Raw genomic sequence first — 68,762 nt, 5'->3', positions numbered from 1 at the left:
CACTCAGCCACAGGTCACACTGTCACACACTCAGGTCACACTGTCACACTCACAGGGTGACACTGTCACACTCACACTCACCACAGGGTCACACAGTCACACTCACAGGGTCATACTGTCACACTCACACTCAGGTCACACTGTCACACTCACACTCAGGTCACACTGTCACACTCAGCCACAGGAGCAGGGCCTGCCTGGCACAGGGATTCTGCCAATTAGCTGATGGGGAAAGTGGAGAGCAGCAAGCTGGAGACCCAGTTTCAGCTCAAAAAGAGGCAAAAGGAGCAAAGAGAGACTTTTGGGCTAAGGTCACCAGAGCAGAGTCACAAGGGGCTGAAGTCATTGTGTTTGCTGCCTCGGGCTGGGCCAGGGCCAGCTGCAGTTCACCAGTTCATCCATCTGCACTCCCACCCCTCTCTGGGCATTTCCCCCAGCCTGGACTCATGTCCCTCAGAAAAGCAGGGTCTCCATATCCTCCTGCACAGTGGGGATAAAGGGAGGATCCTTCCCAACCCACTGATCCCATAACCAGTGCAAAGGCACAGACCAAGGCTCAGCGTTCGCTGTGCCAGGAACCCAGCAGGAACTGAACCAGGAATAAAACTGACCTGAGGAGAAGGGCAGAGCGTGCAGGTGGGATGAGCTGGGGCAGTTACAGGCAGCAATTCCCTGCTGCCCACGGCTTTGACTGTCCAGCAGCAAGAGAGGTCAGTCTTTACCTGGGCAGGTGCTGTGGGCTTGGTTTGGTTGTTCCAGTGACACCAAGGCTGGAGGAGCTCAGGGCTGCGGGTTGGTGAGCTGCTGCCTCCCTCTGCTGGGAGCCGGGCACAGGGGACACCTTGTCTGGGCAGTGACATGTCCTGCATCCATCCATCCCCAGGCACAGGGGACACCTTGTCCTGGCAGTGACATGTCCTGGCCTCCTCCATCCATCCCCAGGCACAGGGGACACCTCGTCCTGGCAGTGACATGTCCTGGCCTCCTCCATCCATCCCCAGGCACAGGGGACACCTCGTCCTGGCAGTGACATGTCCTGCATCCCTCCATCCATCCCCAGGCACAGGGGACACCTTGTCCTGGCAGTGACATGTCCTGCATCCCTCCCCAGCCCTGCAGGCACCCAGGGTACCACAGAGGACAGGTGGGACAGTCCCCTCAGTGACACCTGGGGAGTCTCTGGCTCAGAGCTGGCAGCAAAGGGTCTCTGGTGGATCAGTTTAAGAGAACTGAGCTTTTTGCTGCCAGCTCCAACAGGGAATCAGTTGGATCCAAGGGAAGAGCTGCAGCCCCCAGGAGATAATACAAGAACCAGCCCTTATCTCAGCCTTGCCCTGCAGGACAGGCAGGGTGCCCTGCCCGTGCTGCAGCACCGAGCCGAGGATGCCCTGCACTGCACCAGCACAGGCTTCTCCTCCTCCCCAGCCTCCTTCCCCCGTCCCTGCTGCTCCAGGGGCGCTGCATTGTCCCCTGCGTCCCCAAGGCTGGAGCAGAGCTGCAGCGGTGGCTGCTCAGCCAGGCTCCTGCACCTCCTGGAGCTGCTCCTGGGCCTGGCAGCTCCTGCATGGCTGCCCCGGGCCCTGGGGACACCCAGCACGGCCCTGTCCCCGCTGCACCCGAAGGACACGCGGGGAAGGACACTGCACAGGCGATGGCCTCGGCCAACTCCATCACTGAATGGCTGCAGGGAGGGAGCCCGGGCCAGCCTTGGCTGCCACAGCCCTGCAGCAGCAGCAGCAGCAGCAGCAGCAGCATCGCAGGGCGTGCATGGTCCCCTCCCTCCCCTGCAATGTCCTTTTGGCTGAGGAGGGCTCGCTCAGGGCTCTGCTGCAGTGCATCGCAGAGTGGCTGTTGTGCCAGCGAGCCACGGAGTGCCCCTGCTCTGCCTGCCCTGTCCGGAGTGCCCCTGCCCTGCCCTGCCCCGGGCACCGAGCTGATGATGCCCGGTAACCGGACACTGATGCTCGGTAACCGGACACCGGGTCCGGCCAGCACCGAGCCCCCGAGGAGGAGCAGCTCCGGTTTGCCCCAACCTGCTCGGAGCTCCAGGGGCAGCCCGGGCTCTGCTCCCTGTGCCACCCTCCCTGTGCCACCCTCCCTGTGCCACCCTGACACTGCCACCCTTCCCAAAATGCTAAAACTCACTCTGAAATTCACTGTGGCGGCCAGGAAAGGGTCCCTGCGTCCCAGACCAGAGACTGGCATCGGAGGAAGGAATCAGCTGAAATAGGGCCTTTCATCAGGCACAGCACAGGGAGGTGTCAGGGGCACTGAGTCTGCACTCAGGATGCTCAGAACCTGGCTGGGGGTGTGCCAGCCTCCCTGTGCACCCTCCCTGTGCCAGCCTGGCACGGCCCCTCTGCCCTGAGCATCCCCAGGACATCTCCTGGTGCCCAGCCCCAGGTGTGGCTCCTCACACACCTCCAGCCCAGGCCGCTCCCCAGCCTGCTGTGCCCACCTTCTCCTGCCCTGCACCTTTCCCTGAGGCCCCGGCTGGCCTCGAGCAGCTCAGGGGTGCTCCTGGGTGCCAAATGCCTCTGCAGACCCTGCAGGGCGCGCAGGGATGTCACCTGCTCTGTGTGGCACTGCATTGGCACAGGGAGCGCTGCCAGGAGAGCTGTGCTCGCTTCGCTGCTGAGGGAAGGCGCTCGGGTGTCCCCTGGGACATGGGGCTGTTGGGGAACATTGCAGGGCCTGGGGGCTCCACACACAGCTCCTGAGCTCAGCCACAGCCCCCTGCCCTGCCCAGTCACCTGCAGGGGCTCTCCCATCACTTCCCATCTTTAATCAAATGGTGCCAGCCAGCCAGGCCTGCCCGAAGGACACGGCTGGCAAAGGGCTCATGATCAGTCACAATCCACCAAAAACCTCACCAACAGCTCAAGGTCAGCAGACAGTCCAAGGCCATTTCCACTCTTTTCTTGGATAAGCTCTTGTCTGTGACTTTTCTAGGGCAGGGACCTTATTTTGTTTCCGCAGGAACTCAACACAATTTCTGCTGCTAACCCAAGTGAAAGGCATCTTCATCAAGCACGTCCCTCCCTGAATTTTGCTCTGCCAGACAAGAGCAGAGGACTTCCAATTCACCCCAAGGAAGCTCTTAAAACGTGCTGAGTTTGCCCTCTGTTTACAAATGCGCAAAGTTATTTACTGCAGAATATTGAGGCAAATGAAAACTCTTTGAGGTTTGCCAAGCTGTAGCTGTCCCTCCTTTAGCAGCGGGGACTGTCCCTGCTCCAAAGCTCAGTTGTCTGGGCAGCAGGAGAGGCACAAGGGCAGCTGGATGGATGCAGCCCCACTGCAGCTCAGCTCCTCAGCATAATTACAAATTCTGAAGGCTGAGCTGGAAAAATTACATCCTGAGGACATTTACACCCAGGCACAGAGGTGGGAGAGGGAAACATTAGGATTCCCAGCACATGGGGATTCCTGTGTTCACGTGTCAGACGGGGATGGGCAGACAGCAATTTCCAGCAGCTGGGGAGGGTTTTTAACACATTGGAGCACCACAGCACTGAGCCAGGGAGCTGCCCAGCCCCTGCACTCCTGATCACCCCAGCTCTGCAGGGAAAAGCCAGCTGGAAGAACCTGCAGAGGTTTTGCAAGACCTGATGGTTCCAGGTCTGCAGGAAAGTGAGATTTCCATTAAAAAGGAAGGAAAAGAGCATCTTCCCAATCCCTCACAGGAGCAGGCATTGCCAGAGACCCTGCCCCGGGGTCCAGCAGCAATTCTGAAACCCCACTTTGCAGAGCAGCCCCTTCCTCACAGCTCTCCTGTGTTTCTCACTCCTGACAACAGCAGAGCTCCTGGAAGGGAGAAACTTGGAGCACGTGGGTTTGCTGCAGTGCTGCTCAATACCCACAGAGTCTGTGGAAAATTAAGGGAGGGAATGAGGAGCAAAATGAGCCTGGAAAGGAGCTGCATCCCTGCAGCCCAGCTCAGAGCCTGCTGCTGCCCTGCCTGAGCAGCACCACAGGGCTCACACACATACCCAGTTATTTCATGGCTCTCTGCCCCTTGCACTGGGGCACAGGACCCGTGACCCTCTCCAAAAATACACGCTGCCACTTGACCCAGCCCTCCAGAAACATTTCTGTGCCAGCCCCTGCAAACAGAGCTCGGAAGTCAAGTAGCAACAAGCAAAGCTCAATTGAAGCGCAATCCTTAAACGTGGTGGAGCAGAGCTGAGGTTCTGGCAGCAGTGCTGCTGTAACCAGGGGGTTTCAGGTGGCATCTGTCTGTGCAAGCTCATCAGCACCAGGAATAAACTCCTCACGTTTTATAAAAATACTTCTCAGGACACTTTACTCTCATTAAAGGAAAAGGCTCCAGCAGGAGCAAATACCCCAGGCAGCCCAAAATGCTAAAACTCACTCTAAAATTCATCATGGCAGCCAGGAAAGGATCCCTGCTCTCCAGATCAGTCTGGCACTGGAAGGAATCAGCTGAAATACGGCCTTCCATCAGGCACAGCACAGGGAGGTGTCAGAGGCACTGGGTCTGCACTCAGGATGCTCAGAACCTGGCTGGGATATATCTGGGAGGTGTCAGAGGCACTCAGGATGCTCAGAACCTGCCTGGGGTTCTGTTCACATTGCCTGGGATCTCTCTGGGTTGCTGCAGGCACAGCACAGGAGTTTCAGGTGGCACTGGAGGGGCTGTGAATTCCTGTTGAGATTTAATTTTAGTGCTGAGGGCGCCTTCCCAGGCGTGCAAAGCAAGAACTGCTGGGGCAGCAGAGGCTGTGAGAGGAGAAATGGCAGGAAGTGAACCCTCCCTCCCTTTGCACTCTGGTGCTATTTTGTCTTTTGGGACCCTCCCTGCCATGCTCAGCACTGAAGGGGTCTGTGGATTCCCTCCAGCAGCAGGGCACCAGGTACACACCACCCTATACCAGGCCAGAGACCCTTCAATATACCTGAAACCCTCAGTTCTCTGGTTTGTCTCAGTCTCACCCTCTACAATCATTCTTATTTCCCTTCTGCTGGAAATCACCAGGTTTGTGGGGAGACAGAGAGGCTGTGTGCCCATTCTGGAGAGCAGAGCCCAGGGAATCTGCAGCTTGCCCCACTTGTACCACCAGTGGGGAGTCTGCTCTGCTCAGTTCTACAGCAGCTGTGTGGTTTTTCCCTAAGGCAGAGACTGATATTTATTTATGCTGAGAACATTTATTTATGGTGAGAACCTTTCCACACACCCAGATGTAGGAGCATCCTGGTGTTCATTGCCCCTCGGTGATTTGCACCCAGCCTGCTCCTAGCTCAGTTACTTTTCCTTTGCTCCTGTTCTAACAATCAGAGTTATCCACGAATGCCACAAACTAATGCACAAGCCCTGTACAAATGAGACTGAGCCTCCTTGCTCATTAAGACGATGATGCAAGGAGCAGAAGTAGCAGGGTGTGAGTGTGCTGCATGAAGTCTGCATTAAATCACACAAAATTCTGGGGTTTGGCCTTGCAGCTGACTCCTCCCGTGCCCCCATGACTGGTGCCAGAGACATCTCTGAAGGAGGATCTGAAAGACATCTCTGAAGGAGGATCTGAAAGTTCTGGGGAATGTAAAGGAGCAGCTGAGGGTGCCCAGGGCCTGTCTCTGCCATCAGCGGGCTCTGTGACCTTGAGAGATCACACTCCAGTGCCAGCTCTCTGTGCTGGGGACAGCACTCACCTTTCCTACACGTGCCAGGGACTTCTCTCAGTCCTTGTGCAAGCACAGGATAAAAGCCCACCCCAATTACAGATCTAATCAGTGTAAACATGCACTACTACTCTCAAACAGAGTGGCAGGCACCAGTAATTGCCTCAGCCCCAGCGGGCACCAGAACACCCTTGCTGGTGTCAGGAGACATCCCTGGGACGGGCAAGTCAAATATTTGGTGATTTCAGATGCTGCAAATGCCACCAGCATCAGCTGCAGGCTGCAGCCAGGCTCTGGCTCGGGATGTGCTGCGAGCACTGGCTGCTGAGCAGCCTCCCCCAGACACGGAAAATCTAACCCAGACCTGCAGGGAGTTCAGCACAGCTGACTTCACTGCTATCGCAACAGAATTGATAATTGCTCAAACTGCATTTTTCTCCCCCTTTGCCCCATACAGTTCCCAAGACTCTGGAATTGCTAAGAAGCTACGTTCCAATTAATAGATATTTTTACACCAGGAAAATGCAAGTTGCTAGCAGATATTTATGTCAAAGTGAATTTTTTTTACTTTATAGTTAAAATTAACCAGCCAGTTCTTGCGCCATTAATAAATCAGAGTGCACATGCCTCCAGAAAATGCAAGTTTAAACTTCTGCAGTAGGAGGCTGTGCTGACACATGCCCATGCAGATTCAGCCTGGGACGGCTGTGGGGAGGCGATGAGCTGCAGTTCTGGGATTCACCGGCGCGCTTGTCCCCGGCTCCGCAGGTGCAAGGACGCGCAGGGAATTTGGGAGCAGGCTGCGGGAGCTCGGCTCCAGCCCGGACAGCTCCGGACACATTTTAAAGCCGCGGCTCGGAAATGCGGGGGGAGCGGGAAGGAACCACCCGGGGCTGCAAAGCGCCGGGTGCGGGAGGAGGCTCGGGAGGGGAAGGGAATCCCTGGCCGAGGATGCTGCGCTGCGGATGGCCCGGAGGAGCTGCGAGCGGGCACCTCCGCACCTTAAAGCGGCAGCGCCGCATTCCCCCGGGCACACGGGGACAGCGGGGACACGGCGGGCAGTGCCACTCGGGGGGCAGCGGGGACAGCGGGGACACGGGGACATGGGGACACGGGGGGCAGTGCCACTCGGGGGGCAGCGGGCACACGGGGGACAGCGGGGACACGGGGGGCAGTGCCACTCGGGGGGCAGCGGGGACAGCGGGGACACGGGGGACAGTGGGACACGGGGGGCAGAGGGGACACGGCGGGGACGCGGGGACATGGGGACACGGGGTGCAGTGCCACTCGGGGGGCAGTACCACTCGGGGGGCAGTGCCATTCAGGGGGCAGTGCCACTCGGGGGACAGAGGGGACACGGGGTGCAGAGGGGACGCAGGGATAGTGCCACTCGGGGTCAGTGCCACTCGGGGTGCAGTGCCACCCTGGGGGCAATGCCACTCGGGGGCAGCGCCACTCGGGGCACAGAGCCATTCGGGGTGCAGTGCCGCTCGGGGGACACAATGGCACACGGGGACGGTGCCACTCGGGGGCAGTGCGGGCAGCCGCCGGGGCCGGGCGCTGCAGCAGCGGCAGCGCGGTCCCGCTGCGCTCCCGCAAAGCTCCGCAGCCGGCGCGGGGCTCGGACTGCAGCACAACTGCACCAGCAGCAGCCAGAAAATGCACCTGCCTGCCAGCCGGCAGGCACACACACAGCTCCCCGCTAGCCCTTCTGCTTCGCTTCTGATGGGTGCCTCTTTTCCCCATTATTATTTTGTCAAATTTGGTTTTGTCGGCTTGTTTAAAAAAAGCAGAATGAAAAAAAAAAAAAACACCCTCCACTGATTCAGCTTCCCTCATAGCGGTCCCAAGGAGAATTTAAAACGCAGAAAGGAAACGAACTGAATGAAGTTTAATTAGCAAGCACGCAGCAGAAGTTGCACTTTTTAAGCTTTTATCAACCATAAAAGACAGCCCCGCAGGAGGAAGCACCGCAGCCTCTTTAAGATCCCTCCCCTCCTCAAAGAGCATGCAAAGGGAAGAGCTTCCATGGAAGCGGGCTCGGGAAGCTGCTGTCCCTGCCGAGCAGCGCGTTCTTACCCCAGGTCCGCTCGGAGCTCCCGTGCCGGGGATGCAGCGCGGGCAGCGGCCGGAGTCGCGGCGCTGCTGCGGGAGGAGGCAGAGCCGGCAGCAGCGGAGCCAGCGCTGCCTCTGGAGCGGTGCCGGCACAGCCCGGAGCTGCTCACGCCGCCCAGCAGGGAAAACGGGGGAGGGGGAGTTAAAAAGTCTTAAATCCCTGACACTGCAAGAAGCCTGATCCTATAGGATCGGGGCTGGAACGCGGCTCCGGGTTTCCCTGCGAGGAGGGGACTCAGCCCTTCCATCACCGCCGGCTCCTCTCACCTGGCCACGCTGCTGCTCCAAGAGCAAACACCAAAAGCGACCCAGACATCTGCAGAAGCCTCTGAAGTGCACCCTGGGCTGGTCTCGATGTGGGGAGCAGGCTGGAGCAGCCGGCAGCGTTCTCTGGTGTGAGATGCAGTGAATGCGTTCTGTAACTGTGCCAGGGAGGACAGGGGGTGACAGAATGAGCAGGGAGAATCTCGTCCTCCACGGCGTTGCTAAGAGGTCTCAGCCACATCAGGAATTCAGACAGAAGCTGCACGTATAAATAATAAATTTGAAAAAAATAAAACAAACACCCCAAACAAAAAGCTCACGCATCCCCCAAGCATTTGACATTTCTCTCCCTGATACACAGAACAGTGCAACACCTCATCCAAAGAGCTGCCACTAACTTCAGCTAAACTACCTTGTTTTAAACCAGCTCAGGCCTAGAAAAGCTTTCTGCCCTGTGTAATTTAATTCCTGCCCCCCTTATTAGTTTGACAAAATGCACAGTTCATTCCCTGCTATTCCATTGACTCAGGCCTGCAAGGCTGCAGCCAGCGATGCTGTGCACACCCTGCATTCCGTGGGGGACTCAGCACAGACACAACAGGCACCAGCCCATTCTCTGGTCCATGGAAATGCCCAGAGCAGACACTTGACTTTGCATCCTGCAATTACCACGCACAGGGATTCCTGGTTCTCCTGTTCTGGTCTTCTGTGGGACTGAGGCAGGGGAAACCTCTTTAAGCTCAAGGTTATTGAAGGACATTTCCAGGGGCACAGAGCATTTTAAATATTTGGGCGAGAGCTCTGCAACGTGCTGGCTCTGGAACCAACAGATGCAAAGGGATCATTTTGAAACACGTTGGTTTTTCACCTGCACACTCCAATGCATCACAGCAGAACACCCAGTGTACCTCAGGGTCAGCTTCAATTTATTACTGCCTTTTGCTACCCTCCTTGAAAGCTTTCAGATCAAGTTTTCAGATCTGCTGATTATCTGCATCTGAGAGAGTCCTGGCGCTGCCCTGGAGCCTTTTTCTCCCCTTCCTCTGTCATTGCTTTTCCATTTGGAGATTAATTTTTTGAGTGGGCCACCTGCACCCCTCAGCTGCACAACCCAAGGCACAGGATGCCCATTCTTTGCCTCTTTGAGAAGAAATGGAGAAATCTCCCTTTCTCTTTGGAGAGATGGAGGTTCAGGTCTGCCCCCAGCACTGCACTCACCCCCCTCTGCAGAGCTCTGGATGGGTTTTTACTCCTCTATACCTGTTGCTTAAGGTAACATGCTTGATAACGCTGGTTTTACAGCACCCCAGAGAGAGACAAACCTGGCACTCAGCGCTGTGTTCCCTGTGCCCTGCTGCCAGCACTGCACTGCTGCAGCTCCTGCATGGCAGAGTGAGCATTCCCAGCAGGAACCCCCACCTGGGTGTGTGCTGAAACCAGCAGCAGGGAGAGACTCCCCTGAACAGCAGGAACATTTCAATGTCCCCATCTCTGCCAAGGCCCAGCAAACACTGATTTAGCGAAGCATCCCAAGGCCACGGAGCCCACAAAGCCCAGAGCAGGGTGAGGAGGGCACAGAGCAGAGCCTGGCAGCCCAGGGCTGTGTGCAGGGTGCCAGGGATGCAGCGCTCACCACGCACCATCCCCAACTCTGCACCAATTCCCTGCTGCACCACAGTCCATTTATAGAAACATGCTCATGCATTTTGGTGCATTTCACTTTGCTCTAGGAGAACACGGGGAAGGGTTTTGGCCTCAGGCTTTATCAGAGAGTCCAATCTTAACAGGACAGAGAGATGAGACCATCTCCTCAGCTTTGCCTTCCTGTTCAGCTGTCAGATGTCAGAGAAAACCTCTGACTGTCCCCAGCTGCATTTGTGCTCTGAGCGCAGCAGCCTGCACTGATCAACCCTGCTGTGCAACCCTGCTGTGCTGCAGCAGTGGTCAGGAAACTGATCAAACTGATCAAACTGATCAAACAGATAAAACTGATCAAACTGATAAATCTGATAAAACTGATCAAACTGATAAAACTGATGAAACTGATCAAACTGATCAAACTGATAAATCTGATAAAACTGATGAAACTGATGAAACTGATCAAACTGATCAAACTGATAAAACTGATCAAACTGATAAAACTGATCAAACTGATACATCTGATAAAACTGATCAAACTGATCAAACTGATCAAACTGATCAAACTGATCAAACTGATAAATCTGATAAAACTGATGAAACTGATCAAACTGATAAAACTGATGAAACTGATCAAACTGATAAAACTGATCAAACTGATCAAACTGATCAAACTGATAAAACTGATCAAACTGATAAAACTGATGAAACTGATCAAACTGATAAAACTGATCAAACTGATCAAACTGATCAAACTGATAAAACTGATAAAACTGATAAAACTGATGAAACTGATCAAACTGATAAAACTGGTAAATCTGATAAAACTGATGAAACTGATAACCAGCACAGCACTGCCTGCTGGCAGCCCAAAGGCTCACTGTGCCATCCTTCACCAGTCAATATTGATCTAGGACCTCAGGTTTCCCCATTTTCCAAGGAAGGAGCAGCACGTTTAGCCCATAGCCTCCATTTCCACCCTCCTTTAGCCCGAGACTGAGCAAGAGCCAGCAGGCAGCTCGTCCCAGTGCAGAACACCTGGGGAAGATGCCAGCACTCAATCTTTAATGTGCTGACCAAGCCGATGAGAGCATCAGTTCCTCCGGGCAGGAGGCAGAAGGCAGGCACGGCTTAGCGGATTGATCACTTGTGTTTGACTCGGGCAGAGCAGGGTGAAGAGGAGCTCTCCCCATCCCCATCCCCATCCCCATCCCCATCCCCATCCCCTTTCCCCCTGCCCTGTTTGTGTGGGGTTTCCAGCTGCACTGGGAGCTGCAGCGTCCCTGAGGGCACCCCCAGCCCAGCTGCACACCCCAGGGGCATTCCCTGGGCGAGGATTTTGTCGTTTAAAAGCCGCAGCCGGGAGAGGAAAGCCAAGGAACAATAGAAACACAAGCTGCTAAGCGGCAGCATTACTCTAATGCTCTCTCACCTTGGAGTGTCTCAGCCGTACTTGGGTGCCAAGCTCTTTAGGAGCTGAGCTGGCCAGCAGAAGCCAGAGCAGGGGTCTGGGGAGGGCTGCTCCCGTGTGGAGCTGGGATGCACAGAGTGGCATTGCTTGACACCAAACAGGCCAAAGCATTTAAATCTAAACTTCCTGCACTGGACTGGAGGTTTCTGCCTGTCAGGCTGACCACAAACCAGAACCTGCTCAGCAGGTGAGTGCTTCACCTGGCCCAGAGCCATAACAAAGCCCCTCTTTCTTACCCTGCCCGCACCAGCTCAGGAGCTGCTGCCACCATTTCTGCAGGAGCCCCAAGGCAGTAATTTTATTTCCTAAGAGCCCCAGCTGCTGTCCAGCTGTTCTTTATTGCTTCACAGCAGAGGTTTGCAGCCTTCCCAAAGCCCTGTGCACTGGGTAGCCCAGGACTGGAGAGCATCACGCCCAGCACAGCCCTGCCCAGCTCCAGCAGCTCTGCAGCACACAGGGCTCCCAGCCCACAGAACGCCACAGAACCAAGGAGCTAAATCATCCCAGAAATTACTCTGTCCTTCACAGCCACATCTCCGCTTCTTTGGCACTAAACCCCTTTGCGGAGGCTGAGCAATTTGGCAGGTAACAGGCAAGTTTCCTCTCAGGTTCCCTCACCCGAATCTCGCCCTGCTGGAGCTCCCTTTGCCTGTTCAGAGCATGCAAACCCTCCCCAGCCCAGTGCCACCTGCAGCCCCAAAGGGAAATGAAGCCCCACTGCAGCAAACCCACTTCTGTGCATCCTTTTCCCCACTCCTAAACTCCTAAACAGATTTCCCCTGCAATGACAAATCAGCCTCTGCTCACTCAAGTTTGTTATTATTACAGACAGAGCTGGAAATTGGGAGTAGCAGTCATTTAATATCCTCTGTTGAGAGACCATGTTTTCAGCTAGTTGTGTGATGCCAGACTTTAAATATTGAGGCTGAAACTGTAGGGGTGGTTTGCTTTATGCAGTCTTTTTTCTTTTTTAACTAAAAAAAAAAAAAAAATAGTGCAGCTATTTCTGAGCTGAAGGTCAGATTATAAAATAGGTTTTTTGACCATGTTAAAAATATCTCAGCTGTTTCATTAAGGAGCTGTAACATCTCATAATTTGGGGCAAGTAAGATTTTGTAAGGATGATGGCTTGGATCAGAGTGTGCTTTTGTCAAAGCCTTTTCAGGCTTCCTCGGCTGCGTGTGCCTTTAAGGGGAAAAGGTCCAGTGTGACAGACGAGACATGTGATGGCAATAAAGGAATAAAAGGTAGCTAGCAAGGAAAGGGACATTAAGGAGACAGATGTTCTACAAGCAAATAAAAAGCTCAATAGGAAAAAGAGCTGTTCTGGTGGTGTTTAAAGATGGTGTACCAGAGGAGGAGGCATTAAGCTAGAGAGGAGAGTTTATCAATCCAGAGCCCCTCTAAACCCGGGGCACAGGCTGTGCTTTGGCATTGCGGTGGAAATGTGCTCCACAGCAAGCGGTTCTTTGTTTAGGAGTGGGGAACACGATGTACACGAGTGAGTTTGCTGCAGAGGGGCTCTGCTGCCCTTTGGTGCTGCAGCTGCAGAGCAGAGCCAGGTGTGGAGAGGTGGCACTGAGCTGGGGTTTGCCCCACTCTGAACGGGCAAACCGAGCGTTCCCGGTGCTGGGCGGGGCCCGTGTGTCCTCGGGGGGTTCTGTATCCCCCCGGGAGGGTTCTGTGTCCCCGTGTCCCCCGGGGGGGGTTCTGTGTCCCCGTGTCCCCAGAGCCGCTCACCCCTGCGGGCTTTTCCTCCCGCCCGAGCGCCGGCGCCGGGCACGAGCCGCCGCCAACCACAGAGTCTGCGCGGGGCGGGCGCGGCGGGCGGGGCGCTGTGTGTCGGGCCCGCCGCCGCCGGCGCGGTGCGGTGAGCGGGGCCGGGCCGGGGGCGCAGTCGGGACCGGGGCGGACCGGAGCGGACCGGGAGGGGTCAGCCGGGGCCGGAGGGGTCAGCTCGGGCCGGGGAGGGGTCAGCCCGGGCGCGGCGGTCAGCCGGTTATCCCTGCGGCAGCGCGCACCGGCCGCCCCGCTCCGGCACCGCGTGGGCGGCGGCAATGGAGGGATGCGGGACGGACAGGGCATGCGGGAGGGATGCGGGATGGAGGGATGGACGGAAGGATGCGGGGATGAACGGGGGATGCTCCCGGCCTCCGGCGAGGGGCAGGCACGGCCGCAGGAGCTCGGGGCGGAGGGACCGCGGTGCAGCCCCGGGCCGGCCGCTCCCTGCCCGCTCCCTGCCCGCTCCCGGCCCCGCTGCCCCGCAGCCCGGCCCGGCCTTCCCGGGCACCGGCCCGGCCTTCCCGGGGCCGGGGAGCTGCAGCGTCCGGTGCGGGGGCGGCGGGCGGGCCCGGCTCGGTATCCGGGAGCTGCGACAGCCGCTGTCACACGGGGCTCAGCGCTGCCACAGGTGGGCGCAGCTTTATCACGGGTGGGCCCATGGATGTCACCCGTGAGCTCAGCCCTGTCACGGGCCCATCCCTGTCACAGGTGGGCTCATCCCTGTCACAGGTGGGCTCAGCCCTGTCACAGGTGGGCTCAGCCCTGTCGCAGGTGGGCTCATCCCTGCTACCCCTGAGCTCATCCCTGTCACCCCTGAGCTCATCCCTGCCACCCCTGAGCTCATCCCTGCCACCCCTGAGCTCATCCCTGTCACCCCTGAGCTCATCCCTGCCACCCCTGAGCTCATCCCTGTCACCCCTGAGCTCATCCCTGTCGCAGGTGGGCTCAGCCCTGCCACCCCTGAGCTCATCCCTGTCACAGGTGGGTTCATCCCTGTCACAGGTGGGCTCATCCCTGCCACCCCTGAGCTCATCCCTGTCACAGGTGGGTTCATCCCTGTCACCCCTGAGCTCAGCCCTGTCGCAGGTGGGCTCAGCCCTGTCACAGGTGGGCTCAGCCCTGCCACCCCTGAGCTCAGCCCTGTCGCAGGTGGGCTCAGCCCTGTCACAGGTGGGTTCATCCCTGTCACCCCTGAGCTCAGCCCTGTCACAGGTGAGCTCAGCCCTGTCATGGGCCCATCCCTGTCGCAGGTGGGCTCAGCCCTGTCACAGGTGGGCTCAGCCCTGCCACCCCTGATCCCATCCCCGTGTTCCATGCGCTGCCCACACACCGGGCTGGGTTCCTCACAGTCCCCTGTCCTGCTTTTCCAGGGTTTTGGAAGCAGCTGCTGTCAGGATGCTGGGGCCGGAGCACACGGAGCGAGGCTGAGTCAGAGCCAGAAGGGCCAAACACGAATTCCTGCACCTCTCATCCTGCTTTCAATGCGAGTCTCCTCATTAAGCCTTGGCTTCTGCAGCAGCTGATGGTGAGCTCATTGCTGCCCTGGTGTTTGCAGTACAGAACACCAGTGGGGTTTCCCAGTCCTCAGAGAATCCCAGAGCCCTTTCCTTCATGTGGGAGCCCCAGGCCATGCTGCATTTGCCATAGAATCACAGAATATCCTCAGCTGCAAGGGACCCCCAAGGACCATCAAAGTCCAGCTCTTCTGGCTGTGCACCTGGTGATTATTTTTCAATGGGGATACAAGTAACAAAAATACCTTTTGCATTTTTTCCTGGAGACCTGGAATGAGCTCCTGTGAACGGGAGCTGCAGTGGCTGTGCAGGGGAGTGCCCAGCCTGGCTGCTGGGCCAAGCTCCTGTGTGTTTTATGTGGATCAGGCCCAGGAGGCTTTTCCTGAAGCCTGACTGAGTAACTTTGTTCTGCCTGGCTGGGGGATTTTTGGAGTATTATTTTTTAATGGGAGCAGTGGTGCTTAGCTGATATGAAAGCAGTAAACAAACACTGCTGGGTTTACTTTATTCTGTGCGGTGTAGCTCAATATTTTGCAATTGGGAGGGTTGTGAAACTGCCTTTGGTTTGGGAACACACGTGACTGTGGCTGAATCTGCCGGGAAGTTCCCTGGCTAATTCCCTTTTTTCTGTGGGTCTGGGGCAGCATGGCCCACCCAGACCCATCCCGTTCCTCACTGTGCAGGGCTGCCAGGGTGTCAGTGCCTCTGGTTCCTGGAACAAAGGTTGCTCAGGAAGTGTAAATAGCCATTTATTGCACTGAGGAACTTTGCCATCTGGGTTATAACCCCGCAGCAGGGGAGGGGGAAGCAGAGTATCATTTACTCTGCAGGCACAGCCTCAGCAGTGCCCCTTGGCAGCTGCCAGTGCTGCTGGTGTGTTCCTTCAGTGGGTCCAGGGAGCTCAGACAGCAGAGAGGAGGGAGGGAGGGGACACAGCCGTGGCAGAGGGCTGGGCAGGGAGGAGTTAAACTTCCAGGCTGCGTTTCAGCTCCATGTAGCTGCCTGGGAGCAGGAATTGCCACCCGTGCCTGTGTTTTACCTGCTCACAAACAGCAGCCAAAGGCTTTGGCACAGCCAGCAGGGCAGGAGTGCGAGCAGGGATGTGCTGGGACATTGCTGGCTCATTGCTGGCTCAGACACTTCTGGTTTTTTCTCTGTTGTAATTGGGTCTTTCCTCCCGTTTTCCAGGAAGGGAACAGCCTGCCTTACCTGTGCTGCACACCTGAGCACTGAGCAGAGACACCTGGAGACACGGGAGGAGCAGGAGCTGCGCTGAGAGAGGCTGGGCAGGAGGAAAAGCTCCAGCTGCTTTTGTGGTCTCTAGAGCTCCTGTGTTACAGGTGAGTCTGCTGGAGAGAAACATGAGATTTCTGCAGAGCAGTTCAAGCTGCAGGCAGGGAGAGATATCCAGATGTTCCTTGTGGTTATTTAGTTATCACCATTTATTGACCAGAGCTCAAAGTTTTTAAAGAAGTAAATAACATTGTGTGCTGTGAAGGCTCTGCTCCTAAACTAAACACAGCTTATAAATGACATTAAGGGAAGGAGATAGCCAGTGAGAGAGCTGCTGAAATAATGCATGCTGTAATGAGAGCAGCACAGTGGTTTAGTCACCCATACAGGAGTGACTAAACCTCTCTTCAGTGACATTACATCTCTTGAGATGCAAAGTCATTGCTGTGTTTCTCAGGGTAACTGCTAAATGTGTCCTTTCTCATAAAAACAACTTTATTTTGAATAAATGAGTGTGAACAGAGGGATATTTTGGCCTGGCTGCAGTGGTTTGAATGGGCACTGAGTGGAGAGGGCCAGAACAGGACCTGCTCTTCAATAGGGAAGGTTGCAGGAGGCAGAACACAGAGCCCAGGTTGTCACCTGGCCACAGACACAGCACCATGGGGCAGCACCTAGACTGGCTCACATCAATCTGGGGACTGCACTTCTTCCCCAGAGCTGCTTTATCCCCCCAGTCTGCCAGCAGCCATCAGACCCAGTTCAGTGGTGGGGCACAGGAGCCACACGTGGGAGAAGAAGAGCCTGGGCTGCCAGTGGTCGTGTTTGTCCCTGAGCTGCTGTGACAATATTGACATGAAGCCATGCCAAGGCAGCCAGGCAGTGTTTGAGCACAGGTCCCAGCAGGATTCAGGGTGCAGGCACGTGTGCTCAGGGTGCAGCCCGTGTGCTCCTTTGTGGCCAGCCTGATTTGGATGGAAGTGGGTTTGTTTCCCTGTGCAGAGGCACTGACACCCCCAAGCTGTGGGAACAGTGCATGTGCTGCCCAAGGACCTGCAGCACACACTGCCCTCACTTCTGGTGTGCAGAGGGAGGCTGCAGGTTTGTCAGGAGCCCAAATTACTGCCTTGATTCAGATCATGGAGGGGAGGAGAGGCTGTGGGTGGAGGATCCAGGCAGAGACCCCTGGCTCTCTGGGGAAAGCACGTACCTTGTGTTGTGTTTCGCAGTGCTAAACCATGGATTGATTTGTGTTTTTATTCCTGGCCTCCAGTGTTCTGGCTCTGCCTCTTCTCCCCACGATGCTGGGAAGGGTCCTGTGCACGGTGCTGTTGGTGGGAGCCCTGCCTTCCCCAGCTGGAGCCTCCCAGGGCCACATCTCCGTGATCCTGCTGGGAGCCACGGGGGATTTGGCCAAGAAGTACCTGTGGCAGGGTCTGTTCCAGCTCTACAGGGACCAAGTGAGCAGCGGCCACAGCTTCACGTTCCACGGGGGGGCCCTGGCAGCTCTGGAGCCGGGGCAGAGGCTGATGTTTGACGTGCTGAAGAAGCTCTCCTGTCCCCCCGACGAGCCTCCCGACCGCTGCGCCGTGCTCAAGGACCAGTTCCTGAAGCTCAGCCAGTACCACCAGCTGAAAACCGCCGAGAACTACACGGCCCTGAGCAGGGAGATCGAGACCCTGCTCAGCCAGGAGGGGCTGGAGGAGGCTGGCAGGATCTTCTACTTCTCCGTGCCGCCCTTTGCCTACACGGAGATCGCGGGGCACATCAACGGCAGCTGCCGGCCGCGCGCCGGGGCCTGGCTGCGCGTGGTGCTGGAAAAGCCCTTTGGCCACGACCTGCCCTCGGCACAGCAGCTGGCTGCACAGCTGGCAGGCTTCTTCAGGGAGGAGGAGATGTACCGCGTGGACCATTACCTGGGCAAGCAGGTGAGCAGCCCCCGCCAGCCCCAGGGGCTCCTCATGGAGAGAGCGTTGTTCCCCTCCCAAATCCATGCGGGGCCTCCTGGAATCCTGTTTCTCTGTCCTGGGGGAGCAGGGGAAGTGTGCAGAGCAAAGCAGGGCTCCTCCTGTTGGGATAGTGAGGGTCCCCTCTGCAGAGCAGGGCTGGGCTCTGTGCCTGGAGCAGAGATGCAGAGCTCCTCTGGCCTCCTCGCCAAGGTCAGGGTTTGGTTTCGCTGAGTGAGCAGCACCTGTCCTCTCCCAGCTCCACATCTCATTCCACACAGGCCTCTCTGCTTAGCCATGGCTTCTGGAAGCGCTCCTCCATTTGATATGATAAGGAGCTGATGGGATGTTACTTCTGGGGGATGCTTAGGGAAGGTTTCTCCCTGCCCTGCAGGGCTGTCTGCTGCAGGTACAGCTCAGGATGTGGAGCTGCACTGTCCCAGAGGGAGGGTGCTCAAGGACATGCCATCCTTGCTTCTCAGGGATGTGATGCCACACTTTAAAGCTGCCTGTTCCAGCCATGGAAAGGTGGCCAGGTTTTACTCAGAAGTTGCATGTCCAGCTGTGGAGAGCATCTCCACTGAGAGGGGGCAATTCTTCTGTTTTATTTTGGGGGCTAATTTTATTTTAAATGGTTTTTTTTTTATATTATTTTATTAAAAGAGCAGATGGCTTTAGTGGTGTAAGCATCTGAAGTGATGTATTTCAGCACTTTGGAACCTTACATTAGTCCCAGGATGATCTGACTCAGCCCTTTGTCCTCTGACAGATATAAACTGAGTGCTCTGCAGTTTGTAGTTCAGCCTTTTCACACGAAACCTCAAAATTCCTCAGAAGGACCTTTAATGTCTGCTCTGGACATCCACTGGTGACCCTGCTGTGCATCACTGCAGCCTCTCCTGCTGCTTTTCTCTTCTCTGACCCGCTCTGCTGCATGGGGCAGGGAGGCAGACACACTCTGGGAGTCTGCTGAGTTTTTATTGGGTCTTTGGATTTTGCCCTCGCAGGCTGTGGCCCATATCCTGCCTTTTCGGGATCAGAACCGACAGTTTCTGGACCCCATTTGGAACCGGCACCATGTGGAGAGAGTGGAGGTTGTCTTGAAGGAGACTGTGGATGCTAAAGGTTGGTGAGGCAGTGTGCAGGGTGTGCAGGGTGAGTGAGTGAGAGCTGGCAGGCTCCTCAGTAACGGGGAGGGGGCCCTTGAGGTGGTGCTGGTACAGAAATACAGAAGGAGCAGGTGAATGGTGTGGGGAAACAGAGAGGGACTGTCCCACCCTTCCTGTGCTGGAGACTGACTCACTTCCAGGTAGAGTTGCTGCCTCTAAGGAAAAATTCCATTTGTAATTCATCTGGGAGCAGGGGCAGAGCCCCCAGCTTTTTCTGCTGTAGAGCCCTGGGGGCATTGCTGACCTTTCTACCCCAGTTCTTGGTAAACAGCCCTAGATTGGGAATTGGTGCAGTCTAAGGCCACTCCAGCTGTCCTGCTGTCCTGCCAGCCCCCAGGCTCACCCCCAGTGTGCCTTTGTGCAGCTCTTTGGGAGGTGCTCGTGCATCTCCTGCCTGTGTGTGTCTGTCCCTGGGCCAGTCTGGGTTTGTGTGCCTGTGTCTGTGCCCTCCTGTCTGTGGCAGGAGGAGCACTGCAGAGGGACAGTCCCAGACAGAGAGGCAGCTCCTGCTGAAGGGCACGGCTGCACTGCTGCAATGCTGCAGCATCCCCTCTGCAGTGCTCAGCACAAAGCTCCCGGGCTGGGCTCTGCCTGCAGCACTCCTGGCCAGGCAGGTGCCCTGGCTGCTGCACCAGCAGGGCTGCTTCCCCACTCCCTGCAGCTCTGCCTCCCTCCCTCAGCCTGCACAGGCTCAGCTAATGCAGTCCTGTCAAACCTGGGCTGGTAATCTTTGGTTGGGCAGCCCAGAGCCTGTTTGTGGGAGAGGGGTGCACTGCAGAGAGATTTAGGGAGAGCAGCATTGTCTGTGCACAGCCCTGGCTGCTCCCTGTGCCCCCTTCTCTGAACACCTTTGTCATTTGATGTCATTTGATGTCATTTGTCACTTGATGTCTGTTTCCCCTGTGCAGCTTCAGCTGGCAGCCTGGCTCCCAGCAAGTCTGCAGCACTGATCCCATTGCTGAATGTGCCTTTGGATTGGGGGGCAGGTGAATGATCAGTCATGGGGAAAGCCTGTGGTGGTGATGCAGCCTGCTGCCGGTGACACACAGCCTTGAGTCACTGCTGCAGTGCCCTGTCCTTCTCCCACTGTCCCCACCTGCATGACAGGCCAGGCAGGGAAAGGCAAGCGTGGCTCTGTGCATGAAATTTTGTCTCCCAAGGGTATGGCTCAGCCAGAGCCTTCTGAGGACAGGAAAAGCTTCTCGTCCTGCTACAAGCAGTGACCACTTGCACTAGGACAGGTTGCCCAAAGCTCTGTCCAACCAGACCCTGCACACATCCTGTGACAGGACACCCGTTCCCTGAGCTCGATTGCTTCGGGTTAATTGCTGGGTGGGGAGAGAGGAGCTCGGAGCTTTGCTGTCCCTGGCCCCACAGTGAGATGCAGAAGGGAACCAGGTCCCCTGAGCAGCATTTTGCCTTCCCCACATGCCCAGGGCGCACCAGCTTCTACGAGCAGTACGGGGTGATCCGGGACGTGCTGCAGAACCACCTCACCGAGGCCCTCCTGTTCCTCATCATGGAGCTCCCTGCCAATGTCAGCAGCGCCCAGGAGGTGGTGCAGCACAAGCTGCAGGCCTTGCAGGCCCTGTGGGGGCTGCAGAGGAGCAGTGCTGTGCTGGGACAGTACCAGGCCTACGACAGCCAGGTGCAGGAGGAGCTGCCCGAGGCTCGGGGCCGCGTCAGCACCACGCCGACCTTTGCAGGTGAGGCTTTGGGCCAGGGGAGCAGTGAGAGCTGTGAGCCCTGCAGGGCCAGCCCCGTGGCTCTGGGGCTCGCTGCTCACTCAGGGATGTGCCCAGGCATCCCCTGACGTGGGAGCTGGACAAGATAATGCTCTTGTTGTGTCAGTTAACCAGGGATCCAGGGAATGGGAAGTGTAAGGGTTAAGGCCCATTATTATAAAATCTCTGCACTGTTTTTAGAAGTAGCCTATAACCTCCTTTGCCTTCCCATAAACTTGAGTTGAGGGGTAAAGCTTTGATCTCTGTGGTGAGTGAACCACGAGGCCATCTCCAGCCATGCTGTGAACGGGAAGAGAATTGTCTAAATGATGCTCATGCTCACAAACTGGTTTCCTGCAAGATGAAAGGAGGCTGAACAAGTGGGATAGCTGGGAGGGAGTGAGAATCATGGATGGCCTGGGTGGGAAAGGACCATAAAGATCATGGAGTTCTGGGCAGGCAGTGAAGTCGTGGAAGGGCTGATGGGGAGCTAGAGACAATGAGTGCCAAGGGAGCTGAGGGAGCAGTGGTGGGCAGTGATGGAGAGGAGTGCCTGCTGTTGAGGTGTGCTGGGCTGTCTGTCATTGCAGGGGTGCTGATCCACAGCCACAGCCTGCGCTGGGAAGGGGTCCCGTTCCTGCTCACCTCGGGGAAGGCTCTGGATGAGCGGGTGGGCTACGCCCGCGTGCTCTTCCGGAACAGGGCCTACTGCCCTCAGAGTGGCACGCTGAGGGACGCAGGGCACAGCCAGTGCAAACCCAAGCAGATCATCTTCTACTTCGGGCACGGCGCTCTCAACACCCCTGCAGTGCTGGTGAGCAGGAACCTCTTCCAGCCTGCCATGCCCAAGGACAGCTGGAAGGAAGCAGGAGCTCGCTCAGACCTGCACATCTTTGGGCAGCCGCTGTCTGATTTCTACATGTACAGCCCCGTCAAGGAGAGGGATGCCTATTCCGTCCTCATCTCCCACATCTACCACGGCAGGAAGGATTTCTTCATCACCACGGAGAGCCTGCTGGCCTCCTGGGCCTTCTGGACGCCTCTGCTGGACAGCACGTCCCGGCTGGCCCCGCGCCTCTACCCCGGCGGCGTGGAGAACCAGCAGCTGCTGGACTTTGAGATGGTGGCCGGGGGAGTGGAGTTCAGCCTGGCAGAGCCGGCAGAGCTGCTGCACCCCGGCGGGCAGATGCCAAGCGAGTTCAGGGCCATCCAGTCCCAGTTCCGGCAGAGTCCCCTGGTGTCGGCCTGGCCCGAGGAGCTGATTGCCCGCCTGGCCTCCGACATGGAGGCGGCGGCCGTGCAGAGCGTGGCTCGCTCGGGGCAGTTCCACCTGGCCCTGTCGGGCGGCTCCAGCCCCGTGGGGCTGTTCCAGCGCCTGGCCAGGCACCACCACGGCTTCCCCTGGCAGCACAGCCACGTGTGGCTGGCGGACGAGCGCTGCGTGCCCCTGACCGACGGCGAGTCCAACTTCCAGGGCCTGCAGCGGCACCTCCTGCAGCACGTCAGGGTGCCCTACCTCAACATCCACCCCATGCCCGTGCACCTCAACCGCCGCCTCTGCGTGGAGGAGGACGGCGGCGCCGAGCTCTACGCCCAGGACATCGCGGCCCTGGTGGCCAACGCCAGCTTCGACCTGGTGCTGCTGGGCGTGGGCACGGACGGACACACGGCCTCGCTGTTCCCCCGCTCCGAGCACGGCCTGGAAGGGGCCCCCACGGTGGTGCTGACCGAGAGCCCCGTGAAGCCCCACCAGAGGATGAGCCTCAGCCTGCCCCTCATCAACAGGGCCAGGCAGGTGTTCGTGCTGGTGCTGGGCCGGGGCAAGCACGACATCACCACGCTGCTCAGCAGGGTGGGCCGCGAGCCCCACAAGTGGCCCATCTCGGGGGTCAGCCCCAGCTCCGGCCAGCTCGTCTGGTACGTGGATTATGAGGCTCTGCTGGGGTGATGCCGCAGTGTCCCTCCTTTGTCTGCGTGGCCTTTACAGCCTGGATTGTCACACACGATGTCCTTGTTCCTGCGGTGCCAGCAGCAGCTCCATCCCTGACACCTCCGGCCTTCAGGGGCATCCATGGCCTGCAGCACCGCTGGTGTTTGGGCCTGGGTGAGCTGGACTCAGTAACCAGAGCTCAGCAGGAGCCACGAGCCCAGTGTGGCCTTTCTGGCTCTGCTCTGGCTTCTCTGGCCTGCAGCACCTCTGACACTGGAGCCTGAGTGAGCTGGGCTTGGTGTCTGGAGCTCAGCAGGAGCCATGAGCCCACTGTGCCCTTTCTGGCTCTGCTCTGGCTTCTCACTGAGACTTTGGACAAATAACTTCACCTTGAAGTGCCTCAGTTTCCCTGTTTGTGCTTACTAGCATATAACTACCTCACAGGCACTTCGGGGGACTTGTTAAATCAACTGCCTGCCAAATTCTGTCTAATTGTATGTAATTCTCAGGCTAAAAGACAATAGTGCCACACTGATCCCTGCCCTGCTCAGCGTGGCTGGGCCAGGCCCTTGTCTCAGGGCAGTGATGGTGGTGTGCGCGTGGATGTGTTGGGGCTCTGGAAATAATGGGGCAGGCTGAGAGTATGGCACAGCTCTGCTCTCCAGGTGAATGTAAACCTGAGAGTGCAATAATTACTGAGGGAAAGCTTGGTGCTCAGAGGAATTGTTGGGTTTAGCTAGCAGAGAAATCTTTTATTTTTAAACAAAAATTCCTGCGTTAACTTCATTCCAGTTCTTTTGTATTTGGTGTGAGGGAACAAGTTTTAATGAAAAAGTGACCTATGAGAGAGTAGCTATATTGTTATGAATAACAGAGTTTACTCCTGTCTTACAGGTGACTGTGGCATTAGTTTTCTATTTTTGCACACTTGCTTGGTAATACGTGGCTGGCATCTTGGCATCTCTTGAAATGAACACTGAAAGGTTCATTTGCACTTTGAAATAAGCACATGGGCTTTTCCCCAGGGAGCTACTGTTCTTTGCAGGTGAAAATAGGGTTTATTTGTGAAGTCTCTATCTAGTGGGTCACCCCAAAATTTATCTGAGATTTTATTAAAATCCATTAAAGTTTCCATGTTTTCCTTGGTGAATGGAGCTATTTGGGGGATTTTTCCAAAGTGTATTTTTTTCCACACAGACAATTTCTGTTAAACTCTTTAATTCTTAGTATTTCCTAAATGAAAACCAAATATTTTTGAATATACAACATTTATGACTGGAAAGAGAGAGACTGGATGGGAAGAAGGGTTAAATGAGCAGCAAATCTGATGAGGAGGAATGGTAGCAATCCACTGGGCTGTAGGCCAAGGAAGCAGGGCTATTTTTATTTTGTGAAAGTTATTAATAGAAGGTGTGCACCTTCTTGAGAGCTTGTATTAACCTTTCTTTGCAAAGGCAGCTCCATGGAGTAACTTCTTACAGTCTGTTTCTCCCATAAGTGATTATTGATACTGATTTTTATTCATTTTTTAATATCAAGTGCATTCCAACAATTCAATGGTATGATTATATGTTTCACAGAAAGCTAACACTGGAAATAACTCATTTTTCACTTCTGCTTTTATAAATCAAATTGTACAATCTTTTTTTTTTCCCCCCATGGGTAAAGTTTTGTGATTATTTTCATATTGTTTAATGAATAAAGAATTATATTTATAAAAAAGAAATAGTTTTTAACAAGAAGTGTCTTTTTAATTTCTTCCAGAGATGGGAAGCACTTCCTGCTGAGTGAAGTTTTAGGGTTTTAGTTGTGCAAAGTGGACAATGTCACTGCAGTATTAAATGTTCACTCTGACTCTTGCTTTTTTTTTTTTTTTCCTTTTTTTTTAGCGTCTCATCCAGAGAAGGCCAGGACTTTCCAAAACAAGGAGCAGCCAAAGCCCTTTTAAGGTGAGGAGATGGAATCAGGCAGTGCTGTGCAGGGCCCTGGAATGGCCAGGCCTCAGGAAGGCCTGGCTGATCCACATTTACTGCGTGTTGCATTTCCATGGGCACTGTCACCACAGCACAGAGCTCACAGAGCTGCGTGTTTGCCTCTGAGCTGCCCTCTGTGAGCTCAGGGCTGCAGCTGAGCTGAGCTGGATCCCGGGGCTGGCAAGGGAACGTGGCACGATTTAAATCAGGCATTTTCTTGCTGCACTCCTGCTGATGCACACCTGCCCTGCATGCAGCTGGAAGGGCTCTGCCACTCACAGGCCTGGCTGGCAGCAATGCAGGGCTGGCATGGGTGCTGCAGTGATGCAGAGGTGGCACAGGGTGATGCAGTGATGCAGGGCTGGCACAGGTGCTGCAGTGATGCAGGGCTGGCACAGGTTCTGCAGTGATGCAGGGCTGGCACAGGTGCTGCAATGATGCAGGGCTGGCACAGGTGCTGCAGTGATGCAGAGGTGGCACAGGGTGATGCAGTGATGCAGGGCTGGCACAGGGTGCTGCAGTGATGCAGGGCTGGCACAGGTGCTGCAGTGATGCAGAGGTGGCACAGGGTGATGCAGTGATGCAGGGCTGGCACAGGTTCTGCAGTGATGCAGGGCTGGCACAGGGTGCTGCAGTGATGCAGGGCTGGCACAGGGTGATGCAGTGATGCAGGGCTGGCACAGGTTCTGCAGTGATGCAGAGGTGGCACAGGGTGCTGCAGTGATGCAGGGCTGGCCTGGCACCAGTGCTGCAGTGATGAGCTCTGTGCCAGCTGCTGCCCCAGCCCTCCCCATGGTGAGGAGCTGGCCCTGCTTTCTCACGCAGAATTCCTCTGTGCACAGGATTTCCTGCAGGAGCCGAGTGCCCGAGTGTCCAGCACACAGGGCAGCCCTGGCTGGCCATGGCCAGAGTGTCCAGCACAGAGCTGACCCTGCTCAGTGTCCAGCACAGAACTGACCCTGCTCAATGTCCAGCACAGAACTGACCCTGCTGAGTGTCCAGCACACAGAGCTGACCCTGCTCAGTGTCCAGCACACACAGAGCTGACCCTGCTCAGTGTCCAGCACACACAGATCTGACCCTGCTCAGTGTCCAGCACACACAGAGCTGACCCTGCTCAGTGTCCAGCACACAGAGCTGACCCTGCTCAGTGTCCAGCACACACAGAGCTGACCCTGCTCAGTGTCCAGCACACAGAGCTGACCCTGCTCAGTGTCCAGCACACACAGAGCTGACCCTGCTCAGTGTCCAGCACAGAACTGACCCTGCTCAGTGTCCAGCACACAGAGCTGACCCTGCTCAGTGTCCAGCACACAGAACTGACCCTGCTCAGTGTCCAGCACACACAGAGCTGACCCTGCTCAGTGTCCAGCACACAGAGCTGACCCTGCTCAGTGTCCAGCACACACAGAGCTGACCCTGCTCAGTGTCCAGCACACACAGAGCTGACCCTGCTCAGTGTCCAGCACACAGAACTGATCCTGCTCAGTGTCCAGCACACACAGAGCTGACCCTGCTCAGTGTCCAGCACACAGAGCTGACCCTGCTCAGTGTCCAGCACACACAGAGCTGACCCTGCTCAGTGTCCAGCACACACAGAGCTGACCCTGCTCAGTGTCCAGCACACAGAACTGATCCTGCTCAGTGTCCAGCACACACAGAGCTGACCCTGCTCAGTGTCCAGCACACAGAGCTGACCCTGCTCAGTGTCCAGCACACACAGAGCTGACCCTGCTCAGTGTCCAGCACACAGAGCTGACCCTGCTCAGTGTCCAGCACACAGAGCTGACCCTGCTCAGTGTCCAGCACACAGAACTGACCCTGCTCAGTGTCCAGCACACACAGAGCTGACCCTGCTCAATGTCCAGCACACACAGAGCTGACCCTGCTGAGTGTCCAACACACACAGAACTGACCCTGCTCAGTGTCCAGCACACACAGAGCTGACCCTGCTCAGTGTCCAGCACACAGAGCTGACCCTGCTCAGTGTCCAGCACACACAGATCTGACCCTGCTCAGTGTCCAGCACACACAGAGCTGACCCTGCTCAGTGTCCAGCACACAGAGCTGACCCTGCTCAGTGTCCAGCACACACAGAGCTGACCCTGCTCAGTGTCCAGCACACAGAGCTGACCCTGCTCAGTGTCCAGCACACACAGAGCTGACCCTGCTCAGTGTCCAGCACACAGAGCTGACCCTGCTCAATGTCCAGCACACAGAGCTGACCCTGCTCAGTGTCCAGCACACACAGAGCTGACCCTGCTCAGTGTCCAGCACACACAGAGCTGACCCTGCTCAGTGTCCAGCACACACAGAGCTGACCCTGCTCAGTGTCCAGCACACAGAGCAGCCCCTGCTCAGTGTCCAGCACACAGAGCAGCCCCTGCTCAGTGTGCAGCACCCAGAGCAGCCCTGGTTTTGCAGAGGAATCGCTGCGGGTGCCTTTCCTCAGCCGCTCTCTGCAAGCCCAGAGCCGGCAGTGCCAGCAGCAGAGGGTGCTGCTTGCCCGTGCTGCCGGGAGCCTTTCCCAGCCCTGTCCTGCCGGAGGAGCCGTTCCAGGCCCGGACCAGCGCGGCTGTGTGTGACACCAGCGCAGGGATGGCAGGAGTTGTCCCTTTCCCAGTCTGCAGGACTCGTGCTGGCCAGTAAACCACTGGGAATTCAGGGGTGCTCCCCTCAGGAGGAGACAGTCACCTGCAGGTATCTTAGGGGTAACCCAGCACTGAGCTGGGGTTGTAAGTGCTGCTCTAAGTAGGGGAGCACTCTATTTAAAGAGTAATTCTGCATCCTTGTGCTCCATTACATATATTCCATCCTTTAAGGCATCTTCACATCCAGCACCCTGTGCTGAGAGAGAAAGGCAAAGGAGTCATGAGAGGAGACATCACAGCACGACTCTGCTCTCCAGGTGAATGTAAAGCAAAATACCTGGATTCTACTCCATTATCTTTATTTTTTATGAAGGGTTTAATTTCATTCAGCAGCTGCATTTATTTGTGTTGCAGTGCTGTGCTGGCTGTGCTGATATCTCAGTTCTCAAGAAGGCACTAAAATGAAGATAACCACTTTTTTCCCTGCAAAGTGCCCCTGGGGAACGCCTCTTTTTCCTCCTCCATCCCACTCTCCTTTACTCCCCTTTCCAGCTGGGGAGGGTTTGTTGATTGTGCTCCGGGCAGGCTTGGCAGCGTTTCTCCCTGGTGAGGCTCTGTTTTCACAGCCCCTCTGTCCGGCAGCACACTGGGCTGCTGTGGCTTTGTGGCCGCACTCAGAGGCACTCATTGTTCCTCTGTGCTGCATTGTGTCCCTCCGAGCCCGCAGGCACAGCCTGCAAGCACCAGGGACGTGTTTGGGGCAGAGTGGCTGCTCTGCTGCTCTCCCTCTGCCCTGGGCACAGAGGGTGCAGCGACAGGATCCCCTCTGCAGCTAGGGCAGTGTCACTCCAGAGTCTGTCCCAGCCTCACAGTCCATGCTGGGAGCCCAAAGGATGTAAATATTCAGCTTCAGACATTCCATAGGGACGCGGTTGTCAGAAGGAGGATGCTCATCCCCATCCAGACCCCAGAGCTAATCTACACTGCTGAGTGCTGGCCACAAGAAAGCAGCCATGCCAAGCCATTCCTCCTCCCTCCTTCCTTTAATAGCCTCAGCATAAATTCACAAGGATTTGAGCTGGAGAAGTCTCTGCTCCATCCCCAGTCAGTCAGGGGATCCCACTGCAGGCCACAAACTCTGGCCCCTGTCTGTCACCCCTCTGCCTCTGTTTGTGCTGTGGTTTGAGCTGCAGACTGTGCTCAAAGCAAGCGACTGAAGATTAGCAATTCCTGCTTCTTGAGGAAGCAAGAAAGTCAAATATTAAGGAAATAAAAGCAGACAGGATTCCATAGGAGCTGTGATCTCATCTGGCGAGAAGCCACCACAAAGCTGAGAAGTTCTGCTTCAGCACTTGTCACGTCTGGTTTCCTCCAGCTTCCCTGCTGCTCCTCTCACTCCTCCACCCCGCTTCTCCCTGAAATTAGTGGGGCAAAGTAACTTAAATATGAGCAGGACCAGGTCAGAGCAAAGTAGTTTTGAAAAAGCTACCCAATATATATCTGTTTGACATAAACCCTTCTATTTTTATTTTGCAGGGTGTGAAAGAACATATTTGTGCTGTATCTACAATCTCTGTGGTGTTTCTGGTCAGCTAGAGTAATAAATTTATTCTGATGAGAATGTGGTTTTTTTTGAAGGACCACAGTGGCTGGCATAGAGCAACTATTCCCCACAGATATCAAAATATGCTCAACAAATTAGTGAATTAACTGTGCTTTTTTTTTTTTTTTTTTCACACGTGCCCCAAGACCATCAGTGATGAGAAATGTCAAGAGCCATGCTCATGTCCAATCCCCAAGAACAATAACCGCAGCAGCATGCAGGGCATTGATTCCACGGTGACTCAGATGGCAGGCTGCCACCTCTGAATCACCCACACCACTTCCTGCAGCAGCTCCTAGGTGGTCCTTGGAGGCATCCCATGCAATATGGCTAGCTGAATTTATGACAATCCACGGCTTTACAGCTTGAGCAGTACTGCTAAAACCAGTCTTTTGTCTGGAAGCACTGAAAAATTCATCATCTCAAAGGGGCACTACCGGGTCAGATTTGTCCAAAGGGCTGTTTTTATAATGAGGACTGAAATGAACAGAATTGTATTTCCCAGGTTTATTTCTGTAAACAAATGAGTATTTAAAAAGCAAACAGGCATTCCCAGGAGTGGCTGAAACAAATCACAGAATCGCAGAATGGGTTAGGTTGGAAAAGACCTCTGAGATCACCGAGTCCATCCTGTGACATGACACCATCAACCGGAGCATGGCACAAAGTCATTTCCTGAACACCTCTGGGCACGGAGACTCCGCCACCTCCCTGGGCAGCCCCTTCCCGTGCCCGACCCCCGTTTTTGAGGAGAAATGCGGATCTCTGGGTGGGTGTGCGGACACCGAGGATGGACCGTCACCGAGTGCCCGGAGATCCCCAGCGCCACGCCCGGGGCTGCCCGCTATGCCAGCCGTGCCTGGAGCGAGGGTGGCACAACGGCACCGAACAGCACGGACTGCACACAGAAACGGGCTGGAGTAGCAAAACAGCACGGAACAGCCCACATTTCACATGGAAACGGTGCCGCCTGCGGGCCGGGGACGGCCAGAGGGGCTGTGGCTGCGGGCTGTCGCTGTGCCCCGCGATCGCCACCTCTGCCGGCGGCAGCGCCCCGGATCCGCTCCGTTCCCGGCCCCGCTCCGTTCCCGGCCCGGCTATGCAGCGTCCCCCGCCGGCCCCGCTCCGTTCCCGGCCCCGCTCCGTTCCCGGCCCCGCTCCGTTCCCGGCCCCGCTCCGTTCCCGCCCCGCTCTCTGCCCGGCCGCGCTCTGTGCCGGCCCCGCTCCGTGCCCGACCCCGCTCCGTTCCCGGCCCCGCTCCGTTCCCGGCCCCGCTCCGTTCCCGGCCCCGCTCCGTTCCCGGCCCCGCTCTCTGCCCGGCCCCGCTCTGTGCCGGCCCCGCTCCGCTCCTGGCCCGGCCCCGCTCGGTTCCCGGCCCCGCCCGCCGCCGGCGCTGCCCGGGCGGAGCGGCCGCGCCCCGGGCCGGGCCGGGGGCGGAGCGGGGCCGCGCCGGGCGCTATTTGGGCCATGTGATGCCGGCCCGGCCCCGCTGGGCGCGCCGGGAGCAGCGGGCGCGGGGCTCGGCCTGCCCGGGCACGGCACGGAGCGGGGCCATGGTCCGGCGGGCAGCCCGGGCACGGTAGGAGCGGGGGGCGGGCGGTGCGGGGCGGCTCCGCGGCCTCTCGGTGCTCGCCGAGCCGAGCGGGGCCGGGCAGGGCCCGCGGGCGGTGCCAGCTGCGGAGCCGGGGCGAGGCCGAGCGGCGGCCGCAGCCCTGCCGGGCCCGGTGCTGGCAGCGGGGAGCGGCACCGGCGAGGGGGCCCGGGGGCACCGGTGATGGGGCGAGGGGTCTGAGGGGCACCGGTGATGGGATGCGGGGCACTGATGGGATGCTGGCCCTGGTGATGGGGTGCTGGCTCCGGGGCTCCGCAGCCGCGCCGGGGATGCCGCGGGAGGGGCGGCTGCCGTTCCCGGTGCCGTGTGCGGGTTTGGAAAGCAAACACCGATAACCGGTGCGGATCGCTCGCTAGGGCAGCGGGGTTTTCCTTCAGGGTCGGTAAATTACCGCGCGGGCTCCGGAGCACACCTTACAAGGTCTGCTTGGTGTGTGTCTTCGCTTACTACATAAACCTCTGCGAATTCAGCGGAGCCTTACATAATCCTCTAACCGGAGGACCTATGCCGTTGTTCTAAGGTCAGTGTTGCTGTAGCCTCCTGCTGGACTGTGCCGTGTTTTGCCCTTATTCCCTGGCTAAAGTGGGCAGCCGGGGTGCCTGGTGGCCGTGCCTGAGTCAAAAACTGTCAATTGTCTCAGCCGTGGCTCGAGATAAGGAAGTTTACAACACAATTGTAAAAATGGGAGTTGCTTCTTGGAGACAGATCACCTCTTTCTTTTTTTTTTTTTTTTTTTTTTTTTTTTTTTTTCCATGATAGCAATGCAGGATGGCTCAATGAACCTTTTGTCCCAGGAGTAATCTGTGCCTTTCCCACCCCTCTGACATCTGATTTCTACACCAGATGCAGCGTTGTGAAGCTCAGTAGCACAGCCAGCTCAGTCTTGCTGGTGTAAGCTGTGCAGAGCCTCCAGGGCCTTGCAGTGAGAGTGGGATGGTCACAGTGGCTCTCCCAGCCTGCAAGGAGGGATATTTCCGTGGTGAGTTAATAAGGGAACAGCCAGGAATGCCACAGAGCCATGCTGCTGTTTACAGAAGTGCCGGAGCATCTTCCCTGAGCTGCCCTGTCACCGTGTCACCCTGCTGGCCTGCCAGGGCTCTCAGCAGTGGTGCCGATGGATGCATCAAGCAGCAATTTGCTCCTCAGCCCCGTGAGCTGCAGCAGTGTCTCAGTGCATTCCTCAGGGGATGTTGGGCTGTTGCAGTGCAGCAGCCCTTGCAGCCTCTCTCCTCTGCTCGGGAGGTTACTGAAGTGCACTCTGATGTGCTCTGGGGCTTGTTTGTAAACTGCTGCTGGGACGTGGGCTGGTGTTCCAGGAACTGCTACGTGCTGTGTTTGTGTGCAGCCCCTCGCTGGGGCTGGGGAATGGCCTCTGCTTGCTGCTCTCCTGTCTCTGCGTTGCTTTTTTCCCCCTGGACCCTATTTCCCTTCCTCAGAAAAAGTGAAAGCAGTCTGCAAGGTCTGCCTGTCTTGTGAGGGCTAATTAAGAATTCATTAAGTTCCTGGAATTAAAGATCCGTAGCTGATGAGCCAGTGAGGACGCTGTGCCAGGGCTTGGGACTGAGTGCAGACAGTGCTGACAGATAATACTCCAAGTCACAATGTGGCTTTTGAAGAATTTAAGATGTGGGATGGAGTATGTTCTGTGGCTCTCTGAGGTTTGTGTCTTGGTCACATTTTGTGGCTGATGCCTCTGCATACACTGGAATTGGCATCTGGTGGGCTCTGAGGCCAGGGCGAGTGGTGGCTGTAATTTTGGGCTTTAGCACTCTTGTATTTACTGAGCCTGGAGTCACCCAGGGCTGAGGAGTAACTGGGGCTGGCGGGGAGCACCAGTGAGATGATTCCAGCTGGGCTGAGCTTCTCCTCATGTGCTGTGGCAGGAGCCTTGCACATGCATTAACTGCAGAGCAGCTCAGCGTTTCAGCAGTGAGGAACAGCTGGCAGCCCTGCCCGAGCTCTGAGCTCCCCAAGCCTGCTGTCTGTGGAGCTGCTGCCCCTGCTTTGTGTCTCCAGGTGTGTGATGGAGCTCATGCCCACAGCCGGCCCTGCCAAGTCACGAGTCAGACGCCAGTTGCTCTCAGACAAAGCTCTGTGGTGCCTGCAGAGGCAAAGTGAGTAAGTGTCTGGTACCAGACTGCAGCCACTGGGTTCCTCTGCTGGTGGCCTTTGCAGAATGAGCTCATGTCAAGGTGTTGACTCACTTTCAGTTACTGCGCTGCTCTGGAAAACAAAGAAATCTTCCCTTGAGTTGCTCCATGTGAGTAATTGCTGTAGCTGCCTCTGTTTCCATGAATAATTGCTGGGGGAAGAGTGCAGCTGTCCTTAACAAAGATGGGATGTGGGCTACAGGTAATGGCCAAATTCTCTCTGCTGAGTGTGAGAAAATACAGCTAAAAAATAATAGTTTCCAAGCACATGGTGGGGAAAATGTGCCACTGTTAACTGTGTTTTCCCAGGGACTACTAAAACATCCATTCCCTTTTAACTCTGCACTGCTCTGCCCTTAATGGTAACGCTTTGGGAACTCCTGGGATCAAGTAAATTGGTCTGTGGCATTGGTCAGAAAATTCTCTTGCAGACTAAGTGCTTTTTACAGCAAAAAGAAAAATCCTCCTTCTGGGTGTTAATTTGGTGCAGGAACTGCTTTTATCTGTAGCTCTGGGGTGGCACGAGCTGCCTGAACCCTGGAGTGTTTGAGGGAAGGAGATGCAAAAGAAATTTCCCTGGCGAGGTTGGTTTGGTGTGGGCAAGGCACTGACAGAACCCTTGGTGCAGCATGAGCCATGTCCTGTGCCAGGGAACCTGAGTCAGCTGTGCCAGCCCTGGGGCTGCAGGCTGCCCTGGCAGAGCCTTCAGGGCTTTAGGAAAGAGGGGAGGGAAGGAGGATGTCCTGGACACAGTGAGCACCGGTGTGAGTGCTGCTGGGGACAGCTGTGTCACATCTGTCCTGCTCTGAGTGTGCAGGGCAGCTGTGCCAAGCTGGCAGGGTGTGTGCGTGCCCCAGGGAGTGTGGTTGGAGGGATGAGGGCTGCGGGCTGCCCTGGCAGAGCCCTTCAGGGCTTTAGGAACACTTTGGCTCTTTAGGAAAGAGGAGAGGGAAGGAGGATGTCCTGGACACAGTGAGCACTGGTGTGAGTGCTGCTGGGGACAGCTGTGTCACATCTGTCCTGCTCTGAGTGTGCTGTGCCAAGCTGGCAGGCTGTGTGTGTGTGCCCCAGGGAGTGTGGTTGGAGGGATGAGGGCTGCAGGCTGCTCCTTCCTCATCCCCTCCATGTGTGGCCCTGCTGCTGCTGCTCCCTGGGCACTCCCAGAGGAACCAGGGAGTGTTTCCCTGCTGGCTGGGCTGGGCTGGATGCCAGTGCCAGGCTTTATTTATGGGCTCTGCCGTGTGCGGTGGAAAAGGTGGGGAGTGTGTTATCTGTGCACAGTGAGGCGCTGGGGTTGGCAAGGCATGGGCTTGCAGTATCCACGTGGAAGATGCCCTGACATCCTCCCTTCTGGTGTTTTGTGTGTTGTACTTCAGCAGCGTTGCAGGTCAGATTCAGTGTCTTTTGGGTAAGCATCTTTTCCTCATTTAGTACAGAAACAGCCACATGGCTTTGCTTTAGCTGTTTTCCTTAAGGCTGGAGGGCCTTGTCCACTGATATTTCCTTGTCTTGTGGCTTTGTGAGTTTTTTTCTCTTCTAGAACATGGGAAGACAGGCTTGAAGCTGAAGCAGTGCTGCTGCTGTGTAACAGTAAAACTTCCCCTGGGAGGAGAAAGTGACACATTTCTTTGTTCTCTTACAAAGCTTTCTCTGTAAGGAGGAAGCTTTTTACTTAAACAAACAAACAAAAGGACCCCAACAAGCAGCACCATCTGCCAGATAGCAGGGTGAGAACAATTGAGAGCTTTGGGGCAGAAGGTGGTGATGTCTGAATGGAGTTACCAAACATGGGCTTTTTCTTTTCGCCTGGAAGGGGAATTTGATGAAGCTCCTAAGTCAGAGCAGCTGTGTGGATGTTAGCTTCAAACTGCTTTCTTTGGAGAGCTGGTATGTTATCAAGGCAGGAATCTGTCCTGAGGAGATCCCAGATGGGGCCTTGACACCATAAATGTACAAAGGCGCTCAGTTGCACAAAAACTGCAGAAACAACTTCGTTCTGAAGAACGTGAGCCACGGGTGGTGGAGTGCCAAGAAAAGCAAGCAAGGGGTAAGGCCAAGCAGTTCTCTACATGAGAAGGCTACATTGGTCTCAGATGTTTAGAAATTCTTGGTGCAAGCTTCTCCGTGGATAAATTCTGGTTTGAATGGCCTCTTGTAACTGAAAATCTGCTTAAAGCAGAGATGTGAAAAATGCCTGCATCCTAGCTGTAGTGTTTGGAGGTTAGTAGCAGGCCAAAGTGAGGTTCCTGCCCTGATGGCCTAACTCATTGCTGGTGGCACGTCAGGCTCTGCTGCAGGGAGAGCTTTGCTGCTCAGCGAGAGGAGAACAAGAATGGCTCTTGAAATGGTTCCACACAGCAGCCTGTGCTGCTTGCTGCTGAGGCTGGGGATGCTGGGTGTGAGGGGTTGTGCTGAGCTCTGCTGGCAGCAGCTCCACGTGGAGAATCTCTCTTATGCTCACTCACCCTTGAGTCTCCCTTGACTGTCAGTGCTATTTGAAGGCTGAACCATCATGTGTACACGTGGGCAGTGAGGGAAGGGTTGCTTTGTCCCCCAGGGCAGCCCTGCCTTTGGGGTTTGAAGGCTCAGGAGGTGCCCGTGTAAAGCAACGCTGTGTGAGCAGCTGGTGAGGGCTCCTGTCTGCTCCCAGTTCCTGTAAACTCCAACAGCTGCGCAGCAAACCTGCTGACCCTTGTGCTGAGAAGGGCTCTGGGGCTGTGTGCATCCAGAAAGTACCTGGCTTGGTGCCTGTGGGCAGGAAATGGACATGCTGGGACTCTCTGTTCCGGGCTCGTGTGACAGGCATGGGCTGCTGCAGGCTGTGCTGTCCCCTCTGTCGGGGCTCCCTGGTGTCCCCACAGTGTCACTGCTGTGTTCTGGGGGTTCCATGCACCAAACTGTGCTTCTGGGGTTCCAGGCTGGGCGTTTGACTTGCTGGAGGTTGAGATGGGGAGAGGAAAGAAGGCAAGGTGTGTGTCTTATGGTTTTTAATGGTTCAGTGACTGAGCTCCATCGTGGGACTTGGATGCTGTCATTTCCAGATAGCTGCCTTAGTTAATTGATATCCAGGTGATCCAACAAGCTGCTAAATAGTTGGGTTTTTTAAGTGTGTCAAGGAGCAGCTTTGGAGGAACGGAGAGCTGTTTCACTGACACTTGGTGCTCCTGGCTAGCAGGGTGGCTGCAGATGCTGCCTCTGGTGAGATTTTGAAGGGGCAGGTCTTGAGTGCCCACAGTGCCCATGCAGGTCCAAACCTGCACCTGTGGCATGAGTAACAATCAGTTAAATCCCAGCCTTTATCTGGGTAATCTGAGAGAGCCTGGTGTGACACGGAACTGGATCTGCAGGAGGCACAGCAATGTGTGTCAACACCTCCAGAGGGAGGGGACACCTGGGCAGACTGCCTGCAAGGAGCAGTGCCCACATCAGTTGCAAGTTTTGGTCAGAAATCAGAATTGAGTGGCTCCTGGAGCTTGAGGTGGAAGAGATTTCTTGATGCATTTGGGCACTGGAGAGCACTGTGCTGTGTGTTAGGGCTGAGGACAAACACCCCTGTGTGTTTAAGATGGGAAAATGGGCTTGGAGCTTGCAGTCACTCAGTGGAGAGGAAGGTGCCACAACCAGCACTTGTTCAGAGGCATGTGCTCTTATGTTATTTGGAATAGGCTGTCTTCAAACTTGGCAAAAACTCCACCCAATCCTCAGTCTGGACTGGCTCTGAAGGAATCCTTGACCTCATGGGAATCTCCATTTCAAGGTGCACAGCAGGGATTGCATTGGCACAAAACCCTTCTCAACAGGAGAACGTTCAGTGTGCTCTCAAACCTGGTTCTGGCACACCTGAGAGGACCACAGGAGGAGTCTGTGCAGGAATGGGTCTGACCCAGGTGTAATCCTGGGGTCCAGGGGGACAGAGCTGATGGCCCAGCAGGTGGCAGGGTGGCAGCAGGGACAAGGTGGCTTTGCAGGGCCCTCCATGGAACCCTGTTTGGCCTGGAGCCTGACAGAAGAGCTGGGCAGCCCAATCATCTGTGCTCAGATGGGTTTGTCCAGGGTGAACAGCTCCACAGCCAGCTCTCATCTGTGCTCAGATGGGTTTCTCCAGGGTGAATGGCTCCACAGCCAGCTCTCACCTGTGCTCAGATGGGTTTCTCCAGGGTGAACAGCTCCACAGCCAGCTCTGTCCATCCTGGCTGGTGTCCCCAAGGCATTGGTGTTACCTGGGCAGGTTCAGGTGATGCTTCCATTGAAGGTCAGCAGTAGCAGTGTGATGAACTCACTGCAAGAATAAAACCTCAAGGTGAGTTTAGTCTGGTGGGAGGTTTCAATGGAGGAAAAGGCTGTTGGATGTGGTGGCTCTGTTTGATGTTCCAGACAGTTTACATCTGTGCTGTGTTTGGGAGGTTGTGGTGCACGGGCTGGTGGGTGGCAGTGGCTTTCTCACTGCTTTCAGACTGGTGTTTGCACACAGCAAATCCTGGCCAAGCCATCCAGCCTGCTCCAAAGGAGGAATCAGAGCTTCAGCAGCAGCCAAGAAACAGCTGAACACACTTTGGGAGTGAGCAGCCCAGAAAAGACAGAAGCCTGCATGCTGGAGACAGCACAAGTGCCTTATCTCTGCTGCTCTTGATCTCTACACTTTGAAAAAGCAAGGCAGCTTCTCTTCTGCTTGCTCCTGAGCACGTTGAGTGCATCTTGCTTCAGAACAGAGCTCTTGCCTGTTTCTACAATGCTGCTTCATCCCTATTTCTTAACTTCTATTAATCTGTCTCAGCCCTGGTTTTCTGACTGGAAACTTTCCATTGATGTCATGGGAGCTTTCCGTGGCCCACATCAAATAGCTGGGTTCACCAGGAATGAAGTGACTCTCCAAATGTTTATGTTAAACACTTCTTTGGGAGGCATGCTGACTGATGAGGACCTGTGGTGGCTGAGCTATGTGGGGAGGATAGGTTGGCTGTGCAGCTTTTGTCTTGCCTTTGAAGCTGGAAGTGCTGGCAGCTGTGGAGTGCCCAGATAAGGGCTCAGGAGTGTTCCATCACTGCCTCCTGCACTGCAGAGCTCTCTCTGTGGCTCACCCTCGTGGAAAGGACGGCCAAGCCCGGATAGTCACAGCAGAAAGCTGTTGGCGTAATTACAGGTATGGAATTTTGTTGTTTGAGAGGGGAAAGCCACAGTTTAGTCTGCTGAGGAGCCCCAGGGAGGGAAGGAGGGACATGTGTGTTCTTCAGACCCTGCTTGCTCAGGCTCCTGGTGGTGTCAGAGCATTTGAAAGGTGGAAACAGAAGGGATAAAAGCCACCCTAGCACTCCCTGTCACCACCACAGATGCTGAGCATGGCTGGCTCCTTCCTCCCCTGCAGGACATGGTGCACACTGGAGGTGGTGAGGAAACCACTAAATATCACTTCATTTACAGAGCTCAAGCTTGTGAAGCTGTTGCTTAGGAGTGAATTTCTGAGTGTGTCCCAGTAAGGCTAAGGGGCAAATTTCTCCCCTTCCCACTTGAAGCAGTATTGCAGCTACTGTGAGCAATGCTGCAGTCAGTGCGTGTCCTGGTCACTTGTTGTGACACAAACATTTGTTCTGTATTGCCACAACTGCTATTTCCAGGAAAAAGTTGCTCTGGGTATATCTGGCCACCTTACAGTGCAGATGTCCTCTGCAAGCAGCATGTGCATTCCTGCAGCCACAGTTTGTATAATGTGCTTTTATCCTCCTCTTTTTGGTGCGCTCTGCGCTTGCAAATCTGATTTGTCTGGTTGAGCTTTTACAGGGATAAAGCTTCAAGCAGGCAAGCTAGAAAGGATCTCAAAATTGCTGCTTTGTGGAGCCTTTTGGTGGATGATTTAGGAAGGCAGCCAAAGCCTTTGGGTCACCCTGCCTGTCTCAGAGCACCTCAGCATTTCCAGGGACCCTTTCAGGTGATGGGGAAAGCAGAGCATTGCATCACCGAGCCTGTGCTCGCTGCCAGCCCCAGTGAGATGTGCAGTGTCTCCTCCTAATTATGGGATGTCCCAGGTCAATTATAGCTAAACACAGAGCCCAACCGTGTCATTAAACTTTCTTGGCTAATGACAAGTCAGAAATCCAACCTTGTCCCGGCATGCTGTGCTCTGGGGAGCTGCTGAGTGTGTTCCAGTAAAGCTGGCAGTGTGAGCAGCCTCTTGTGCAATCTCTCTGCCAGGAATATCCTCCTGGTTCAGCACTTGGGAGCTTCCTTCTGCTCTGGAGGCCTGGGGAAGGGAGGAGGAGCTGGGAGCTGAGGCAGGGATGTTGTGGCCTCGAGCAGGCCAAGGTCTGGGTGACCTGACCCTGGTATTGCAAGCTTGGGTTTGTCTGGGCTCCTCACCTCAACTGGCTGCTGCAGTGATTGGAGAAGAGAAATTGCATCTTCTGGCGATGCTGTTGGATTTGGAAAGGGTTTTTCCACAGCTTTTTTTATGTTTAAGGGTGGTTGTTGTTCCCAGATTAAACTTGAATAGAAAACATAAGGCTGCTGCCAGTTTTCTGTCACAGACACCTTTTATCTTGCATTCATCTCTTCCAAGCAGATGCTGCTTTCATTTCTTCGGCTTATTTTTTCTTGCTACAAGACTAAAATTAACAGCCCTTTGATGCAGGGGAAGAAACTGTATTTCAAAGCAAAGTACCCAGTTAACTTTGATAACAAAACTGCTGGTTTTATCTCGGAGGCAATTCCGTGTTCCTTGGAAACAAATCTGAGGGCTGGGAGCTGCTGAGCCCTGCTTGCCGTGACAGGTGAAGGTGCAGACCCCTCCTCACCTGGGGTACCAGTGGCTCCCTCTGGGCTGGGAGGCGCAGGGGGAGGCTGCAGGTGGGAGAGGAGGTGCCAGACGCTGGTTCCATGCACAGGATGTGTGCAGGATGTTCCCCTCACAGCTGCAGTCTCAGGGGTGCCAACCGCAGCCCGAGGTGTGGAGGGACTGGGGGAGCACAGACAGGGCTGTGGCACTGCAGCAATCTGTGTCCAGAACTGTCCCTGCCTCCAAGGACTTGTCCTGAGCGTCAGCCCCGTGTGAGCATCCAGATTTTGGCTTTCATCTTTTCCAGTTTAGGAGAGCAGCCCTGTTCCTGCAGTGCTTCCTAGAGGTGGTGTGATGTGAGGGCTGTTTCCGAGGGGGAGGTTGAAACCTGCCTGCCCTCAGAGGGAGGACAGCAAGACTGTACCAGGAATGGAGAATTCCTGAGCCCAGGCTGTGGCTGGCTTGGCCAGGGCAGGGCAGGGAAGATGCTGCTGTCATCATTCAGCACCTTACAGGAACTGTCTGGTGCAGCAGGGGCACATCTGCTGTGCCCAGGATCTCATTTCAGAGCAGGGCCAGGGAAATACCTGCTGGAATTCACCTTGGCAGGTGGCTTTGCCTCTGGGCAGCTGCTGCTGGAGGATGTGACAGGCTCTGGGGCTCTTGCCTTAAAGGAGCTGTGGGGAGCCCCTGCTCCGGGTGCATGGCAGGGTGGTGACTTCTGAGAACATCCTTGTGCTAAGTGAACAGAATGGTTTCCTAAACACCATGAAAAAAAGTCACTTCCTCAGTGACTCAGCTGTCTCCTCTTGTGAGGTTTTGTCCTCTGTGGTGACAGCCTCAGACTCCACAGACCTCAGGACAGGAAGAACCTGAATCTGCAGTTCAAAGGGTGAAACATCCACCGGGGTCTTCACACATAGCGTGCAACTTCAGTCCTGTTCTTCAGCACTTGGGAAGCCCAGGATGGAGAGATCTGGGTGAATATTACAGAGGAACGCTGAGATTTTCCATGTGCCAAGGTAAGGCAGGAAGGCATGTGAACTGATCCACGGTTATTGCTTGGAGTCATTTGCTGTGGGGTGTGAAGGCACTAACAGCTGGGACAAGGGGTTGAATTCACTTGTTTAGGATTCATTTGACCTGAGGATGAGCACAAAATTCAACCTGAAACTGGCTGGAATGACTTGGACAGGGAGGAAGATGCTTAACCCCAAGAATGAGAAGTTTTGGAACAGAAGTATGGAAGTTTTGGAACAAGGTTGCCCAGAGTTGGACAGGCTCTGGTTTTGAAGGTTTACAGGAGTAAACTGGTGAGAGAAAAAACAGGCTTGGAGTGCAGCAGGGATGGAGCAGAACTCCAGTTGTGCACCACGAGGCCCTGGTTTAGCTGAATGTGCTGCTCTGGCCCTGGATCAGAGCAGCATCCAGCTCCTGGTGAGCAATGGGCCAGGATTTGTTTTTCCCCAGTGCCTGGCCCAGATTTCAGCAGTGCTGTCTCTGCAGTGAGGAGCAGTACCAGACACTTGCACAACTTCCCCTCTGGCAGGGATGTGTTTGATGTAAATACATGTGCTGCAGCTTCAGACACAATAAACGTGTTTGGGAGTAACAGGCTGAGTAATCTGGTGCTTGGCAGCTGCTCTGCTCTGGGGATTTTTGCTTTACTGTTAGCAGTGCGTGTGACATCTTAAATGAAAAAAGGAAGAGACAGTAACTGTAAAACTTAATATTAGAATAGCTCCAGTTACAGCTGCTTTACCTGAAAGAATGAGTCCTGCTGGCTCTGTGGCTCCTGACACTGATGCTGTGTTGCCTTTAGGAGCAGGGGCTGACTCCTCACGCTCCACTGTGAGTGTTTTCAATGCATCTTTTTGGGAAATGCTCTGCCCTGCTGTCATCTGGGAAGGGACACAGGGGAGTTCTGGTAGGTGGCTGCTGAGAACGTGGGTTTCTGTTAAAAAATGCATTCATGAGCTGTTTTAGGGGAGAGCTGTGCTTTGTTATCCGGAGTTTTGTCCTGATGGGTTGGTGGTGGTGTTGGCCACAGCCAAAAATTGCTTTTGATACTGGAGTGGAAACTCTGGGCACAGGTAGAAATATCAAACTTCATTCTTTCCACTGCTCCCCTCCTTATCTGACAAAACTCATGAAGCCAGATAGTTAAACAGAGATGAGGGATGGGCAATGGGCAGTGCAGGCTGCAAATCAAGTGGGGAAATAACAAAAAGCAGGGAGTTGTTGTGCAAGAGGGTGGCTTGTTCTGGATTGTGTGGGGTTCTTTAATGCAAATAGTTCTGAACATAAACATTTACTGTTTAAAATTCACAGTGGCTTAATTGTGCAGGAAATGCCTCTCTAAATGCAGCCTCAAATGGCTCCAGTGCTGCAGGGAAAACCAGTGAGCAAACAGGGCAGTCTGACCAGGCCTTTCAGTGCTGCTGGGTTATAAAGCTGGGGCTGTGTTTGCAATGTGCCAGGCACAGGGTTCAGCCTTGGAGGGTTGGGAGGCTTCTTCTGGAAGCAGGGCTTGTGTGCAAGGTCTCCATAACACAGGGAGAATCAGCAGGGCTTGTGTGCAAGGTCTCCATAACACAGGGAGAATCAGCAGGGCTTGTGTGCAAGGCCTCCATAACACAGGGAGAATCGGGTGAAGGTGGACAGGTACAGAGGTGTAAGGAAGGTGAACCTGTGGATGTGAACCTCTGCCTGTGACCTTTCCTCCTGCTGCTTATGGGACTTATTTGTGATGGTTTTTAGTCTGCAAGCAGGTTGTGGACACATCTCTTGGGTGCACCTAAGGAAATTGGGATGTCTGTGCCTTTCCCACCACGTTCAGGTGCTGCTCAGGCTGAGCAGTTGACGTTCATGAATTACCTTATGCAGAGCTGGAAGGAGCCTGATGACCTTTGAAACGTCCACTGAACTTCCCCTGTCAGGAAAAGCAGCCCGAGTTCCCTTGTTTCATTTAAAGAAATGCATTTTCTCTGCAACCAAAGCTGCTGTTTGTGACCTGCCTTCAATGGGAGAGATGATCTTTGGCACAAACTTTTGGAACTCCTTCTGAGTCGCTTCCATCCTTACAAATACTTTGCAGTGTGAGCTCTCTCCTGTTGCTTATTGTCTGCCAGATTTTGCAGTGTTGCAGTTCACAGGAACTGGCTGGGTAGGTGGACAGTGGAAATTTGTTTAAGTGTCTAGCAAGTGGCTTGGTTGAGGCTGGGTGGTGGTTTTTGCTTCAGCTTTTCATTGACTCAGACGTGCTGCTGTGAGTAACCTCAGAGCTGTGTTCTGGGGAGCCTGACACGGGAGGGATGGGTGAGAGGGCATTGCCAAAACAGCCAGAAATGTTCAGCAGAACTGCCTGGACAATGCCAGAACCAAAACGGGAGGGATGGGTGACAGGGCATTGCCAAAACAGCCAGAAATGTTCAGCAGAACTGCCTGGACAATGTCAGAACCAGACACTGGAGGGATGGGTGACAGGGCATTGCCAAAACAGCAGAAATGTTCAGCAGAACTGCCTGGACAATGCCAGAACCAAAACGGGAGGGATGGGTGAGAGGGCATTGAACTAGCAGCAGGTGAAATGGGGTGTCCTGGCTCTTTGGGGCTGAGTTTGGTGCTGTTAGAGGCTCCTGACCATGTGCAGTATACATATATATATATATGTATATTTCCTTTTCTGCTGAGGTGTGTTCCAGGCTGGAAGTCTCTAGGGCAGGGCTCTGATTCATTGTCTGCAGAGCACCCAGAGCCTGTGAGGTGTGTAAAGGTTTGGCCTCTTATCTGTGCAAGTACACCTAATGAGTTTATGGAAAGGAGATAAAGCCACAGTAAACTGACTTGTAGAAATAAAGTAAAAGTGGATCAGGAGTGAAGGAGCTGAGGATCCTTTGTGTGTTCCTGTTGTTGGTGCTGCAGACAGGTGTCCTGTAGGTGCAGAGCAAGGGAGGGACAAACTCTGAGAGGAACCAGAGTTTCTGAGCTGGGCACCAGCTCTGGCCTGCACAGGCAGTGCCTTGCTTGCAGAGCTGTGTTCTCCTATTTAACATCAGGATTTTCCTCCCATTTCAATGTCTCTGCTGTCTCCTGCCCTGATCCGTTTGCAGCGAGCAGTTTTGGAGCCTGGCATTTCCTTCCAGCACGGCAAACTGACAGCCTGCTCTGAGCACCTAAATGGAAGGGAGGGCTGATTCTCACTGAAAATAGCAGGGAATCCTTTTCTCTGAGGCACCCTTAGGATTTCACTGCCTGGATTTCACTGCCTGGATTTTAAGCCCATGAGGTTAACAATGGAACTGACAATGGCAGGGAGCAGGAGTGGGGATGAGCTGCTGTTGGCAAAGCCGAGCAGAGTTGCAGCAAGCCTGAGCTGTTGATAAGACAGATAAAAGCACTTTCAGTGTTTACATTTGTACTTAAACCTGCAGCAGCTCATTCCCCAGCCTGTCTGCTCGTTTATGGCTGCCTGTGTCTCTGTGGAGCTGCCCAGGGCATTAATCCATTCATTTCACAGGATAAGCCTTTCTGTCTCCTCCTGCTGCAGGAGAGTGCCTGCATTGTCTTGTGCACGCAGAGACTTTTCCTTTTAGGAGGTGAGGGCATCACTGTGCTCCTGGCAGAGGGCAAGGTGCCACTCTGCAGTGCCAGGCCTGGTGCCAGGAGCAGCAGAGCCAGCTGTGGGCAGGGATTATTGCCCTGCCCTAACAAGGAGCTGTATTGCACTTCAATCCTGGTGTGGGCTGGCTGTACCTGCCCTGCTCTCACTCTGACCCACCCTCTGCTTCAATCTTTTCCCTTTCTTCACCCCTTTCTCTTTATTCTGGCCATTGGCTTTCACCTGCTGTGAGCAGTGCAGGGGATGAGTGGTGCCTGTGTTTGGAATCTCCCTGGGGTGATTCCCTTTCCCTTCCTGCCTCAGAGAAATATGATGGAGCTTATGTTGGCAAAGGGCAGAAAGCCACAATGAACAAGGCATTGTTTTGCTGATGAAGAGCACAGTTGTGTTCCCTCACTTCTGCTGGGTGTTGTGTGCTTCAAAGAGGTCTGCACTCCTGCAGCCTGCTTTGTTTTGGTTCTTGTTTCCTATGCTGCGCTCTCACATGTACTGCACAGGAAATCTCTGCCTCTCCTCCCTCTGCCAATGTTTTGTTCCCTTATCCTAATCAAAATCCCAGCAGCTGGATCTGCCCGTGGACTCCCACGTGTGCCTTGCCAGTCCCTTGCTGCCAGCCTTTGTCCATGTGCCTCGGGCACGGGATGCCAGGGGTTTCACCTGGTGCTGCTGTCTGGTTTCACCCCAGCTGAGCAAGGAGCCTGCCCTGAACCTTTTGGAAAATCACTGCTTTGGGTCAGCTCTAACCTGCCTGTCCTGGGGAAGCTCAGCTGGTTTGGTCTGCTTTGGTTTGCTCTGGGGATCCCTTGGCTGGAGATGCTGCTGCTCCTGAGGGGCTGTGGTTCATGGAAACCTGTGGGGCACAGCAGCTCAGCCACGACATGCCCTGCCATCCCCTGCTGCCCTCCCTCAGCTGGTTCTGCTGTTATTCCTTTTTTCAGCTGGTGACCAGCTGGCTTACACGGGCCAGGATTTGTTTGGATGTTGTGGATGGCATTTATTTCACTTCCAGGATGTGTGGTGCTTATCTCAGCAGCTGATAACATGGCTGGGCCTGTTTAAATGGCATCTTCTGTCTCCATGCCCAACATCTGAGGTCCCTGAATGGTTTGAAATGTCTGTACTGCAGCCTGTGCATTGGGATGTAACTTTCAAAGAATCTCAGGCATTTTGCTCTCCATTCATGATTTTTTTTAAAAAAGTGGGTAAGGAAAGAAAAAATAGTCATGTCTCTTGTTACTTAAAATTGGGATTTAGCTCAGTGTTCCAATGGCATACCTTGGTAGGGAAAACCTGTTGAATTCACCCCTAACCCAGAACACAGTGAGCCCTCCCTGTTCACCTTCTAGCTGGAGCCTTGCTGATGTCCAGTAATCTTATTTTTAAACCAGATCTGATTCATGCTCTGTTTTCTATGCCAGATGAGGTCCTTGGTTGTGAGTAAGTGTTGTGACTGTAGCTGGCAGGAGCGCTGCATGATTGCCTCACTTCAGGAAATGTTAAAATAACACTTTTTTTTCTTAGAAAGCTCGTTTGCACCCCTCCCACTCCTAATTCTCCTAATAGCTGCCCCCAGTTTGGCAGCTGTGCGACAGAGGGCTGTTTGTGTTGCTGAGTGAGAGCAGAGGCACTGGAGTGGATGCAGTGCTGGAGCAGAGGTGCACGGAGCGAGCGGGGATCTCTGGCCAAGCTGGCTCAAACCTCTCCGAGGTTCCTCTGCAATCTGGAAGGAAAACTGCTCAGCTGTGGGAAGGCTCTCGCTCCTCCCCCTGGACTCTGCAGCTGGGGATTTCTTTCCCTCTTGGAGAAGAGAAGCTGCTCACTTGGGACGAGCCAGGCAAAGGTTTATCTGCCCTTGCTGCGGGGGTTTGGAGGGGCCAGAGCTGCTGGGATGAGGGTCCCCCAGCAGCTTTGGGCTGCTGCTCTGGACTGGCAGCCTGGACCTGAGGTACTCAGCACAGCTTTGGCTGCAGAGAGCTGTCTCCTGAGCCCTGCACCCATGGGCAGCTGCTGGGAAGGGAGCACACCTTGTCAGGACAAGCAGCTGAACGCTGTGCTCTGTCAGTGTGGCACACAGCGCCGAGTGTGCAAATGTTTAACTCGTCTCTTGTTGTTCTTTCCTTGTTGGGATAAACCTTGTTGGGATAAACACCTTGTCGGGACAAGCAGCTGAGGGCTGTGCTCTGTCAGTGTGGCACACGGCGCTGAGTGTGCAAATGTTTAACTCGTCTCTTGTTGTTCTTTCCTTGTTGGGATAAACACCTTGTCGGGATGAGCAGCTGAAGGCCGTGCTCTGTCAGTGTGGCACACAGCGCTGAGTGTGCTAATGTTTAACTCGTCTCTTGTTGTTCTTTCCGTCCATTAGGCAATCCTGAGCGGTGCACATCTGGACGGAGCCTCCTGGCAGCCTCTGCTGCGAGGCTGGATGACAGCAGGAGCTGCCAGGTGAATCCATGAGCCTGTGAGGAGGCCAGCCATGGGTCAGAAGGTCACGGGGGGGATAAAGACAGTGGACATGAGGGACCCTGTGTACCGGCCGCTGAAGCAGGAGCTGCAGGGGCTGGACTACAGCAAGCCCACGCGGCTGGAGCTGCTGCTGGACATGCCCCCCGTGTCCTACGAGGTGCAGCTGCTGCACTCGTGGAACAACGACGACCGCTCGCTGAACGTGTTCGTCAAGGAGGACGACAAGCTCATGTTCCACCGGCACCCGGTGGCGCAGAGCACGGACGCCATCCGCGGCAAGGTGGGCTACACGCGGGGGCTGCACGTGTGGCAGATCACCTGGGCCATGCGCCAGCGCGGCACCCACGCCGTCGTGGGGGTGGCCACGGCCGAGGCGCCGCTGCACTCCGTGGGCTACACCACCCTGGTGGGCAACAACCACGAGTCCTGGGGCTGGGACCTGGGCCGCAACAGACTCTACCACGACGGCAAGAACCAGCCCAGCAAGACCTACCCCGCCTTCCTGGAGCCCGACGAGACCTTCATCGTGCCCGACTCCTTCCTGGTGGTGCTGGACATGGACGACGGCACGCTCAGCTTCATCGTGGACGGGCAGTACATGGGGGTGGCCTTCCGGGGCCTCAAGGGCAAGAAGCTGTACCCGGTGGTGAGCGCCGTGTGGGGCCACTGCGAGATCCGCATGTGCTACCTGAACGGACTGGACCGTGAGTATGAGCCCTGTCCTGGCCCTGCTGGGCCATCCCGGACCATCCCAGGCCATATCCTGGGCCACCCTGGGCCGGGTTCTCCTCTTCCTGCAGGCAGGAGTGTGACTGTGTTCACAGGCTCCGAGGATGAGGGAAGAGACAAGGATCTCACTCCATGTTTCAGAAGGCTTTATTATTTTATTGTATATATTATATTAAAGCTATACTGAAAAAAAGATTTTATTAGAAAGTTAACTAAGAATAAAAAAAAAAGAATGAAAACAAAAGCTTGTGGCTCAGACAAAGAGTCTGAGCCGGCTGACTGTGACTAGCTATTAATTAGAAACAACTCTATAAGACCAGTCACAGATTCACCTGTTGCATTCCACAGCAGCAGATAACCATTGTTTACATTTTGTTCTTGAGGCTTCTCGGGAGGAAAAATCTTAAAGAAAAGATTTTTCATGAAAGATGCCTGCGACAGGGGAGGATTTGTGTCAGCAGCAGCACTGCTGGGTGCAGCTCCGAGTCCCCCATGGACAATGCACAGAGTCTGTCTGTCTGTCTGTCTGCACACCTTGCTGTCACCTCTGCGGGGAGCAGGCAGGGCCTGGGGAGGTGGTTTGGTGGCAGGAGGTGATGCCAGTTGTCCAGCTGGAAATGGGAAACCTTGTATTGATACCAGAATTCTTCCGACAGTTGCGTTACTGGCACTGCAATCCTGGTGTCTCTTTACAGAAAACAGTCTCTGGGACAATCCCCTTCCTTCAAGGGGATGTTTAAAATCCCTTGCAGGCAAGAACAGGGACAGATCCTCCCCTCTAAGAGAAAATGGGACTGTTTTCCATCTCTCAGAAGGCGGCTCACTCCCCTGTCCCTCTCCGAGCAGGGCGTGCTCGTGTCTGGCAGGGGCTGGGTGCTGTTGTCAGCCCAGCTCACATGCCAGCCCTTTTACTAACAGGCACATCAGTCTCTAGCTAAGCTTAGTAATAAATTTGGCTGTCCAAATGTGCTAAAGTCTGTTATCTCTCATAGTCAGAAGTTCCCATGGGGCCAGACTGTGACTCAGTCTTCTGGGTAGGGTGGAGGAGAGAGGTGAAGGAAGTGGATTAAAATCTGGATTTATGTCACTAGTGAAATAAATTTGGCAGTATTGGTATGGAGAGCAGTTTCCCCTGCGTTCCAGAGCAGTGTCTGCTCAAGGGCTCCCGTGTTTGTGCAGGAGGTGTCCAGCACTGGCAAACCCTGAGTGCCACAGAGCTGCCAGCAGAGAACTGGGCTGTCAGAGTGACCAGGAGAGCCTTGCAAAGGGGCAGGAGCAAAACCTGCAGGTGCTTTGGGAAATGCACTTCAGCTCTGCAAGACCAAGCAGAGAGCTCTTGGCAGGGCCCTTTCTCACCCAAAGAAAGCCCAGCTCTTTCTCCACAGCAGCTTCAGGGGTGTCAGCAGCTCCAGGAAACAGGTTCTGCTGCAGGGCCCTGTCACAGACACATTTTATGGAAAATCCTTTCCTTAGGATTTTTTCCTCCTGAGAAGCTTCAGGGACAAAATGTAACCAATGGTTATCTGCTGCTGTGGAATGCAACAGGTGCATCTGTGATTGGTCTCATGTGGATATTTGGAATTAATGGCCAATCACAGCAGAGCTGGCTCAGACTCTCTGTCCGAGCCACAAACCTTTGTTATTCATTCCTTTCTATTCTTAGCTTAGCCAGCCTTCTGAGACGAAACCTTTCCTTCTATTCTTTTAGTATAGCTTTAATGTAATATATATATCATAAAATAATAAATCGAACCTTCTGAAACGTGGAGTCAGATCCTCATCTCTTCCCTCATCCTGAGGCCCCTGGGAACACTGTCACAGGGCCCAGGCCAAACCCTGCAGCTCCACGGCAGGGCAGGGAGTGTGGAGCTGCTGGGGCTGTGGTGTGAGCCCTGGGCTGGGGAAAGGCTCCAGGCTGGAGCTGTGGTGTGAGCCCTGGGCTGGGGAAAGCTGGGGCTGTGGTGTGAGCCCTGGGCTGGGGAAAGCTGGAGCTGTGCTGTGAGCCCTGGGCTGGGGCAGGGCTCCAGGTTGGGGCTGTGGTGTGAGCCCTGGGCTGGGCAGTGAATCGTGGGCAGCAGGCCAGCAGGGATGGATGCTGTTCTGGCACTGACAGAAAGAAGGTGTCTGGCTCTGAGCACTCAATGCAGCCCTGTCAGGGATTATTGTGGTGCTAGTGAATGGAAGGAGGTCAGCTCTGTGTGTGTGTGTGTGCTTGCTCTGCTCAGTGCAGACCAGGTGAGGACAGACCTGAGTCTCTGTGGAGGAGCCTCTCCTTTAGAGGCCCCTGAGCTGAAATGTGATTGTTCTGTAGGTATCTAAAGGCTCTGGGGGTGCTGCTGGGCAGTGCCTCTGTCCTGCTGTCCCTGTGCAGGGCAGGCTCTGAGTGCAGACCCTGAGTGTGTGCCCCAGTGCTCAGAATGGGCAGTGCCAGGGCGTGCTGCCAGTGCTGGGGCCCTGTGCAGTGCCCAGCCAGGCACAGAGCAGAGCAGCAGAGGCTCTGTGCCTGGGGAGGGCAGCAGGGACCCTGGGGTGGCTGAGCACACACAGGGCAGGGCTGGGCACAGAGCAGGTGACACAGAGCAGGTGACACAGAGCATCAGGGTCTGTGCCTGGGGAGGGCAGCAGGGACCCTGGGTGGCTGAGCACACACAGGGCAGGGCTGGGCACACAACAGGTGACACAGAGCAGGTGACACAGAGCATCAGGGTCTGTGCCTGGGGAGGGCAGCAGGGACCCTGGGGTGGCTGAGCACACACAGGGCAGGGCTGGGTGAGCCTGGGGGCACAGGACAGGTGGCACAGAGCAGCAGTGGGGATGCTGGGCTTGGCAAGTCAGGTCCATGTATTGTGGAGCTGGAGGCGTCTGCCAAAGCTGCTGGAAGCTGCAGCTTCTGAGCCAAGCTCACCTGTCTGTGGGAGCTTTCTGTGAGCAGAGGCAGCTCCCTGGTGGTGCAGCAGAGCCCTCAGGCCACGGAAGGATGGCATTTACCTGCTTTGGGATGTGCCAGCCCTGGCTGGGGCAGGAGGAGCCCCCCAGGCCTGAGCAGGGTCAGGGTGAGCTCTGGCAGGCTCAGCAGTGATTTTTTTTCCTCCTGTGCAGCTGAGGTGTTTCAGCCTGGCTCTGACCTCAGTCCCCTCTTGCTGTGAGTGACTCCTGAGCAGCCAAGGCCCCGTGTGCCATTCCTGAAAAACTTGTATTGTCTTGTTCAGGGGGTTAAGTACAGGATGCAGAAAAAGATAGCCAAGGGCTTGTATCCTTCCTGGGCCTGTGACACGGGAGGGAGCTGTCAGGGTGCAGAGCTTTGACAGATGGCTCTGCAGTGTAAATGAGAGGCTGGCAGCTGTTCCCCTCCTGTGTGGGCTAAATCGTGCTGCTTTCAGGGTGCCCAGACCCCTGAGGCTCTCCAGGTACTGCAGCAAGAGGCATGAGCTGGAAGATGTGTTCTGGCTGGAATTGCAGAGGAGGAACTTGCAGCTGCTGCTGTGGGGTTGTTCCATTCACTCACTGGCTGGTGCCCTGCTGGAGGGCTTGGTGGGCTGGAGGTGTGGATGGCTGAGGGGCTGCACACCTGCCAGGGATCAGTGCTTTTGCTGAGAGTTCCAGGGGTTTAGAAGCAGCAGGGTGAGTGTGCACCTTGTGCCAGGTGTTCAGTGTTCTCAGGGGGCTGTAGAAGCAGCAGGGTGAGTGAATGAGTGTGCCCCTTGTGCCAGGTGTGCAGTGCTCTGGTTCAGTGTTCTCTGTGGGTTTAGAAGCAGCAGGGTGGGTGCACCTTGTGCCAGGCATTCAGTGCTTTTGCTGGGAGTTGCAGGGGTTTGCAGGCAGCAGGGTGATTGGGTGAGGGTGCACCTTGTGCCAGGCATTCAGTGCTTTTGCTGGGAGTCGCAGGGGTTTACAGGCGGCAGGGTGAGTGTGCCCCTTGTGCCAGGGATCAGTGCTTTTGCTGAGAGTTCCAGGGGTTTAGAAGCAGCAGGGTGGGCGGGTGAGTGTGCCCCTTGTGCCAGGCGTTCAGTGTTCTCAGGGGGCTGTAGAAGCAGCAGGGTGAGTGAATGAGTGTGCCCCTTGTGCCAGGTGTGCAGTGCTCTGGTCCAGTGTTCTCTGGGTGTTTACAAGCAGCAGGGTGGGTGCACCTTGTGCCAGGCGTTCCGTGCTTTTGCTGGGAGTTGCAGGGGTTTACAGGCGGCAGGGTGAGTGTGCCCCTTGTGCCAGGGATCAGTGCTTTTGCTGAGAGTTCCAGGGGTTTAGAAGCAGCAGGGTGATTGGGTGAGTGTGCCCCTTGTGCCAGGGATCAGTGCCTTTACCGGGAGTCGCAGGGCTTTGCAGGCAGCAGGGTGGGTGCCCCTTGTGCCAGGCGTTCAGTGCTTTTGCTGGGAGTTCCAGGGGTTTAGAAGCAGCAGGGTGGGCGGGTGAGTGTGCCCCTTGTGCCAGGCGTTCCGTGCTTTTGCTGGGAGTTGCAGGGCTTTGCAGGCAGCAGGGTGGGTGCCCCTTGTGCCAGGCGTTCAGTGCCTTTACCGGGAGTCGCAGGGGTTTGCAGGCAGCAGGGTGCTGAGCGGCTGGGGCTGCTCCCCCTGCTGATGTCTGTGCTCTCTGTCCCCAGCCGAGCCCCTGCCCCTGATGGACCTGTGCCGGCGGGCCGTGCGGCTGGCCCTGGGCAAGGAGCGGCTGGCCGAGATCCCCACGCTGCCCCTGCCCGCCGCCCTCAAGAGTTACCTGCTCTACCAGTGAGCGCCAGGACGCAGGTGGATGGAGCTGCCCCGGGCCCTGCCCTGCTGGAGCTGCCGGCCGAGGATGGATCCCTGCATCCCTGCATCGCTGCTGCAGCCTCCCGGGCTCTGCTCCTCGGGAGCCCCTGCCCCAGCACACTGAGCAGAGGAACATTGCCAGAGCCCTGTGCTCCCCTCTCCTCCTGGGAGAGGCTGTGCTGCCTCCCCGGGCTCGGGGGAATGGTTCTGGGCCAGCCAAAGGGAAGGATGGTGAGAAAAGAATAATGGTAACAGTAAGAGTTCAAACGTGATCTGAGGAAGAGGAGGCACTAGGAATAGAAGTGTCAAGACCACGTCCTGAGAAGGGAAAGGCTCAGGATGGCCAGCAGAGTTGGAAAGAGTCTGGAGTACCATAAAGAATTAATTGATGAGTTTTTAAAAGCCAAAAAATAAAAAAAGTACAACCCCAAGCCCTGAAACGCCAAAACCAAGAGCCCTTCCTCCACCAGGACCCTTCTGAGCTTGGAGAAGGTGCTTGTGTTGCTGATGTCTGTGCTGGGATCCTCGCCCTGCTCTGTTGCTGTCTCACAGGTGGTGACTCCTGCTGCCTTGTTTAGCGCCAGGGCTCGTCCTGCTCTGCTCTGCCTCCTCCCAGGGCTTTCACAGCTGATTTTGCAGTCAGGCTGTGTCCCCACACTCCTCCTTCCTGCTGAGAGCTGCAGCTCTGCTCTGGGGTCCCTGGCTGGGCTGGGACTGTGTGTCACACATCTGCGTGTGTGTGTCACACATCTGTGTGTGTCACACATCTGCGTGTGTGTGTCACACATCTGTGTGTGTCACACATCTGTGTGTGTCACACATCTGTGTGTGTCACACATCTGTCACACATCTGTCGCAGCTGCAGCTCCTGTGCCCTGGGCTCTGCCCCATGCTCAGCCCTCAGAGACCCCTCCGTGTGCTCTGATGGCACTGCCAGGGAATCCTCTCCTTGATGAGCGGCTGAAATCCACCCAAGCCAGGCTCAGCCTGTCCCAGAGCACCCCAATGCCCCCAAACCCTGCAGCAGAGGGGCTCCCTGCCCTCTGGCCCAGAGCAGGGTCACAGAGGCTCAGGCAGGCACAGCAGAGGGAACTGAACCTCTCCAGAGCTGCAATAAACAGGACGAGCAATTCAGGCAAAATCAGCACATCCCAAATAGATCCTCAGTAGCCAAGTAAAGAGGTGGCACTCCTCTGTTAGCAGGAGCTGCTCTCTTGACCTCTCCACAGGTTACTATGCTGCCTTTCTGGGGTTATTTTGCACATTTCTTTGTGTGTTTTTTTTTTCCTTGAAAAATGTTTGTGTGATTGTTTTGTTTTTGCTTTTGAGTTATCCCTTCAGTTTTGTGTAGGTACAAATGAGTTTAGTTGCTGAAAATGTTAATATATATATGTGGGGTGTATGTATAAGAACATGTTTTAAACAGCTGCTGTAGGGTACCTTTTTGAAAATAAACTACTTGCATAGTATATTTTTTAAAGCACAGAGTTGGTGCCAAGACTGGGTGGGGTGTGACGTGCCCCTTTTTTATTCTAATATTATATGAGGTTTTGTTTTTCAACGTAGGGGTTTGTACTAGTTTCTGCTGCGGGGTGGGACACAAAATCCAGTGTGTGGAGCCCTGCTTGGTTGCCTTCAACTCGAGCCAGTGTCTTCCAGAGCTGCAGGGAAGAAGCTGTGTTCTCCCTACTCCTGCTGCCCTTTGTGCTCCCTCATTTCCATCTCTCCTCACCTCACCGGGACATGACTCTGTACAGTTTAAAATCCTTTCTATTTTATGACTGTAGATAGCACTCAGTAATCTAATAAACTTTATTGAATATTACTTGGTGGTGGGTTTTATTTGCATGAGATTGTCAGGTTTCCTTGTGCTTTGTTTCTGCACGAGCAGTGAGTTTATTCCTGAGGAGCCTGCCCAGACAGGCAGGGCAGGGGCTGCCTCTGCCTCATCCCTGCTTGCAGAAATCACAATTTACCTCTGAAATATGTGTACAGCTGTGGGATGGGCTGAGGTGGGCAAGCTGAGTGTGTGCAGCCCCTCAGAGATGGAGCTGGGTGTGACCTGGCATGGGACAGCCCTGGGTTCTGGTTTGCAGCTGGATTTGCAGCTGGATTTGCGCTGCTTGCTGTGGCTCAGCCCCTCCAGCTGTGGTGATGCTTTGTCCATGGGGATGAAGGCTCCAGGTCCTGCTCCTGCCCCCACAATTCTCTGTCCCCCTGCAGCCACCAAGTCGCGTGAGGAAGCCAAACCTTGTAATGAGCCTGAACTAATGCCTAATTAATCAGCTGCCTAACGGGGTGCTGGGGAGGGAGGGCCCAAAAAAAGGCGAGTGCTTTCTTGTCTTGTCTCCAGTCAGGACAAGATTTATTTATTTTTTTAAATTTTGGGTGTCTCTTGCATGTGGAAAACCACATGATTAAGAGGGTTTGTAGCTCCTGAGCTCCAGCATGCAGCGGATTCAGGGGTCAGAGCTGAGGAAGCTCTGCCCCTGAGCCTGGTTCTGCTTTTGTGCCTGGTTCTGCCCAGCACTCCGGGCTGGGAGTGGCCGAGGGTGCACAGATCTGAGGAATTAGTTCATGCTCAGCTCCAGACACCCAAACAGGCTCGTGTTCCAGCTGCATGGAATATTTGAAGCAAATGACCTGCCCGGGGCTGGGAGCCTGCCCTGTTTATGTACAGTGCCGTGGCAACGGGGGAGGAAGTCGTGGCTTGGGGCTTGGCCCTGATGGGATCAACAAATGATATCACAGAGCAGCAGCTCCCAGTAAATCAGCGGAGCTCTGCTGCTCTTGCCTCCATGCCAGCCCTGGCAGCGTGCGAGGGGCAGGAAAAGCTGCAGGTTCTGCTCGTGTGCCCTGAGAGCCACCCTGCCAGCATCATCATCATCCTCCTCCTCGTTGCTGACTCACCGGGGTCAGCCCTGGGAGCTGCTCCTGGCCCTGGGAGCTGCCTGCCCGTGCTGGAGCCTCTCTCAGAGAGCTTTGGCATCCCTGCAGGAGCTTTTGGCTCCTCCTGGGAGTTGTGGAAGCGATTTGTGTGCAGAAAAGCCTCAAGGGGAGAAGTGCTCAGTGGAGGGGTGGTGAGGGAATATGGTAAGGAAATGTGGTGAGGAAATGTGTTTGGCATCCTGTTTGGCAGCCTTGCCCCCTGGCTGTGGGCAGGGAGCCTGTCCTGGGGCAGCTCCCTGTCCTGGTGCATGGTCCCACCCCTGCCCAAAGGTAAGGAAAGATGTCATCCCTGTTTGGCAGCCTTGCCCCCTTGCTGTGGGCAGGTCCCACTCCTGCTGCAGGCCCCTGTCCTGGTGCATGGTCCCACTCCTGCCCAAAGGTAAGGAAAGATGTCATCCCTGTTTGGCAGCCTTGTCCCCTGGCTGTGGGCAGGTCCCTGTCCTGCTGCAGGTCCCTGTCCTGGTCCCACCCCTGCCCAAAGCTGAGCATCCTCCCAGCTCTGACAATGCCAGGACAGGAGCCTGGAGGGGGATGGCTGCTGCCAATTCTCAGCTTTGTCTGCAGGCCTGGGTTTGTTTCTGAGCACAAACACCTCCCCTGCTGGAGCCCAGGACCTGCCAAGCCTCTGCCAGCACCAGGGCAGTTTTCCCTTTCCCCTGGGAGGTGGGAGCTCACAGAACGTGCGCCACGCTTTTGGGAACTCGTTTTGGCAGCCGCACCTTCTCTCCTGCAGAAGGTAAGACAATTATGGAAAGCAGCTCCCAGCACGCTGCCCTCCTCTCCCACACGCTCCCTAGTGCTGCTCATCTTATGCCAAAGCTGCGCTTGACTGGAGAAGGAAATACAGTGATTTATTTACTAGAGTTTATTAAAATTAAGAACCTAACCCAAAGCACAGCCTTTCTTGGCTTACAAAGCAGCGCTGAAAGCAACGAACCCATTCAGTGCTTGCACAGAACACACAGGAGCACCATCCTATCCTGCCCTTGCACACGTTCTCATTCCAAGCTCCTGCAGGCCTGTCTGCCCTTCAGACACACAACTATTTGAGGCAGCTGCCAGATGTTCTGTCTGCCTCGTGTTTTACAGCTTGCTCTTCCCACAGGGGCTGCCCTGTGCACTCTGCTCCCTGCTGCTGTCCCACCCTGGCACGGGCAGGGACAAACGTGGGCACTTCTGCTCAGGTGAGTTACACAGCTCAGGTGAGTTACACAGCTCAATGAGTTACACAGCTCAGGTGAGTTACAGTACAGGTGAGTTACACAGCTCAGTGAGTTACACAGTACAGGTGAGTTACAGCTCAATGAGTGACACAGCTCAGGTGAGTGACACAGCTCAATGAGTGACACAGCTCAGGTGAGTTGCACAGCTCAGGTGAGTGACACAGCTCAGTCATTTACACAGCTCAGGTGAGTTACCCAGTTCAGGTGAGTTACACAGCTCAGGTGAGTGACACAGCTCAGGTGAGTTACACAGCTCAGGTGAGTTACACAGCACAGGTGAGTTACACAGCACAGGTGAGTTACACAGCTCAGGTGATTTAAAGCTCAGGTGAGTTATAGAGCTCAGTGAGTTATACAGCTCAGGTGAGTTATAGTACAGGTGAGTTACCCAGCACAGGTGAGTTACACAGCTCAGGTGAGTTACACAGCTCAGTGAGTTACACAGCTTAGTGATTCACAGTTCAGGTGAGTTACACACCTCAGTGAGATACACAGCTCAGGTGAGTTACACAGCTCAGTCATTTACAGCTCAGGTGAGTTACACAGCTCAGGTGAGTTACAGTACAGGTGAGTTACACAGCTCAGGTGAGTTACACAGCTCAGTCATTTACAGCACAGTGAGTTACACAGCTCAGGTGAGTTACACAGCTCAGGTGAGTTACACAGCTCAGGTGAGTTACAGTACAGGTGAGTTACACAGCTCAGTGAGTGACACAGCTCAGGTGAGTTGCACAGCTCAGGTGAGTTACACAGCTCAGTGAGTTACACAGCTCAGTGAGTTACACAGCTCAGTGATTTACACAGCTCAGTGATTTACAGCTCAGTGAGTTACACAGCTCAGTGAGTTACACAGCTCAGGTGAGTTACACAGCTCAGTGAGTTACACAGCTCAGGTGAGTTACACAGCTCAGTCATTTACAGCACAGTGAGTTACACAGCACAGGTGAGTTACCCAGCACAGGTGAGTTACACAGCTCAGGTGATTTAAAGCTCAGGTGAGTTACACAGCTCAGGTGATTTAAAGCTCAGGTGATTTAAAGCTCAGGTGAGTTGCAGCCTCCTGCAGTAAAAGCCCTCAGAGCCAGAGCTGGGCCCTTGGTGAGCAGCCCCATTCCAGGGCAGCCTCCTGGGCAGGAACTCAGCTGGGTTATAAATCTCATTCCTCCCCATCAAAGGGATGATAAATTATTAAACACAATAAATCTCATTCCTCCCCATCAGTGGAATGATGAATTCTCAAACACAATGAAATGGGGCAAAGAGCTCTGTGTTTTCCCTGAGCTGTGACAAGTTTCACTCCAGCAGAAGAGGGATACCTGCTGAGCAGGGAACGCCTTGGGATTTCCTCGGTGTTTTCCTGGCCCTGGGACATTTTTGTGTGAAGTTGGTTAACTGGGGGCTGTCCCATTTGCCATCCTGTTAGAGGCACCTCCCCGGCTCTCTGTGCTCCTGCCCCACTCACTCTCCTGGAGATCCCCATCCCAGAGCCCTCATTCAATGGCTTAACCTGCAATTTTCACTGTGCTCCCACTCACTTTTGTTTTCCTTTTATGAAGGAATACTGGGTTTCCCTGTAGGTTTCCCGCAATGGAAACGTGTCTGAGCATTTTGTCCTCTCACTTTTCTCAAAGCAGGACCTTTGAGAGCACAGAACTGTCTGGCAGCTGCGGGTAGAGTGCCATCCACCAGAGCAGTAACTCGATTTCCTGCCCCAGGCTGGGTGTTTTCCTTGGGACAGACCCACCTGATCTTGATAAGATCTGTCTCTACTGAATTTGAGGTCCAGCAGAGAGACTTGAGGAGCACCAGCTGTTCCTCCCACACATGATCTGCATTTTTCAAGCTGTCTAGACACCTGGGTGGGTTGCACACATTACCAGCACAGGTATTAATCATGTCAAATGTTCTCTTTCTCTCCAGGTTTGTTTTGTTTCACGAGCTTTGTGGAACCCAGGGGAACACAGAGATTCAACAGAAAAGTGAGGAAATCTGATCACTGAGGCTGACATTGGCCATTTTTCATCCTGACCTGGTGCAGGGATTTCAGGATTTCAGGAATTGTTGGCTGTGGTGTTTGGTGACACCGTGGCTCCAAACCGTGTGTCCCACTGTGCTCTTGGTGAAATGCTGCTGAATGAAAACTCACTGAAACTGCTGCACAATGGGAAGTTACAGCAGTGGCGGATTTACAGAAATGAAATTTACCACTGATTGTACAGGGAAACCCAGAAGGATGGGCACTCAAGGTCCTTATGTGCATCCTGCTTGGGTAAATACGAATGTTTTCAATGAATGCTGTCACAGATGCCAGCTGCCTATTCCAAAGTGCAGTGCTGTGTGATAAATCCTTTTCATTTATTAATTAGTGCTGTGTGATCAATCCTTTTTGTTAGCAAGAAGGGGATTCTCCATATTCAATCTGACTGGTTTATTTGCATTAAAATCCAGGGAAATGCAGATGAAAAGGGTGAGGGAAGGACAGGAGCCCCTGAGAAGCTGCTCCCACACCTCAGACCCAGGTCCTGGCAGATCCCAGACCTGGGGTGGGGATTTGGGCATCCCTGCCATCCTCAGCAGGCCCTTGGGCACACAGGGCTGTCCTTCCTTGTGTTTGCTCGCTGTGTCCTGAACCTGAGCGTGGCCCTTTATCCCTTCCCTGGGATAAACTTGTTTTCCTCCCAGGTTGCCTGGCACTGGCGCTGATCACAAGAACTTTTGGTGAGCACAAGGGGTGTATCTTTCTCTACAAACAGCAAAGGCAAATAAAACAATATTGTGGTCAAATGGGCAGGGTGTTTGCAACCTAAACAGGCATGAGAATCCCAGGACAAGCCGTGATTCATTTCCCAGCAGGTTTACCTTGCAGTTGAGGGGAGCTGAGCAGCAGCATCAAACACCATCTTTGCAGGAGGGGACGGGCACTGGCAGAGCAGATCCAGCCCTGGATGCAGGAGGATTGTTGGTCAGGAGCAGCCTCTGACACGTGAGCCCTTTAGCAGGTTTGGCAAAGGTTCAGAGTCACAGCTGGCAAGGGGAGGGTTGGCCCTGGGGCTGGTAGGGGTCACAGGCTGGCAGCACCCAGGGCATCCCTGTGGGTGCAGAATGGGCACAGGCAGCACCCAGGGCATCCCTGTGGGTGCAGAATGGGCACAGGCAGGGCTGGCAGCACCCAGGGCATCCCTGTGGGTGCAAACAGCACCCAGAGCATCCTCTATGGGTGCAGAATGGGCACAGGCAGCACCCAGGGCATCCCTGTGGGTGCAGAATGGGCACAGGCAGCACCCAGGCCATCCCTGTGGGTGCATTCTGGGCACAGGCAGCACCCATGGCATCCCTGTGGGTGCAAACAGCACCCAGAGCATCCTCTGTGGGTGCATTCTGGGCACAGGCAGCACCCAGGGCATCCCTTTGGGTGCAGAATGGGCACAGGCAGCACCCAGGCCATCCCTGTGGGTGCAGAATGGGCACAGGCAGGGCTGGCAGCACCCAGGGCATCCCTGTGGGTGCAAACAGCACCCAGAGCATCCTCTGTGGGTGCATTCTGGGCACAGGCAGCGCCCAGGCCATCCCTGCGAGCGCTTTCCCAGCGTCTCCAAAGGCTCTGGAGCTGTGTGAGGGGAGCGGCACGCTGCAGGCCGTTCCTGAATTCCCTCAGATATCCCTCCTGCCAAATCCCCTTGGCCAGGGCTCGGGCAATGCAGGCAGGCTGCATGTACAAACACTCTGTGCACGTCCCGGCGTGCCAAAGCGCACAGCCTGTCCTGCCTGGGCTGCCAGAGATCTGTGTTGTGTCCAGCGGAAAGGAAAACATCCTTTTCTCCGTGCTCTGTGGGGTTTGAAGCCGAGAGGCCTCAGGAGCAAAGTGCAAACCATGGTTATCTGCTGCCGTGGGATGCAGCAGGTGCGTCTGTGATTAGCCCGTGTTAGGTGTTTGTGATTAATGGTCAATCACAGCCCAGCTGGCTCAAATGTGCCCAGGAGTGAAACTGCCAGCAAAGCCCCCGTGTGGAAACCCTGCCTGGAAAAGAGTCACAAAGGTACTGTTCAACTTTCATGGTGACTAAAATCACAGAAAGGAGGCAAGGAAAGGAAAGGGGCCGTTCGTGGTTTTTTCTGCTTTGCTATTTTCGATGATTTTAAAACTTGGTTCTAATTAGGTGATGCGAATTCTTCAGATGAACTCTGGGTCTGAGGGGGAATATAAGGTTTTATAGAGCCTGGTGTGAGCTGTGTGTTTGTGCCTTGTCTCCTAGCAGCACAAACCACATGGATGTGAGAGGCTGTTTTATGATCCGCCAGGGCTGTTGCTGGACAGGCTGCAGTGAGCTGAGTTATTCCAACCACGCTGGGCTGCTGCTCCCTCCCTCTTTCTCTCTTTTTTTCCCTTCTTTCCCTTTTTTTTTTTTTCCTCTTTTTTTGTCAGTTTTTCTTTCCCCTCCTGGCAGGGAGGTGTGAGAGGGACGGATGCTCTCACCAGCCCCAGGCCAGAGCTCTCTGCCTGGGCTTGGCACCAGGAGCCTTTCTCATTCTCATTTCTCATTCTCATTTCTCATTCTCATTTCTCATCCCTTTTCCCTTTTTCCTCCTGCTGGCTGGGATTCCACCAGGCGTTTCTAAGGAGGCAGTGAACTATGCTGGTTCCCCTTTCAGCTGCTCATCTCTTTAGTGTTTTCAAGGAAAAAAAAAAAAAAAAAAAAAAACAAAAAGGAAAAAAAAGAAAACCAACCCAAAAGCAGCAGCTCCGTGCTCCTGCTGCGCAAGCAACTCCCACCAGTGGGTTTGGGGCTCCGGGTGCCCCTGCCACCTCCTGCTCACAGCTGGGCACCTCTGGGGCTGGGCAGGCTCAAAATCCACCTGGGCACACACAGAGCCCAAATCCCACCCTGCCCGGGCTCACTTTGGGTTCGCTTCTTGCTGCTTTGGGCTCCCCGGGCTGATCCTGCTCCTTCCCTCGTGGCTGCAGCTCCTCCTGTCAGCCTGGGGCTCTGCAGGAATGGGACCCCCAGAAATGACACCCCAGAAATGAGACCCCAGAAATGACACCCCCAGAAATGACACCCCATCCTCCCAGGGTCACCCCATTGCTGTCAGCCTGGGGCTGCAGGAATGAGACCCCAGAAATGAGACCCCAGAAATGAGACCCCAGAAATGAGACCCCCCCCTATTCCCAGGATTACCCCACTCCTGTCAGCTGGGGCTCTGCAGGCTGTGACTGCAGGAATGACACCCGCAGGAATGACACCCCAGAAATGACACCCCCAATTCCCAGGGTCCCCCCACTCCTGTGATCCCTGGCAAGAGCCATTCGCTGGATTTCGTGGCTTTATTTAAAAGAGAGTCACAGGAAAGGGAAGAGCAGCCCTGCTGCTCTTTCACTGCACGCGCTTCCACTGAGGCTCTTATTCCTTTCTGCATCTCAGGCAGAAAAAAGAGCTTTTACCCACAGGGAAAGAACTAATGTGGTTTATTAAGCCTGTCAATATTTTAGGTAAATTGTTTGTGGCCTGTTTCTCGTTGCACTTCACTGCAGACTTGCCCAGCCTCTCTGAGCTGCTCTGGGCCCTATCTCAGGAGCTGTGAGCAGTTTGTTTTCAGCCCTGTGTGCTCACGCTGCCCCGTCTCACACACCCCACTGATTCGGCACGGCCAAAACTGCCCTGCAGCTGCTCTGCCTGCTCTCTGCTCCCAATTTCTTCTCTGTAGTAGAGATAATGTTTTTATGTTTTTGTTTTGCTCATATATGCAGCCAGCTGCAGAGGAGCAATGTGAAGAAACGTGATCTAATTCAATGGTATTTACTAAATATACACATTTCATGCCTGGCTCTATACATCCTCCCAGTTTCTGGAGCCCTCCCTAGCACAGCACACCATGCCAATAGGAAGTTTAAAGAAATAGAAGGTTTAGAGAAACCTTCATGCCAATGGAAGGTTTAAAGAAACCCCTTCCCATTGCTCCACACCACAACAAAGCAAAGTTTTAAAATAATGCATTTGTGTTTTCTCTCACTGAAACGTGGTCCTTTCACTCACCTGCATCACAAAGGGGAGTGGGAAGTTTTGTGTGCAGTAAAACAAGGCACAAAAGAGATCTCTGGGCAGGATGTGGGGAATAATTTCATTTTCTCTTCCGGCAAAAATATTTAATTTGGGTGGAAAGGGGAATACCACTTCAAGAATATCACTTTGACCACTATATGGGTGGTCAAAGCTGCTGACCATCTATACAGGCAGAGCCCAAAAGGCACCTTTATTTCTGTTACATCAATGTCTTTAAGTCCTCCTGGTGCATAAAGGGCTGAGTGGAGCAGGACGTCACCTCGCCAAATGAGTCTCTTTGTCTGCGTTTTTCTGTTTTTTCTTCCTGCCTGATGGAGCTGTGGTTTGTTTACTTATTAGTGCACTTTTTCCCCCCCCCTTTTATTCTAAGGAAAAGTGTTTGAGGGGCAGGATCCTTTAGCGGGGATGCAGTGCAGCAAACACGTCAGGAAGGGGATGAGCTGAGGCTGAAGGAGGCAAAAATCCCTTATTCCAGCAGGGATGTTTAACACCTTCTCAGCCTCACTTGTGAGCGTCACAGAGCAGGGAAACTGAGGCACGGCAAGGAGCTGACTCCCTGAATGGCAGCAAAAGGGCAGAGCAGGGAAACTGAGGCACAGCAAGGAGCTGACTCCCTGGATGGCAGCAAAAGGGCAGAGCAGGGAAACTGAGGCACGGCAAGGAGCTGACTCCCTGAATGGCAGCAAAAGGGCAGAGCAGGGAAACTGAGGCACGGCAAGGAGCTGACTCCCTGAATGGCAGCAAAAGGCCAGGGCAGAGCAGGGAAACTGAGGCACGGCAAGAAGCTGACTCCCTGGATGGCAGCAAAAGGGCAGAGCAGGGAAACTGAGGCACGGCAATGCACTGACTCCCTGAATGGCAGCAAAAGGGCAGAGCAGGGAAACTGAGGCACGGTAATGCACTGGCTCCCTTAAAGGCAGCAAAAGGCCAGGGCAGAGCAGGGAAACTGAGGCACGGCAATGCACTGGCTCCCTGAAAGGCAGCAAAGGCCAGGGCAGAGCTGGGAATGGAGCCACAGCCTCCTGGATCCCTGTCCAGAGCTCTCCCCACAGGACACAGCGCTCCTGGCTTTGGGTGTTGCCTGCTTTCTGTTGCTCTGTCTGCACAGGAAGCAGTTCACTGAGACGTGAACAAACGTGAATAGTGCTCAGAGTTGGTTGGTTTTGTTGGGTTTTTTTGGTTTTTTTTTCACCCTGTTTTCTTTTTAAAGGACAGTCTCCCAAAATAAATGTTCCCTTGAGTCAGTTCAATCTGCAGTAGGAAGAGTTTCCACAGAGTAAAGGCCTTTACCATTAGTAGTGGACAAATGGGTGACTCAAAAGTTTTTAACAGCATAGCCCATGATCATATAACTTGCTAAATTAGGAACTGGTGTCACTGAGTGTTCTGCTCAGTAACTTCTGAGAACAGCTCGTGTGGATACTTCAGGGAAAAACAACCCTGCCCTCCCTGTCACCTGCCCTGGGTCTCCACAAAGCACAATTGTGTGACGTTAATTTCTCTGTAATATCTCTTTGGGAACGGCATCATCACCCTTCCTGCTACCTGAACATGGCCTGGCCCCAGCTGTGTCCCCCAGCTGGGATTGCCATGGATTGTGGCACTGGGACACGGGCACAGCACTGCCCTGTCCTGGGTGCATTCCCTGCTGCCTCTGCCAGGCCTTGTCCCCAGCCCTGGGCCCTTTGTCCCGAGCAGCTCAGAGCTGTGACTTCCCATCCCTCATCCCCTTCTGTCTGCTCTGACTCACTGCCAGGACCTGACTGTGGCTTCTTTATTGCTGAAATGGCACAAACCACTGTCACAAGGGCAGCTCTGGCCAGGCACGTCCCCACTGTGCCAGAATGCTCAGCCCAAACCTGTCAGGACAGGATGCCAGGGGTCGATGTCCCCCAGAGTGAGTGTCTGCACCCCCTGTCCATGCTGCAGGCAGGGCAGGCAGTGGGAACTGCAGAGGAAAGCACTCTGGACAGAGAGGGGTTAACAGCTCAGACACCTCAGGGAAGGGAGGAGAGAGTGGGGCAGACAAAGGGTGGGAAATGCAGTTTCCTGCCGCAAGAACTTTGGCTGACACGTTTGCTGTGAGCAACAGAGCCCTGTCTGATTGTCTGATGGTTATTTATAATTAAACTGCCCAGCAATGATCCCTTATCACAGGGCAGTGTCTGCACACCCAGCGGGCAGGAATCAACCCAGAGATGATGGGGTTTGCAGCAGAGCTCAGCACATCGCCCTGAACCCTCTTCTATGGGGAGTCCAGCAGAATACACAGGTTAAAACCAGAGAAAGGACCCTTGTGCTGGGCAGGATTGCTCAGCTCGGCTCCCTGTGCTGCCCAATTCCTTCTCTCCCTCAACCCAAGGGCCTGGGCTGGTGTAATCCCTCCAGCTCAGATGGGATGGGCACAGGGAGAGGCTGTGCTCGTGGATCCACCAGGTTTCCAGGACCTCTGGGTCCCGGACTGTGCTGTCTGTCCCTGTCTGTGGGTCCTGGACTGTGCTGTCTGTCCCTGTCTGTGGGTCCTGGACTGTGCTGTCTGTCCCTGTCTGTGGGTCCCTGACTGTGCTGTGTGCCCCTGTCTGTGGGTCCTGGTCTGTGCTGTCTGTCCCTGTCTGTGGGTCCCTGACTGTGCTGTGTGCCCCTGTCTGTGTGTCCTGGACTGTGCTGTCTGTCCCTGTCTGTGTGTCCCTGACTGTGCTGTCTGTCCCTGTCTGTGTGTCCTGGACTGTGCTGTCTGTCCCTGTCTGTGGGTCCCTGACTGTGCTGTGTGTCCCTGTCTGTGGGTCCTGGACTGTGCTGTCTGTCCCTGTCTGTGTGTCCCTGGACTGTGCTGTCTGTCCCTGTCTGTGGGTCCCTGACTGTGCTGTGTGCCCCTGTCTGTGGGTCCTGGACTGTGCTGTCTGTCCCTGTCTGTGGGTCCTGGACTGTGCTGTCTGTCCCTGTCTGTGGGTCCCTGACTGTGCTGTCTGTCCCTGTCTGTGGGTCCTGGACTGTGCTGTCTGTCCCTGTCTGTGTGTCCCTGGACTGTGCTGTCTGTCCCTGTCTGTGGGTCCCTGACTGTGCTGTCTGTCCCTGTCTGTGTGTCCCTGGACTGTGCTGTCTGTCCCTGTCTGTGGGTCCCTGGACTGTGCTGTCTGTCCCTGTCTGTGGGTCCCTGACTGTGCTGTGTGCCCCTGTCCCCCAAGCCTGTGTCACCCCCAGAAAAGGCAGCAGAGCCCTGAGAGCACAGCCTGGCCTCCTCACCTCCCCTGCCAGTGCCTGCACTGCAGGACTCAGCCCTCGATCTCGCTCTGATTTAGGATGAGCCAACATTCGGGCAGCGCCTTTCCGATCCATCTCTGGGTGACAGCGACACCTCCGAGGTTTGCAGGTCAGATGCGTGCGTGGGATCCCCAGGGGAAAGTGGAGTGTTTCTGCAGGCTGTTATTACAGCCAATTATGCCTGTAAAAGCCGCTTTCCGGGTGGAAGGTTGAGGTGTTTGGTGACAAGCAGGTCGCACGGGGGACACGGAGGGGCATTTATGGCTCCCTGACCCCAGCGTGGCCTGCAGAACCGGTTCTCCCTGCCAGAGGCAGAACCCAAACGCTGCTGCGAGGCAAGAGCAGGGAGCAGAGGGAGGGGAGCCTGTCCCGGCTCTGGTGGGGCTCTCCTTGGCCCGAAGGGCTGCAGGCAGAGCTGACATGGAAACTCCTCCAGCCTGGCATCAGGGACTCCATCCTCCCCGCCAGGCTGTCCCTGGTGTCATCTCAGAGGTTTGGGACATCAGTGGCCACACACAGACCCAACCACGCTGATGGCACAGCAGAGACAGAAATTCAGGCAGCTAAAGCCCCTACCTGATTGCTGTACCAGGGCCAAGATGGAAATTATGGATGGGGTTTCCACAAGGAAGCCAGAGCCACTCCCAGGCAAAACCAAAAGCGCTTCCATCCCATTCCAGTCCAAGAGATCAAGGAGATCAGTTTTACCCAAAACCAGGCCAATATTCTGGAGCAAATCACTCTGTAATTCTTCTGTTTTCCCAGCTATCTGCATTGTCAGCCCAGGACAATGACACCCAAACCTTGTTTAACAGTGGACTGCACCTATGTTCCATGAAATTGCATTAATAGCAAGGAGCTGCAGAGATGGATGGACTACCCAGAAATGCCTCTGTCCCTCGTGCAGGCTCACTGCACTTGTGTTCCCTCATGTTCAACGGGCAGTAGAGCTCCTGATTTGTGTTACTGTCATGAATTAGTCAGTTCTGACCCTTGAGAGAGAGCTGCTGCCACCCAGGCTGTCAGCAGCGCTTCATTGTGAATATTTTTGTGAATTTCACCTGTTGAATATGGATGTTTCTGCTGTTGTGGTGGAATGGAGATTTGCCTACATCTCAGGTAATTGCTGAGCCATTAAGCTGCTCCTCAGTCACTTTAATTCCTTGTGGCAATAGGTAAAATCAGATTTACTCTTGAATACTGAAGATTGCCAGTGAGATGTGGCCAGTGGAGCTCAGGGGCTGGGTCAGCTCTCACCTGCTCCTGTACCCCATCCCAAACCCCATTCCCAGTGCTGGTGCAGCTCTGCCTGTGCCCATCCAGCTGTGCTGCTGCCCTGGGGCTGTGCCACCTGCCCCCAGCCCTTTGCTGCATAAATAACGCTGTGCTCACGGCTGCTGAATGTTGTTTATACCCCACTGGCTGCCAGGGTTATAAATACCCTGCCGCGTCTAGACTGGCTCTAAACTTGCCCTCGGGCACCCAGATTGGTGAGAGGGGTGGTTCCATCTCTCAGCACAAAGGAGCTGCCCAGAGAGTTTGATCAGGGCTCCAGAGGGGGCTTGGCAAGAGAATCCTGTGTGGAACATGGGCACAGAACTGTTCTGCCTTGCTCTGAGTGTGGAACAGGGCACAGAACTGTTCTGCCTTGCTGTGAGTGTGGCACAGGGCACAGAACTGTTCTGGCTCACCTGTGGGTGTGGCACAGGGCACAGAGCTGTTCTGCCTTGCTCTGAGTGTGGCACAGGGCACAGAGCTGTTCTGCCTTGCTCTGAGTGTGGAACATGGCACAGAATGTTTCTGCCTTGCTGCGGGTGTGGCACAGGGCACAGGGGGATGCTCAGGGGGCCGTGTCAGCGCTCTGGGCTGGATGAGCTGCCTGCCCTGGCATCTCAGGGCTCTGGGCTGTCCCGGGCAGGCTGCAGAGCTCATTTCCTCAGGGCTGGCACCGGCTCTGCTCCCCAGCCCCGCGGAGCTGCAGGCAGGCCGTGAGGTGAGGCGTGTTTGAGCTGTCACCTGGGCAACAGCTAAACACTGACTTCAATCAGACCGTAAAACAGCTCAGCACGGGGTGGGGAGGCAGGGCAGGGGGATTGCTGCTGCTCCAGCCCCGTGGGAGCCCCATAAAGCCCCCAGGGCAAAGCTGCTGCTGCAAGGCTGGCCCAGCACAGTGAGCCAGGTTGAGCAGGTCCTGGCACCTGAGCGGGTCCTGGCACCATCACACCCCTCACCTGGCACCTGCCCTGCCCTCCTGGGCTCTGCTGGCACTCTGCCTGCCCCGTGGAACACACCCAGGGGCAGGTTTGGCCCAGGCTGTTCCCCCTTGGAACACCCCAGGGCCTCCGAGCAGCAGCCTGGGGGTCTGGCACCGGAGAAACCGCTGGAATTATCCAGTGGCAGCTTCGTTTGGGGTTTATCCTTGGAATTAATGCAAAGGACAGAGGGAGCATGGGGCAGGCTGCAGCTCAGGCTGGGGCCGGGGCACCTGTGAGGAACCTGTGAGGAACCTGTGAGGAACCTGTGAGGAACCTGTGAGGTACCTGAGGCTGTACCTGGGGTACCTGTGGGGTACCTGGGGTACCTGTGAGATACCTGAGGCACCTGTGAGGTACCTGGGGTACCTGAGGCTGTACCTGTGCGACCCAAGCCCAGCTCTCCAGGCTCAGCAGTGATTCTGAGTTAAGTGCTTTGCAGAGTTTGTAGAGCGTGGCCTGAGCTTGCCATGGCGCACTGTGTCCCTGAGACCGGGCAGGGCTGGGTTTGCTCTCCCAGATCTGCTGGGAATGGCTGGAGCAGGGCAGTGAGGCACAGAGCCACTGCCCAGGACAGCCCTGGAGCTCTCTGGGGCTCAGCCCAGGCTGAGGGAGCCTGCAGGATTGCCAGATGCACACACAGGGATGGGGCTGTGTCTGTCAGGCAGCGTGAGGTCACCCTGTCAGCCCCTCGGGGTGAGATATATCAACGGGCTGCCCTTTGCCTTGCATGCAGTAATTCATGTTTTAAAATCTGCTTGTGCTGCTTCCCCTGCCCTCTTAACCCATTCCCAGCCTTTGCCTTTCCTCGTTGTTTCAGTCAGAGAGGACAAAGTGGGAATTACATTAAATAATGACGTTTTCCAGAGTCATCTGTTTCTTTCAGTGGCCAACAAACCCTGAGATCACACACAGGATCCTGCAGCCAGCATCCCCAGAAATCCATAAAACAGAAATAATTCTCATTTACCTGCTCAGTCATCCCCTCAGACTGAGCCATGTAGGTTTTACAGTGGGATTAAACCTGCAGTGGGATCCTGAGGATCAGATTTTAAGTTGGCATTCGGGGCACATTTCAGCACAGCTGCTGAGCCCACAGGGCTGAGGTGCCCACAGCACAAAGACAGGCCCTGGCTCCAGGTTTTATTTCCCAAAATCCACAATAAATGGCATGCTAACAGAGAGGGTGGGCTGGGCACTGGCCACAGGAATTCCATAGGTAGATTTATTCTGTGACTGCACAGAGCCTGGATCTGTCCTGCATGTGGAGAAAGGAAATTAACACAACAGAGAACTTGACATAAAAGTGTTTTATATCATCTCCTATAAAACAAGCCATAAATCC

The 68,762-nt window shown here is 54.9% G+C and overlaps 2 protein-coding genes across 4 annotated transcripts; both read left to right on the top strand.

The window, feature by feature from the left end:
* Positions 1 to 12,971: 12,971 nt before the first annotated feature.
* On the top strand, positions 12,972 to 24,099 carry H6PD (hexose-6-phosphate dehydrogenase/glucose 1-dehydrogenase). 3 transcript variants are annotated; one of them, XM_058039476.1, is made up of 7 exons: positions 12,972 to 12,998; positions 14,281 to 14,630; positions 15,613 to 15,764; positions 16,931 to 17,585; positions 18,611 to 18,728; positions 20,209 to 20,478; positions 21,087 to 24,099. In XM_058039476.1, the coding sequence occupies exons 4-7, from the start codon at positions 16,959 to 16,961 to the stop codon at positions 22,442 to 22,444; spliced, it is 2,373 nt and encodes a 790-aa protein (XP_057895459.1). In that variant the 5' UTR covers positions 12,972 to 12,998; positions 14,281 to 14,630; positions 15,613 to 15,764; positions 16,931 to 16,958; the 3' UTR covers positions 22,445 to 24,099. The 3 variants fall into 3 exon arrangements, with proteins under 3 accessions (XP_057895459.1, XP_057895460.1, XP_057895461.1); XM_058039477.1 differs by lacking the exon at positions 12,972 to 12,998 and adding an exon at positions 13,485 to 13,538; XM_058039478.1 differs by lacking the exon at positions 12,972 to 12,998 and having other exon boundaries at positions 14,157 to 14,435.
* A 6,001-nt stretch (positions 24,100 to 30,100) lies between these two features.
* On the top strand, positions 30,101 to 52,416 carry SPSB1 (splA/ryanodine receptor domain and SOCS box containing 1). The gene is made up of 3 exons (XM_058039418.1): positions 30,101 to 30,172; positions 46,105 to 46,909; positions 51,529 to 52,416. The coding sequence occupies exons 2-3, from the start codon at positions 46,216 to 46,218 to the stop codon at positions 51,654 to 51,656; spliced, it is 822 nt and encodes a 273-aa protein (XP_057895401.1). The 5' UTR covers positions 30,101 to 30,172; positions 46,105 to 46,215; the 3' UTR covers positions 51,657 to 52,416.
* The last annotated feature ends 16,346 nt before the right edge of the window (positions 52,417 to 68,762 follow it).

Source organism: Melospiza georgiana, chromosome 22 (assembly GCF_028018845.1).
Source record: "Melospiza georgiana isolate bMelGeo1 chromosome 22, bMelGeo1.pri, whole genome shotgun sequence".
NCBI classification, from domain to species: domain Eukaryota; kingdom Metazoa; phylum Chordata; class Aves; order Passeriformes; family Passerellidae; genus Melospiza; species Melospiza georgiana.
Note: the sequence above shows the minus strand (reverse complement) of the source record. Positions and strands in the feature narration are given on the sequence as shown.

Excerpts from the sequence above, each read along its gene's own strand:
- H6PD (XM_058039476.1), top strand. The coding sequence starts at position 16,959 with ATGCTGGGAAGGGTCCTGTGCACGGTGCTGTTGGTGGGAGCCCTGCCT. Across the intron at positions 17,586-18,610 it reads ACCATTACCTGGGCAAGCAG|GCTGTGGCCCATATCCTGCC; the intron begins GTGAGCAGCCCC and ends TTGCCCTCGCAG. Across the intron at positions 18,729-20,208 it reads GGAGACTGTGGATGCTAAAG|GGCGCACCAGCTTCTACGAG; the intron begins GTTGGTGAGGCA and ends CCACATGCCCAG.
- SPSB1 (XM_058039418.1), top strand. The coding sequence starts at position 46,216 with ATGGGTCAGAAGGTCACGGGGGGGATAAAGACAGTGGACATGAGGGAC. Across the intron at positions 46,910-51,528 it reads CTACCTGAACGGACTGGACC|CCGAGCCCCTGCCCCTGATG; the intron begins GTGAGTATGAGC and ends CTCTGTCCCCAG.